This window comes from Vitis riparia, chromosome 6, assembly GCF_004353265.1.
Source record: "Vitis riparia cultivar Riparia Gloire de Montpellier isolate 1030 chromosome 6, EGFV_Vit.rip_1.0, whole genome shotgun sequence".
In the NCBI taxonomy this organism is placed as follows: Eukaryota; Viridiplantae; Streptophyta; class Magnoliopsida; order Vitales; family Vitaceae; genus Vitis; species Vitis riparia.
Genome location: NC_048436.1, coordinates 15489674 through 15553420, shown reverse-complemented (window position 1 = coordinate 15553420; position 63747 = coordinate 15489674). Strand labels below are relative to the sequence as shown.

At 36.4% G+C, this 63747-nt stretch overlaps 5 protein-coding genes and 1 pseudogene across 5 annotated transcripts; 2 read left to right on the top strand and 4 right to left on the bottom strand.

Moving 5' to 3' along the window:
• The first annotated feature begins 18210 nt into the window (after window positions 1-18210).
• Window positions 18211-23339, top strand: LOC117916060 (protein SMAX1-LIKE 6). Its single transcript, XM_034831871.1, has 3 exons — window positions 18211-19543; window positions 20837-21083; window positions 21233-23339. Exons 1-3 carry the CDS (start codon window positions 18378-18380, stop codon window positions 23138-23140), a joined length of 3321 nt encoding a protein of 1106 aa, XP_034687762.1. The 5' UTR covers window positions 18211-18377; the 3' UTR covers window positions 23141-23339.
• Window positions 23340-27801: 4462 nt separating this feature from the next.
• Window positions 27802-31227, top strand: LOC117915997 (zinc finger CCCH domain-containing protein 66-like). Its single transcript, XM_034831788.1, has 2 exons — window positions 27802-28063; window positions 28612-31227. The coding sequence occupies exon 2, from the start codon at window positions 28652-28654 to the stop codon at window positions 30770-30772; it is 2121 nt and encodes a 706-aa protein (XP_034687679.1). The 5' UTR covers window positions 27802-28063; window positions 28612-28651; the 3' UTR covers window positions 30773-31227.
• A 648-nt stretch (window positions 31228-31875) lies between these two features.
• Window positions 31876-34022, bottom strand: LOC117915998. The gene is made up of 2 exons (XM_034831790.1): window positions 32550-34022; window positions 31876-32411 (listed from the first exon to the last, which is right to left on the bottom strand). The coding sequence occupies exons 1-2, from the start codon at window positions 33457-33459 to the stop codon at window positions 32038-32040; spliced, it is 1284 nt and encodes a 427-aa protein (XP_034687681.1). The 5' UTR covers window positions 33460-34022; the 3' UTR covers window positions 31876-32037.
• Window positions 34023-34644: 622 nt separating this feature from the next.
• Window positions 34645-37861, bottom strand: LOC117915999 (acyl-lipid omega-3 desaturase (cytochrome b5), endoplasmic reticulum-like). Its single transcript, XM_034831791.1, has 9 exons — window positions 37763-37861; window positions 36436-36775; window positions 36158-36247; window positions 36002-36068; window positions 35827-35919; window positions 35555-35740; window positions 35385-35465; window positions 35147-35284; window positions 34645-35060 (listed from the first exon to the last, which is right to left on the bottom strand). The coding sequence occupies exons 1-9, from the start codon at window positions 37770-37772 to the stop codon at window positions 34869-34871; spliced, it is 1197 nt and encodes a 398-aa protein (XP_034687682.1). The 5' UTR covers window positions 37773-37861; the 3' UTR covers window positions 34645-34868.
• Window positions 37862-41270: 3409 nt separating this feature from the next.
• On the bottom strand, window positions 41271-44306 carry LOC117917133 (acyl-lipid omega-3 desaturase (cytochrome b5), endoplasmic reticulum-like). The gene is made up of 9 exons (XM_034833366.1): window positions 44203-44306; window positions 43455-43758; window positions 43048-43137; window positions 42884-42950; window positions 42706-42798; window positions 42435-42620; window positions 42253-42333; window positions 41935-42072; window positions 41271-41827 (listed from the first exon to the last, which is right to left on the bottom strand). The coding sequence occupies exons 1-9, from the start codon at window positions 44210-44212 to the stop codon at window positions 41636-41638; spliced, it is 1161 nt and encodes a 386-aa protein (XP_034689257.1). The 5' UTR covers window positions 44213-44306; the 3' UTR covers window positions 41271-41635.
• Window positions 44307-53205: 8899 nt separating this feature from the next.
• Window positions 53206-57380, bottom strand: LOC117917033 (annotated as a pseudogene).
• Between the last annotated feature and the right edge of the window lie 6367 nt (window positions 57381-63747).

The window sequence follows — 63747 nt, the reverse complement described above, 5'->3', positions numbered from 1 at the left end:
TTTTAAATTATTAATCATATAACATCATCTAAAAAAAAAGCAAGAATGAATTTAACAACTTAAAATATTATTTTTGACCATTTAGAAACCGAACCCAATTCTTTGGAATATGCTTCTAATTATATTAAAGTCTATATTATAATAAATTTTTTTCTTTGTTTATTTTTTGTGGGATGCCATGAATATTTGTAGAGAACTTTGCATTTTTTTTTTCAGGTTCAATAAAAATTCCTCAAATTATTTTTAAAAAAAGAATTGTATTTTAATTTTATAGATTAATCTTTAAAAATAATGCCTTTCAATTCCGCTGTCTTCTTTTGACCAAAGCGAAAAACAGAAGCTATTATCAAATAGCGATTGATTATGTTCACATTTAGGACAACTTCTGTTTTGATTGAAAGGGTAAAGCCATATTTTTGGAAGATAATGCAAGTATTTCAAGATTTTGATTGAACATAAAATGGCTTCCCATGTAAGCTAAAATAAATCTTCTAGAAGAAATAACATATTTATGATTTATATATATATATATGTTTATAACATTTTTAATATTTAAAATTTTTATTTTTAAAATATTATAAATATATCTTAAAATCATTATCAAACCTACTCTAAAAATGCATTTGACAATGTTTTCTTTAAAAGTGTTTTTTGAGAGAATCAACTATAAGTGATGATTTTTTTATTATTATAAGTAATTTTTCAAATTTTGAAAAATGTTTCCTAAAATTTGTAAAACACCTTTTTTTTTTTTCAAAAACATTTTTTAGAGGCTAAAACAATTCCTAGAATCACTGTCAAATAGACTTGGCAATGTGTGGATCCCGTATTTTGGTTCATGCGTTTCCCACTCGATAATGAACCGATTTTTATTTGAAATTTTGATTTTTATTTGATTAAGAAAATGACTTGAAGTCGCCATTTATTTTTGTTTTATTTTTAAAGGGTAAACAAAATAAGAAAGAAAAACCCTAAGTGTGACTTCTTGTTTTGGAAAAGGTGGTCTGTGAAAAACCGGATCGGGTTTGGGAGTCAGGTTACTTATCGGGAAGGTACGGTAAAGACCATAGCACCCCTTTAAACCCCTAAAGATGGGTCTCTACTAATAAAATGAAGCAATCGTGGCATCTAATAAAGAAATCAATGGATACCCGAATTGATCATGCACATATGGGAATCAATATATGTATATAGAGTGACCAGAGTGAGAATAGGTGCGCACCTGACCAACGAGCTACCATGCGCTATCAAGAGAGGAGGTTAGTGCATAATAACAATGACGAGATATGTCACAGAGCATAATAAAATCTATCATTTATGGCAATTAAATCAATCGATCAATTAATCATAAGGAAATCACTTATGTAGGGTCTCCCACCAAAGCCCATTTATTTTTGCATGAATTAATTCCATAAATTCCATTATTCGGAATTATGGAATTTAATTCATGCTTATTTTAAAACTTTTTAAAATGATGAAAAAAATTCGAAAGTGGCTCGCCGAAAAGACAATGGCGGCCAAATTTTATTGAAAAGCGGATTTTTAGAACATAAAGAAAAAAACTAAGGATGAAAAATTAAAAAGATGTAATTATTTGAAAAAAAAAGAATTTGAAAAATTATTTGCAAACTAGAGTTTAGGAATCTATTTTAAAAATAAAATATGGAGAAGTAAAAATAAATAAATAAATAAACAAACAAAAGAAAGGAACGTGGCTTAATGGTGGGCATGCAAGGCTTTTGCCAACGAGGTTTGATTGGATGCTCCCTTTGAATCTGCCATGATCACCAAGCTTCCATTCATCTTTCATTGCAAGCTCATGTCTCTCCCTATGACCAGCTTCGACTAGCAACCGGAGAAGAGCTTCACACACTTGAGAGGCGTTGGCTTCAGTAGGATCATCATATAATGCTGAATAAACCATCCAAGCATGGTCTAGTTTACATTTTGGCCGTACCACAATGGATCCAGGGACTTTTTGGTTGCAGTTTCTCTCACTGGGAGCTGCTTTACCTGCCACTTCTTATGCAGATTGGTCCTCAAATTTTAATCAATAGCCAAGAGTCCCAACAGCAATATTTATCTGAAAATGTTTCTCTTCAGCAACAAATCTCTAGAATCGCTTTCAACTTCTCCATGCATATCCAGGGAACCAGCACATGGGAATAATGATGCAGCATATGATGAACGGATGGCATAAAACAGATGAAGCAGCCTTGATGCATCTTTTGAAACCCTCTGTAGACCACACCTTAAAGGCTTTGTGATATTCTGGAGCATAGCTACTCGGTTATTATCTCCAACTCTGACATCAAATACTAAACCAGGCTCAGGCCACTCAAAATGCTCTTCGGGTATTCCATAGAGACTAAGCATCTGTAATCACAGTTTCCACCCCCCTAGATTTGCACTCTCAGATGGAGATGCACCAACCAAGGCATACCACAGACAGGCACCAAATGCAGAAGTATAAAGAAGAAAATTGATAAAACAGAACATGAATAAATGCAATGAGAGTTTATTAATCGAAGACGGGTCTCACGAATCATCAACAGGCTTACTAGCTAGTGGGAAAGAGAATATATTTAAGACAAAATGATGGGAGAGTGACGTTCAGACAATACACAACAAACTGAACCAAATTCATATTATTTCTTTCAACATAAACATAGAAACAACAGATGGATATATAGTCATAGCAAGTCCAGTGGATGCTCAGAAATCAACAAAAGTAACCATATGATATCCACACACAAATAGCTAAATAATACCCAGCAATCAACAGAGGAGAGCGAATAGCAAGAGAAATAATAGAGATGGATAAGCAACATACCTGGAAATACCCCTCTCCAGCAAAATAAGCTGAGCAGTCAGCCCACTGCTCTTTCTCCCTTCCTCCGGTTCCCTTCAAGTTGTTTTCCCGTGATTTTGAAACTCAACTCACCATAGTTCTCCACTTCCCTTTCTCCTCTGTTTTCTCCTAGTTGCCTTTCCCTTCCCAAAGCTCTCTGCTACTACTCACAATGCTCTCTGCTCCTACTCACAATGCTCTCTGCCCCTTCTCATAATGCTCTCTGCTCCTACTCACAATGCTCTCTGACCCTTCTCACCAGAAACATGCTCTGTTTTTCCTAGCCTCACTCAAAATATCCCTCCACTAACACGTCCAAAAAGCACCTCCTACTTGCAGCTCCCAGACGCTCCTCCATAACGGCCTGAAGATTCCATAACATGTGTCTCTTTTTCATTGCTCCTCAATTCCACTACCTGATTCTATAGCAGCCATCCACGAGCCGACAAGTGGCTCACTGAGAGGCCTCCACCTGGTAAAAATGAGTTGTTGGGATATGACAAAAACCGAGCCCCATATGGGGGTCTACACAATGATTTTATGAAGTATTTTTACCCTAAAAATGTTTTTGAAAAAAAAAATGTTTCACAGATTTTAAGAAATATTTTTCAAAATTTTAAAAATCACTTATAATATTATAAAATTACTTATAATGTTTTAAAAAAAACCATTTCAAACAAAATCGTTATTATACACACTTTAAAAATACGTTTGACATTAATTTTAGGAAATATTTTTAACATTTCTAATTCTTAAAAGATAAAAAATTTTAAATGTTAAAAATATTATAAAAACTTTTTAAAATTACTTTCAAACGCACTCTAAATATAACTTCACAAATTATAACTTAAAACTAAGATGATTAGCAAACTTCTTAGTTGAATACAATAATTTCAATTTTTAAGCTTGAGGTTAGAGTCAACCAAATAATAAATTGTAAAATAGGTCTATGGGATATGGGATAAAGTGGTATAAAATATATGGCCTATTCTTCTAATAGCTGATTAATTTTGTAATGAAATGATTAAAGGCTAATGGTATTGAAGCTATCCTCTAGAACCCTTTGGGAAACATGAAAAATTCCAAATTAAAAACTCCATATTAACCTATAAATGGAAGGGAAAATCATGTATCCATACACCAATTAAAAAAAAAAAAAAAAAAAGATTTTAGGATTTTACTTTTTTTTTCCAATTTTAGTGTAAAATGGGAAAAAAAAAAATATTGTCTATTCATGTATTATAATAGTGGTTTCAAGTTTGTTCCACAATTACCCTTAAAACTAAAGGATAAAGTATATACCGATTTGATACACCTATGGACAAGTACATATGTCATTTATTTTTATTATTTTTTTCACATCAATATATCTCACTTACCACCTTTTTTTTTTTTCCTTTTTTGCCACCATAATCCATTATCACCTATTATAGTTTTTATTATTTTTCCTTTATATTCTTTTTAATATGTTCATGTATTTTCTCATAAAACTTCTTTAATTTTAATTTTTCTTTACTCTCTAATTTCCCCATATTTATTGATTTTAATTATTTTTTTGACATATTAAACTTAAAATGATAATATATATAATAAATAGTTAATATAACAAATTAAATAAATTTATATATATGTATATATATATATATATATATATAGATAGATAATGGACAAAAATGAAAATATTATCCCACAAATAATATACTTGATGATTTTTAAATATTAATTATAATAATACATTTGATAAATTAAGGTTTAAATTTTAAAATTCTATTTTATTATTTAGAAGTTTATGATATAAGATTTTTTATATTAATACTAAACAAAAGATTTGTTTATTTTGTAAATTCTATTACATGTAAAAGTAAAAATATCTTTGTAATACTATTTTATTATTTACAATATTTTTCTTTTAAATTTATCATATCAAAATCATAATAAGTGATGATGTTTTTACCATTTTTCTTATGATTTTAATTCGATTGTGGATTTAACTTTTTGTTTGGTTAAAATCTTTAATTTTTAATTAAAATAAAATATAAAAGAAAATATATTTTTCATTAAAAAAAAATGTATTTAACCTTTTATATTAATTTCATAAAAAATGGGTACATCTTTAAAAAAAAAGGTCAATTCATGCTTAGGGGAACTAGAACCACTATCATATTTATAATGGTATACATATTCATTTGGAACCCTCGATAAGTAATTGGAGGTCCTCGCCTACCCTAAAACGAACTTTGCAATTCTAAGTATATCCATTCTTAGAGGAACCAAAACCTCTATCTCCATTCTCATGATTTATATATTCTTTTGGGGACTCTCAAGAAGGAATTGGAGGTTGTTCCCCACCCTAATGGACATTGGAACTAATGGTACATCCTAAAGACAATTTGGTACATCCTTTACAAAATTTGACACATCTTTCATAAAATTTGGCACATTCTTAAAACAATTTGGTACATTCAATCCATGAGCTACCAGGACCTCTAAATTATTACTCATGGTTCGTTTATTTCTTTGGGGATTTTTAGGAAGTAATTAGAGGTCATTCCGTACTCTAAAACCCTAAGTACATTCTTAAGGAAATTTGGTATATTGTTAAGAAATTTTGGTACATCCAATCGTCGGACTATCGAGACTCCTATATATCTTCCCATGGTCCATATTATCTTTTAAGGACCCTCAAATAGTGATTGGAGGTCATTCCCTAACTCGGAACGAACATTGGCACTCTTGGTACATCATTTACAAAATTTGATATATCTTTTACAAAATTTGGTATATCTTTCGCAAAATTTGGTATATCCTTAAAAATATTTGGTACATCCAATCCTTGAGCTATTGAAACATCTATCTTATTAACCATGATCTGTTTATTCCTTTAAGGATTTTTGGGAAGTGATTGGAGGTTGTTCCTTACTTTGAAACGAACTTTGGAACCCTAGGTACATCCTTAAGAAAATTTGGTACATCAAATCCTTGAGCTAATGGGACACCTATCTCCCTTTCCATGGTCCATTTCTTCCTTTGAAGATCCTCGTGAAGTGATTGGAAGTTGTTTCCCACCTCGAAACGAACTTTGGTAACCTTGGTACATCCTTTACAAAATTTGATACATCCTTCACAAAATTTGATACATCCTTCACAAAATTTGGTACATCCAATCCTTGAGCTACCGAGACCCCTATCTTATTACTCATGGTCCATTTATTCATTTAGGGATCTTTGGAAAGTGATTGGAGGTCGTTCCCTACTCTAAAACAGACTTTGGAACTCTAGGTACATCCCTAAGAAAATTTGATACATCCAATCCTTGAGCTAACGGGACACCTATCTTCCTTCTCATGGTCCACTTATTCTTTTGGATAGTCTTAGGAAGTGATTAGAAGTCATTTCCCACTTTGAAATCTTGTAGATCCTTTATAAATTTGGTACATCCTTTAAAAAAATTGGTACATCCAATCCTTGAGCTATTAGGACCCCTATCTTATTACTCATGGTCCATTTATTCCTTTAGGGATATTTGGGAAGTGATTAGAGGTTGTTCCCTACTTCAAAACGAACTTTGGAACCTTAGGTACATCATTGAGAAAATTTGATATATCCAATCCTTGAGCTAAAGAGATACCTATCTCCCTTCCCATGGTCAATTTCTTCATTTAGAGACCCTCGGAAAGTGATTGGAGGTTGTTCCCCACCACTAAACGAATTTTAGCAATCTTGGTACATCCTTTACAAAATTGGTACATTTTTTACAAATTTTGGTACATCCTTCACAAAATTTGATACATCCAATCATTGAGCTACTAGGACCCCTATCTTAATACCCATGATCCATTCATTCCTTTAGGGATCTTTAGAAAGTGATTGGAAGTCATTCCCTACTCCAAAACAGACTTTTGACATCCTTGAGAAAATTTGATACATCAAATCCTTGAGCTAATGGGACACCCATCTTCCTCTCATGGTTCATTTATTCATTTGAACACCCTCAAGAAGTGATTGAAGGTCAGTCCCTACTTCGAAATGGACTTTAATCCCCTTAGTACATCCTTTAAAAAATCTAGTATATCTTTCATAAAATTTAGTACATCCTTAAAAAAATTTGGTACATCCAATCCTTAAGCTATTAGGACCCTTATCTTATTACTCATGGTCCGTATATTCCTTTCAGGATCTTTGGAAAGTGATTAAAGGTCATTCCCTCCTCCGAAATGAACTTTAGAACCCTAAGTACATCATTGAGAAAATTTGATACATTCAATCCTTAAGCTAACGAGACACCTATTTCCCTTTTCATGGTCCATTTCTTCCTTTGGAAACCCTTGGGAAGTTATTAGAGGTCGTTCCCCACCTCGGAATGGACTTTGGCACCTTAGTATATCATTTACAAAATTTGGTACATCTTTCACAAAATTTGGTATATCTTTAAAAAAATTTGTTACATCCTTAAAAAAATTTACTACATCCAATCTTTGAGCCATTGGGGCCCCTATTTTATTACCCATAGTCTGTTTATTCATGTAGGGGTTTTTGAGAAGTGATTTGATGTACAAAATTTTCTTAAGAATGTACCTATGGTACCAAAGCTCATTTCGGAATAGGGAATGACCTCCAATCACTTTCCAAATATAACTAAAAAAGTAAACAAACCATGGGTAATAAGATAGGGGTTTCGGTAGCTTAAAAATTGGATGTACAAAATTTTTAAGGATGTACCAAATTTTGTGAAGAATATACCAAATTTTGTAAATGATGTACCAAGAGAGCCAAAATCCATTTCGAAGTGGGGACTAACCTCCAATCACTTCTTGAGGGTATTCAATGGAATAAATGGACCATGGAAAGAAAGATAGGTGTCTTGTTAGCTTAAAGATTGGATGCATCAATTTTTCTCAAGGATGTAACTAGGGTTCCAAAGTCTGTTTTGGAGTAAGGAACAACCTCTAACCACTTCTCAAAGATCCCTAAAGGAATAAATAGATCATGGGTAATAAGATAGGGGTCCTGGTAGCTTAAGGATTAGCTGTACCAAATTTTGTGAAGCATCCGTACCAAATTTTGTAAAGAATGTACCAAAGTTGCCAAAGTTCATTCCAAGGTGGGGAGCAACCTCTAATCACTTCCCGAGAATATCCAAATGAAGAAATGAACCATAAGAAGGGAGATAGGTGTCTTATTAGCTCAATGATTGGATTTATCATAATTTCTAAAGGATGGTGATCGATTGATTTTTCATTGTTTATTAGATCAAAACAAAATTTATAACCTAATTCAACGATGCTAAGGTAACTCTTGGCCGATCAAAAAGGTTTTTTTAATAAAAGTTATGGTAGTATAACGGTCTTAGGTGTTGTCCACTAGGATGGATTATTCTCGGTAATTAAAGCTTAAATAGAAGGAAAATAAATGATTATGATCAAGTGAAATTGATTTGAAAATTCATGGTAAAAAATCAATTTAACAATGGTTTCTAATTGAGAAAAACAATGAAATGTGAAATAGAAAAAAATTAATAAGAAATGAAATTCTCGGAGTTAGGATTTTTTAGAAAAAAAAATTCATGGTGAATAGATGTTGAGATATAATTTTTATCAAGTTAGATTGAAAACCTAAATTCTTATTTAAACCGATTTTAGATGTATCTTTAAGTCTAGATCTAATTTCTCTTCAAATTAGGTTATTTAATTTAAGAGATCAATTCAAATCATATATTCAATTCATCTTAAATTATCTTCCAATAATTTACACAATGCAACTATTTAATCTCATCAAATCTAGCTTTAAGAATTTAATGAATCTACCTAGTTTGCATTGTAATAGTCATCCAAGACAATTTGAATAGAAAAACCCCAAAAATTCAATTAATCAATCGATTTGATCAAATTATCTTTGTAATTAAAGCTCATTTCTCTAAGTCACCATAAATCTTGCCTCTAGATCTTCATTCCTTCGAGAAAAACGAGATTTAACCACTCATGCTTGGAGATTTGGTCTCACAAGGCACGTTTGGCTAGTGATAAAATGAGAGAAAATAAAAAAAAATAGAGAATTCTATTAAAAGAGAAAATTTGGAAAATTCTAAAATTAGAAGTGTCCAAAAGCTCATTTTATGAGAAATTCAAGCTTCTATTTATTGACCAAAGTCAAGTGGACACTTGGAATCATCTAAGAGGTCTTCTGAAAGCTTCTTCATCAAGCAATCTGGAGTTTAACAACAAAATGACCATTTCACACAAGCTCAACCAATTTTGCATGGTTGTGTGAAATCAAGAATTCAATAGCAGCAATTATAGGCTTCTAGACCATTTCGCATGACTGTGCAAATTTTTTGCATGATCATGCGAAATCAGCTTGGGAATTCTTCTTTGTTTATAGCACAATTCCACCTTCTAGTCCATTTTGCATGACTATGCGAAATGGAAATATTTGATTTTTAAGCTTTCTCTTGTCATTTCTTTTATTTCCTTCTTCTGATTCCACTTCAACTATCTCCAAATCAGCTCAAATCCCTGTCCAAACCAATTGCATTACTTATTTCATTATGCATTTGGATCATCATCAACATTATTTGTTATCTTCAATTTGATTCATCTTTTTTGTCACCAATTTATCAAAATCGTACCTTAAAATGACTTCAAAACTTTATAAAACTTGTTAGTAACTCTTGCAAGGGTAACAACATGTTAATTGAGTGTTTTAAGCATAATTACTACTCAAAAGATGTGAAACTCATGACAAATATTATCTAAAATATGCTCTTTTTGAGTAGTAATCAGATACACCTAGGGTTCCAAAGTTCTTTTTGGAGTAGGGAACAACCTCCAATCACTTTCCAAATATCTATAAAAGAATGAAGAGACCATGGGTAATAAGATAGGGGTCCCGATATACCAAATTTTGTGAAAGATGTACCAAATTTTGTAAATAACGTACTAAGGTTGCCAAAGTCCATTTTGAGGTGGGGAACGACCTTCAATCACTTCCCAAGGGTCTCCAAATGAAGAAATGGATCATGAAAATGGAGATAGGTGTCCCGTTAGCTTAAGAATTTGATGTATTAAATTTTCTCAAGGATGTACTTAGAGCTCTAAAGTTCATTTCAGAGTAAGGAACAACCTTTAATCACTTCCCAAATATCTCTAAATGAATAAACAGACCATAGGTAATAAGATAGGAGTCATAGTAACTCAATGATTGGATATACCAAATTTTGTGAACGATGTACCAAATTTTGTAAATGATGTACCAAGGGGGCCAAAGTCCATTCTGAAGTGGGGACCGACCTCTAATCACTTCTTAAGGATGTTTAAAGGAATAAATGGACCATGGGAAGGAATATAGGTGTCTCATTAGCTCAAGGATTGGATGTATCAAATTTTCTCAAGGATGTACCTAGGGTTTCAAAGTCTGCTTCGGAGTAGGAAACGACCTCCAATTACTTCCCAAATATCCCTAAAGGAATAAATAGACCATAGTAATAAGATAGGGGTCATAGTAGCTTAAGGATTTGACGTACCAAATTTTTTTAAGAATGTACTAAATTTTGTGAAAGATGTACCAAATTTTGTAAATGATGTACCAAATTTTTTTAAAGGATGTACCAAAGTTGCCAAAGTCCATTCTGAGGTAGGGAATGACCTCCAATTAATTCCCAAGGGTTTCCAGATAAAGAAATGGACCATGAAAAAGGAGATGAACTCATCTCGTTAGCTCAAGGATTGGATGTATCAAATTTTCTCAAAGATGTACGTAGGGTTCCAAAGCTCATTTCGAAGTAAAGAACGACCTCCAATCACTTTCCAAAGATCCCTAAAGGAGTGAACGAACCATGAGTACTAAGATAGGAGTCCTGGTAGCTCAAGAATTGGATGTACCAAATTTTTTGAAGGATATACCAAATTTTGTAAAAGATGTACTAAATATTGTAAAAGATGTACCAAATATTGTAAAAGATATACCAAATTTTGTAAATGATGTACCAAGATTGCTAAAGTTCGTTCCGTGGTGGGGAACGACCTCCAATCACTTCACGAGTGTCTCCAAATGAAGAAATTGACCATGATAATGAAGATAGGTGTCCCGTTAGCTCAATGATTAGATATATAAAATTTTCTCAAGGATGTACCTAGGGTTCTAGAGTCCGTTTCGAAATAAAGAATGACCTTCAATCACTTTCCAAAGATCTCTAAAAGAATATATGGACCAGGGGTAATAAGATAGAGGCTTTGATAGCTCAATGATTGGATGTACCAAATATTTTTAAGGATGTACGAAATTTTGTGAATAATGTACCAAATTTTGTAAATGATGTACCAAGAGTGTCAAAGTTTGTTTTGAGGTGGGAAATGACCTCTACTCACTACCTGAGAGTTCTTAAAGAATAATATGGACTATGGGAAGATAAATAGGAGTCTCGATAGCTCGAGGATTGGATATACCAAAATTTCTTAACGATGTACCAAATTTCCTTAAGAATGTACCTAGGGTTTCAAAGTTCGTTTCGGAGTAGGGAATGACCTCTAATTACTTCCAAAAGATCCCTAAAGAAATAAACGAACCATGGGTAATAATGTAAAGGTCTCAGTAGCTCATGGATTGAATATACTAAATTGTTTTAAGTATGTGTCAAATTTTGTGAAAGATGTACTGAAATTTGTAAATGATGTATTAAATTGTATTTAGGATGTACCTTGGGTTCCAATGTCCGTTCTAGAGTGGAGAACAACCTCCAATTCCTTCTCCAAGGTCCCTAAAGGAATATTTAAATCATGATAATGGAGATAAAGGTCTTGGTTCCTCTAAGAATGCCTATACCTAAGATTCCAAAGTTCGTTTTAGGGTGGACGAGAACCTCCAATTACTTATCGAGGGTTCCAAAGGAATAGATATACCATGATAAGTATGATAGTGGTTCAAGTTTCCCTAAACATGAATTTACCTTTTTTTTTTTAAGGATGTACCTATTTTTTTTTTTTTTTTATGAAATGAATATAAAAGGTTAAATATAATTTTTTTTTTTTATGAAAAATGTATTTTATTTTAATTTAAAATTAAAGATTTTAACCAAACAAAAAGTTAAATTCACAATCAAATTAAAATCATAAGAAAAATGATAAAAGTACCATCACTTATTGTGATTTTGATAGGATTAATTTAAAATGAAAATTAAAAGAAAATTAATGTAAATAATAAAATAGTATCATAAAGTATTTTTACTTTTACATATGATAGAAATCACAAAATAAATAAATCATTTGTTTAGTATTAATATAAAAAATCTTGTATCATAAACTTCTAAATAATAAAATAGAATTTTAAAATTTAAACCATAATTTATCAAATGTATTATTATAATTAATATTTAAAATCATCAAGTATATTATTTGTGGGATAATATTTTCATTTTTATCCATTATATATTTTTGTTTTTATTTAATTTTTTATATTAACTATTTATTATGTATTATCATTTTAAGTTTAATATGTCAAAAAAATAATTAAAATCAATAAATATAGAGAAATTAGAGAGTAAAAAAAAAAAAAGTTTTATAAGAAAATACATGAGTATATTAAAAAATATATAAAAGAAAAAGAGAAAAATAATAATAATAACTATAATAGGTCACAGTGGATTATAATCACAGAAGAGGGAAAAAAAGTGTGAATGTGACAATTGATAAATGAGATATATTGATGTGAGAGTAATAATAAAAATAAATGACACATGTACTTATCAATAGGTGGTATTAAATTGATATGCACTTTGTCTTTTATTTTTTAGGGTAATTATGGAATAAATTTGAAAACGAAACATATGAATAGACAATATTTTTTCTTATTTTACCCTAAACAAAAAATAAAGTTGTAAAATCTCATTTATCCAAGTACACGTACACAAAAGCATGTACATTGATATTATGGCATATGACTTTAGAATTTGCACCTAGTGGACTCAAAAGGGCAACAAGACAAGACCTATCAGGTCGACATACCAAGTTGGAGAGATGCGTATACGCAATGAAAGATTTGTGGTTACAATTTCATGATTCCTTTCTCCACCTAATCAAGCGAGAATCCAAATTTTCAAGGGGCTAAAATAGAAAAATAATCATCATGCCAAATTTTTATTTCACATTTTGGGCATTTGAATTTTGGCAACATGAACACCGGCATGTGCCACATTCGCTTTGGCAAAACCATTCTTTGTCATGCCACTTCATTTTATGCTTTTATGGCGTTGTAATGACAATTAGATTGATTTTTGAAAAGGGGTTTTGAGATGCCCACCATTGTTTTCCCCAAAAATTCCTTGATTGTAACCTTCACTTTTATCATGTTTCTTCACAAACAGTCTCAATACCAGGACGTGGCTTTTTGCGGCCTTGATGTGATTGCATCTCAATTCTATCAATATCTACATATTTATTTTACAATTTTTTCAATATAAATTTATACCCATTTTCAATCAAATATTTGAATATGATTTTATTTATTTTAAAAATATTGTTTTTACTTTAATGCAATATGACCAATTTTTAATTGTTAGAGTTGGTTTTGGGTGCTCAAACGGACTGATATGACCGATTCAATAAATAAAAAATAAGAAGTAATTTTCTGAGAGTTTTAAAACTACTTAGAAATTATCCATATAAATAAATTAAAAAAAAAAGTGGCTATCACTTTAAAAATAGATCAAAGAATACGTTTTTTTTTCTCTTTTATCTGGAAACCAAAAAGAATACCAGTCTCTTTTTTAAAAATGAAATTATCTCTAATTTGATTATTTTTTTTATTTTCTCTGTAAATATAGTGATTTTCGTAAAAATTAATCAATGAAATAATTAATGTAGATTCTTAGGTATTAAAAAAAGTAACCCAAAAACTTTATTTTAGGTGATAAATTTTTACAAATATTAAAACTATTATTATTATTTTCAATGGAGGACATGACTAAAATCAAAATTTTGAAAGGATTAACTTTGCAATTAATGTATGTGGGCACATGACTGAATTTGCATGGGAAGAGAATGTGGAAATAACATATTCATATAATCATTCCTTTGCATGGTGAGACATCACTTTCATAATTAATGTGTCCTTTATCTTTTATACATTTTGTGTTTAGCGTTTTATAATAATTTTAAGCATTCAAAATAAATCAAATCAAACCTTTCAAACATTATCACTCACAATCCAAAATTTGGTTTGATACATTACCTTTAACGGTGTTATTAGCCTTTAAAACATGGGGTCCAACCCTTAAAAAGTAAACATCACATCAACGTATTCGTATTTTATGATTAGATCGGGAAAAATTTTGAGATATCGATGCCTCGATATGATATGATATGAAATTTCAAATTTTAATCATTATTCGAACAAAAGTATAACAAAAATGTGATTTCCATATGAATAGGAAAGTGAGGAAGTGATAAAACACTTCAATTAGTTTTCATTAAGATGGAAAAAAAAAAAAAAAAAAAGAGGCCTTGACTCTTGATTTTTCTTTTTCTTTTTTGTTTCTTTAACTCCATTTTCTTTCTTTTTCTTTTATAACTTTTGGGTAACAAACAGACCCTTTATTGAATGCAATGTACATGAAAAAACATTGACAATGATATTGATAGGGAAAAAAAAGGTAAGAGAAAGAGGGAGTCATAATAAAAGCAAAAATCACATAACAACTAATAGACAAAAGGCAATACATGGAAGGGGAAGATGCTAATTGCAAGGTAGTTTTCACTTTTTCAACTGGAGAAGGGAGTGGAAGGATGAATATGTTGATTGAAGAATCTCACAAAGTGGGAAATCCATCATACTGGGAACTGCACCATTTGAGTAATAGTGATTGGTCCCCTAATGGACCGACCCATACTTCTTTTCATTATTTTCTTTTTTTTTCACAGAGAGATGCGGTCACATCAAGCCCAATTGACGTGTTATCATCTATGAACCAACCCAGTTGGTAGCATAAACATAGGGCATTGGTCTTTGCTTTTGGGTGTGTTCTTACTCAATTATTGACTCCTTTGCTGACCCCAAAACAGACCAAGCAAATCAACCGCATCTTCCCCACACATCCTGTCAAAATATCTCTCGTATCTCTACACATTATATTTTGATGGTTGGTTCCACTTCCACCCTATGACCCTGGCTACCAACTGAAGAAGAAATAGCTTCCAAGTAAAAGGATTTGGGTTTGAAAGGTGAAAGGCCTAGACTCATTCACATGGAGGTATGGTATTCCACACATCAAAGTGGGATTCATGATGAACTTGTATTGGGGGTGCCATTAAAGTCAAAGCTTGAGAAGAAGGAGGACAGCCAGAGTAGGGAGACTTCAAATGGAATTGGCAAAGGAAAGTGTCCCAGATTGTTGAGGTGTCTGGCTGAAAAGGGCAGTGGACTAGAGTGGGAAGAACAATTGGGGGAGGTAAGAGGCACAAGGATTCCAATTCAAGAAAAAGCCGCTTTTTGAAGAAAGTGAGATTCATGAAGCATAATAATGAGCAGGGTCCTCCTAGTCCTAAAGCCCTCTATTTCAAGTGCACGCGCATGGGTTTGGGGTGGAAGTGGGTGTGATTGGAGGGTGGGGTGGACGTGCCCTGGAATGGACATACGGAGCAATGTCACTCATGCTCTTGGATGAATGGCTGAATGCAAGTTGATTGCATGTAAGTCCAAAGTAGCTGTCACGAGGTTATAGCTTTTGGGGGGAGGTGGTGTATGGCCCCCTGGCCATTGAGAGGGGAGAGAAAATGATGGGAGATTGGCATAAGATCCTTAGAGCCCATCCAACTAAAATTATAGGAGAGAGACTGGGGACTGAAAGAAAGTGAGAGAATGACATCTGCTCTACGTGGCCACCTTCTTTTCCTTTCTTGGTTTTTCATTTTTCAATTTTGTGGGCACATGCTTGAAATTCCTTTTTTTTTAAAAGAAAAAAACCCAGGAAAGAGAAAAAATCTATCTTATGGGATTATGGGACAGAGTTGTACTGGCTGCACCAGACTTTTTGGGTTTCGTTATTAATTGGACAAATCACTGACATGTTCCAATTATTATTATTATTATTATTATTACCGCGCGCAAGAGTTTTTCACTATCAAAGTGTTCAGCTTTTTGCTAACAATGGATTTGAAAAGAAAAGAAAAGAAAAAACAGAGGAAACCCTCTCATTCAGTCATTCCACAAATTTGCAGAATTTCTTATGATCCCATAAAGAAAAAAAGAAAGGGAAAAGTAAAGAATGTTGAAAGAGGAGATCACACACTCTCACCTAAATATTGAAAGGATGGACAAATGGGGGAATCAAACAACGCACCAAATCACATCACACACCTTTTTCATCTCCTCATCTTGGGATGGAAACCATTTAAGACTTTGGCTCCTTAGGAACAACCCTACCCCTTTGTAGTCATCCTTTCAGGGGTGATTATCACCTGCTCTCGGACCCCATCTCCCCCTCCATATGTCACACACTGATTGGCGCAAAACAGACCCTTCTGAAAAAGCTTCGGCGCTTGAAACCATATTTGAAGAAAATAATGAAGTACAAAATTGGGTGCCAGCAAAGCTGATGATTTTACCAAGTATGATGGTGAAAGGAGAATATGTGTGGTGGGAGAGAGTGGGGCTGTGGGGGGCTCTGGAGTTGGTAACTTATTACCACCTTATCACATGCAATCCTTTGGACTTGAATTGAATCTGACCCCCACTTTTTTTTTTCTTTTTTCTTTTTTTCTCACCCAAAAAAGCTCATTTTTATGCTCAAAGCTCGACAGTGACTCGAGTGCCAGAGTTGGCCCATTTGATTTAAGTGGACACGGCATCTCTATCTATCTCCCAGCATCACAATAAAAGTAGAATAAGGTTTGTGGCAGTATGCCTCTCTCTCTCTCTCTCCGCCCTATTGTTAGTCTTTTTGTTATTTGCATAATAATTGGGTAAAAATAAAGTAAAAGAAAAATGTGCATTGCAATATTTTCTTCCCCAAGACTTCATTCAACGCACCAAAGAGTTTGTATTTTAGTGAACAGTCATATTTTATTCTAGGACTTCAACTTGAGTTTAAAAAATAATTTTAGAAAGGCTATTAGGAATAAGATTTTAAAAATCACAGGAATGGTGGTACCATGGAGGTGGTTTTGACTTTGAACCTTCTTCTTCAGCCTTAATATTAAAATATGGGAAGATGGGGTAGGTTCCAAGGCCTAGTTCCAAATTCACTAGTTTGGTTGGAAAAGCCAAAGGGGTTGGCTGCAAAGGTAAGTGTCAACTTTTTGAAGTAATTGTTTTGGATGGTTTGAAGGTCCCACTATAGTACCACTGAATCGATGCCAATCCGAAAAAGATCGATCATAATATGTCATCTGTACAAATCCATATCATTCTTTTTATATCTGTCATTTTATATTTTAATTTAATTTATTTATTGATGAATATTTATTATTTATTCAATAATCAATCAAGATTGCAGGTTGATATCGATTTTCCAAATTTCAAATCATGTAATTCAATGTGAAGGGATGGGAAGGAAGGGAAAGACGAGTCCAGATTCTGACAACAAGATGATAATGATGGTAAAGAGGTGAAAACTGTTGGCTTTTGCAAGTAAGGAAGAGCACACTGCCACCAAACTCCCCATCAGCTTAGGCCCTGAACGGCTGAACCTACCTATCAAGGTTTTTATTCTTTTTTTTATTTTTTATTTTTTCAATACCCACAAAAAGAAAAAAAAAAAAAGAAGGAAAAAATGGTTTCAAATGAATTTGAGGGTATTTTGGAATGGTCAAAAATATAAAAAATAATTTTATTCTAAAAAATATCAAAAAATAATTCTAAAAAACATGTGTCTAAATTACACATTTGAAACTGGGATTCACAGCTAAGAAGGGACCCTGACCCACTTCTGTTATCACAATTTGTACCTTTTCCAAGTACAACGCCCCTCCACCAACTCCCATAAAGGGGTGAATTTCATCTTTTTAACACAAGACCCACCTCAATTCTACCACAAGGAATTGATATTCCCCTAAAAAAAAAAAGGGGGGTAGGGGGGCTCCAATGCTACTGATGAACACATACAAATCATACAAATGCATAAGGGTTTGTTGATAAGTGAAGTAGGAAAAAAATGATTAAATGGGTATTTGGAAATTTTCAAATGTAAAATTAGAATATGGTAAATAAAGGTTATAAATATTTATTTTTTATTTTATATATACATATATATATATATTTGGGGTGAAATGATGATAAAAGATGGAGAATCTATGCTGTAGAGTGTAGTATAATATTGTTCAATGGGGAAAGAGAGGGACCACTGGAAGAGAAGGAGGAGGAGGAGAAGAAAGGAAAGGGTGTGTTTTTTGAGGGAGAGCAGCTTACATTAAATAATTTGCATAAGATAATGAAGTGTAGGCTACTGCAATTTTTTATTTCTTCAAAGTCTTAATATCCAAAACCCCACTATATCGATATCTATATATATATAAAAACTACTCCTATTCGCTCACCGGCGATGCCGACGCCGGTCAGCATAGCCAGGCAATGCTTGACCGACGAGGCGGCGCGTGCTCTGGACGATGCCGTGGGAGTTGCGCGACGCCGTAGCCATGCGCAGACTACGTCCCTACACGCTATCTCGGCGCTCCTTGCCTTTCCCTCATCGACTCTCCGGGATGCCTGCGCACGTGCCCGCAGCTCAGCCTACTCGCCTCGACTGCAGTTCCGGGCGCTGGAGCTCTCCGTCGGGGTTTCGCTGGATCGTTTGCCATCCTCCAAGGCGTTGGAGGAGCCTCCGGTTTCCAACTCTCTCATGGCTGCTATCAAGCGGTCGCAGGCCAGTCAGAGGAGGCACCCGGAGAATTTCCACCTCCAGCAGCAGAATCAGACGGCGTCGTTTTTGCGGGTCGAGCTCAAGCATTTCATACTATCTATTCTTGATGACCCAATTGTCAGTAGGGTTTTTGGGGAAGCGGGGTTTCGGAGCTGTGATATCAAGATAGCGATGATTCACCCCCCCCTGTCTCCGGTCTCTCGGTTCCCCCGGACCCGGTGCCCGCCGATTTTTCTCTGCAATTTGACGGATTCGGACCCGGCTCGCCGGACTTTCAGTTTTCCGTTTGCGGGTGTCTCCGGGTCTGGCGACGGGGACGAGAATTCTAGGAGAATTGGGGAGGTTCTGACTCGGAAAACCGGGAAAAACCCGTTGCTTATTGGAGTTTGTTCGAGTGATGCGCTCCGGTGTTTTGCGGACTGTGTAGAGAGGAGGAAAGGGGATGTATTGCCAGCTGAAATTGCTGGGTTGAATTTGATTTGCATAGAAAAGGAGATTTCTGAGTTTGTTGGGAGAGGAGGGAGTGAAGACAAGCTGGGGCTGAAGTTGAAGGAGTTGGGTCATATGGCTGAGCAATACTCAGGGCCTGGGATCGCTGTAAATTTTGGTGAATTGAAGGCTTTGGTTGGTGATGATGCTCCGGGTGAGGCTGCGAGCTGTGTTGTTTCCAAATTGACTAGTTTGTTGAAGGCCCATCCTAATTTGTGGTTGATGGGATCATCTGGGAGCTATGAGACATATTTGAAGTTTTTAACTCAGTTTCCTTCCATTGAGGAAGATTGGGATTTGCATCTGTTGCCCATCACTTCTTCTAGATCTTCAGTTGAAGGTTTCTGCTCACGGTCCAGGTGGGTGGCTGATCTTATATTTCTATTTTGCATTTATGTTCATGTTTTTCGAATGTTATGTGTGCTTGTAGCTGCTCAAAATCATGAATTTGGATATGTGGGGTTCTGGAGACTCTGCCAGAATCTTTAGTTTCATTAGGTCTCTGATTAAATGCTTTAAGAAATGGGAATCATGTGTTATGGATAATGAATGTCCATTGAAAAAAAAAAAAAGGAAAAAAAAAAAAGAAAGAAGGAGAAAACAGGTCATCAGACATTGATGAAATGATAATCCATATTTTTGTGAATAGATGTTGAGAGGCAGAACCTTAAGCTCTCCTATTAGGTTATAATCATTATTTTAGAGAGGGCAAAATTTTTTTGAACTTCAACATCATATGCTGTAAGTGGTGATACAGCTAAAAATTCTAGAGCAGCTTGCTTTTATTGTTGTTGCAGCCATGGAACTTTCCTCGAGCATTTTGAATTTCAAATGTCATGTGGGTATTGTTTTCGACAGGAATAAAGGAAAAGCTGCCAAATTTCTTTCATTGTCTATGGAAAGCCCACCTGGGCCAGAGGTTATATTGAAATAATTATCTATTGTGGCTTTTTGTGCATACCTGTTGTCTGTTGAATTTTGTCTTCCTGATACTGAAGCTTCATGTCTTAACTCTTCAGTTTTATCATCCACCTCATGGGTGAAAAAAAAAAACTTTATCATAGGCCTGAACTGAAAATATATTTGATATAGTAGTAAAACCTTGATTCATGCATGGACTTAGCAGCTATGTGAAGCTTTTATTAGGTAAGTGATGGTTGATCATTTAAATTTAGTGCAGGGCATCACCCCAAAAATAAAAAAAAATAAAAAAAATTATCTATAAATAATCTTTCTACGAAACAACTAAGTTGGAAGTTCTCTTAAAATATAAACTCGGGACAACTTTATTTTGGGTATGAAGTATCAGGGCATAACATAATCAGTTGATAGTTCTACCTTTTACTGGGCTAATTTGCAGAACTAGCCGGCTATTCAGATAAACATTTGTCTTGTTTTGGGTTTGACCTAAGAATAGTACTAAACTGCAACCAAATTTTGCATTTGATGGTGCATTAATTAACATTCAGGTTTCGGTTCTTTGATTATTTTTACAAATACATGGTTGGATTTGCATATTAGCATGTAAAAACATGCAGTATGTTTCAACTAATTTATTTTCCCAAAATATGCATATTGATGTGTACACTTTAGCTTCTGACTTTTTTGTGTCCATTGGATCTCACAGTTACATGCTCATGATATACTTACAGCTTGATGGGGTCCTTTGTTCCATTTGCTGGGTTCTTTTCCACGCCGACTGATTTCAAAAATCCATTAAACAGCACAAATCAGTCTATAACTCTTTGTCACCTGTGCAATGAAAAGTGTGAGCAAGAAGTTTCAGCCATTCTGAAGGGAGGATCCACTATCTCACTTGCTGATCGGTACTCAGGAACCTTACCTTCTTGGTTACTGATGGCAGAACCTGATACAAACAAAGGAGCAGATGCAGTAAAGGTGTGTAACTCCTTCAAAGTTTAATCCTCATTAGAAGAGTGTTTAAACCCCTTTATAAGCATTCATGGATAATGAATCTTCCTACTCTCTTTTAATTGATTAATTGTGATAATATTTATGTAAGAATGTGATACATTATTTCAGTGCAGGCCAAAGATGATGGTAGAGCATTGAATGATAAAGTTTTGGGGGTTCAAAAGAAATGGTACGATATCTGTCAGCGTCTTCATCATGCTCCACCATATCCTAAATCCATTTTCCAGCCTGTCCCACAAGTTTCAGGTGCTGAGTGCTATGGATTTATTCCAGATAGGAGGGAAACCAGCAGTAAAGATTCGTCTCCGAGTGAAAGTGGATCTGCAAATCTAAGTCCTTCCACTACCATGAACTTGCAAAAAATTTCTCCATCAAAGATACAGATACCATTACCAGTGGTTTCTGAATCTGAGAGTGTCAATTTCCAGTCTAAGCTGGCTGGAAGTGTTTCAAAGAGCAAGCAAGTTGAAACAAGAAGCAGCCCCTGGTTTTCTCCTTGCCCTCTGCCAAATTTGAGCTTGGCCCCTGACCGCACATCATCTTCATGCATTACCTCAGTGACCACAGATTTGGGATTGGGAACACTCTATGCATCTAATAGTCAGGAGACAAAGAGACTTAACTTACAAGGTCACAAAGAACGTATGAATTACTTCTCAGGTTCTGTTTCTGCTGAATTTGATGTGGTTAGCGTAAATAATTCAAGCCAAATTGGTCAATCTCCTTCCTGCTCTGTTCCTGATTTAGGAGGACAAATGGATGCAAGAGATTTCAAGTCACTTTGGAGAGCTCTTGCCAGTAAGGTTGGCTGGCAAGATGAAGCCATTTGTGCAATAAGTCAAACTGTGTCTAGCTGCCGTACTGGAAATGCAAGGCGTCATGGCTCAAATCTCAAAGGAGATATTTGGCTCAGTTTCCTTGGACCTGACAAAGTGGGGAAGAAACGTATTGCAGCAGCACTTGCTGAAATAATGTTTAGAAGCAGCAAAAGTTTAGTCTCTGTGGATTTGGGTTACCAACATGGAAGTAGTCAATCAAATTCTATCTTTGATCAGCATGAATTGAATAGCTGTGGTATAGAGTTTAGGGGGAAGACCATCACTGATTATATTTCTGGGGAGTTGAGGAAGAAACCGCAATCGGTTGTCTTCCTTGAAAACATAGATAAGGCAGATCTACTTGTTCAGACCAGCTTGTCCCAGGCTATTAGGACAGGTAAATTTCCAGACTCACATGGGAGAGAGATCAGCATCAACCATATGATCTTTGTGACAACAGCAACCTCTAAGAAAGGCAGTAGAAATTTGGTTTCTGGGAAGGAGCCTGTTGAATTTTCTGAGGAAAGAATACTAGGAGCCAAAAGCTGGCAGATGAAAATTTTAATTGGATGTGTTACTGGGGAGGCCAGCAGAAGCAATGGCATGAACGTGTTGGTCACTCCAAGAGAAGGAACCTCCAATCCAAAGTCTACAAGTAAAAGGAAGTTTATCGACACTGGCAGCTTTGCTGAGCAGGACAAATACTTGGAAATGTCGAAACGTGCATGCAAAGCTTCTAATTCCTACCTGGACTTGAATCTGCCTGTAGAGGAGTTGGAAGAAGATGTTGATTTGGCAAATTGCGACAGTGATTCCCTCTCTGAAAGCTCAGAAGCTTGGTTGGAAGAGTTCTTAGATCAAATGGATGAAAAAGTGACTTTCAAGCCCTTCAATTTTGATGCAGTTGCTCAGAAGCTACTTAAGGAAATAAGCCTGAACTTCCAAAAGATTATCGGATCTGACATTCAGTTGGAGATTGACGGCGAAGTTATGGTGCAAATACTTGCAGCTGCTTGGTTGTCAGAGAAAGGGGGAGCAGTGGATGATTGGGTTGAACAGGTTCTCAGCAAGAGCTTCACTGAAGCCCGGCAAAGGTACCGTCTTACTGCTCAGTCTCTTGTGAAACTAGTCCCTTGTGAAGGCCTTTCTGTGGAAGAGCAAGCTCCTGGAGTTTGCCTTCCTGCAAGAATTATTCTAAACTGATTTTTGTGCTCAAATGTGCTTCTTGTAATTATATGTAAAATGTAGCTTTTAGCATCTAAAAAAAGCCTTTTAACTGGCAAGTTTTAGATCCCATAATTTTTGGGTTTTACGTATGATTTTTGTGCTGTATCGTCTGCAGTTAAGAGTATATATAATTCTCTGGGTCCAGGGATGGTTCACCGCCCTCTTTCTTTCTCGCTCTTCCATCTTGATCTAATTTATTCAAGTCATTTGCGTTTCCTTCTCTGTCCATCTTAATTTCAACTGTCAACCATGGGAAAAGAAAAACATTTTCCCAGAAAATCATAGCACTGAAATAGTTTTCCAGGAAAACCAGCTCTGGAAGCACATTGAAATGGAATCTAGGAAATACAGCTAAAAGTATGTAGCTTAGAATGTCTAATTCAGTAATTTGTAATGGAAGTTTAGAAATCCATCTATTCCGATTTCTGTCGTTTTGGAAAATGATGGTATCTATGGGGGTTCTGTGCCCAACAACACTCAAACCCAGACTAGCCTCCTAGACTTGGGTCGAGCCCCACGAAGACCTGCGTTGTTGAATGTTGCCTGAACCGATGGCTATCATGAACTCATTACTACTACTCATGGCTTCCGTACGAGCCTATCTTGGGCTTACCCGGTTGCCTGAACTGAGCCCTGGTCCAGGTCGTGTCCCTGTAGGCCTGGGCTTGCTGTTTGGGCTTTTAGCGGCCATTGATGTCTGGCCATAAATAGGCTGTACTTGGGCTGGAGGGGACCAGCTGACCTCCCAGCTCAGACTAGCCCAAAGTTCTGCTCGGCCTTCACTAGTGATTTATGTTGTTTTGGGAAAGTGATGGTAATCATGGAGCTAGGGGTATAAAATGGTTTTTAGAAAAAATACATAGAAATAAATATAAAAAAACTCCAATAACATCAAGTAATTATAAATTATAAGAAATGTAAACGTTGAAATATTGATTTGGTTTAATTTGATTGGTTAGAAGGAGACAAATAAACTAAAAAACAAATCAATTAAGTAGGTTTCCATAATTACAAAACTGAATCGAGTTCATGGTTATTGAAAATTGAATCGATCTAGTCAGTTTTGACAGGGTTTGATCGGTTCTATCAGTTCTTCGGTTTTCACTTGCACCCTAATGGAGCAGTGGTGTTGCGCCCATCAGCGTGGTGGCATTGGTGGCAGCAGAGGTGCCGGAGGAACTGCAGTGGGCTTGCTCAGCCCATTCTAAACTGGCCCAAAATCTATAAAAGCCCAGCCCAAACTCTCCAGTTCCGGATGGTCTTTGGGCCTATCATCATTCCATAGGCCCAGTCAAAATAATAATAAAAAAGGAAATTTAAAAAAATGGAAACCGGGGAAGTCCTCTGTCATACGTGTCTGTTGATAAGCTTGGCTGCATGAAAAATGGGTGCAACCAAAAGTAATGGAAAAAACTATACGGGGTGAGGTGTGAGAAGAGAAGTGGTGGAGTCATCTCACCTGTTACGTGGCCTACCATAGTATATTGCATTCATACACGTGTTGCACAGTTATTGCCTTATCCAGTCTTAGCTCTTAGGTACATGTGACATGTCTCAGAACTCAGAAGTCCAAATTCTGGTGCCCTTCTGCCCTTCCCGCCTTTGAAGCTAGCTGCTTTCAATTTTCAACTTTTCTTTTATTTTTATTTTTATTTTTATTTCTATATTCCACTTTCTAACTTGAGACTTAATTTTTGGTTCACACTTCACACATTGAATGTCATTTAAAAAGTTTGTATTCTGACAGTAATTTTGTTTGGTAATATTTTTTAAAAACATTTTTGAACTAAAAAGTGTTTTCAAAAAGTCCACAATTATAAAAATGCAGAATTAAATAAAGGCTTCCAATATTAGAGGGTGTCAGAGATTTTAATTTCTTTGATGGCACAAGGGTTTTAATTGGATGCCATCAAGTTATGGACTACATTAAATGACTTCATAACTCCCCACCTCAGTGCTGATGTCATCATTTTCCTAAATCCTATAATAATTTTTTTTTTGCTTTTTAATTTGACTGGTCAAACTATTTATTCAAACATATATATTTTAAATTTTATATACTAAAGAAAACGACACGTGACTCTCATAGTGGGAAAAAAAAATAAAAAATCAATAACGTTATCTCTTTATAAGATTAATTATTAAAATAAAGTGAGAAAAAGTCAAGCTCATCAACTCATATTTTTCCAAACCTTTACTTAATGAGAAAATTGGTGGTGGGCTGAGAGTGGGTGACACATTTGGGCCCACCCAATAGTGCCTTGATGTTTTGTTGGTGGGCCCAATGTGAGGCAGCCCATGCTGAGACTTTAATCTTCAATTGGCACTACATGTAATCTGAGCCGTCCAAACGGTTTGACCCGTTGATTGGAAAATGAAAATGACAAGTCAGTCAAACGGAGGCTGCATATGATGTAAGGACGCTTAAGACGTCTTTCTGCTTGTAGTTATCATATTTTCCTTCTGACGTTTGGCCTTATGCTTATCCTCTCGGAAATAAGTGTTTACTAGTCCTTGTCCTGGACCCGAATTTCAAATTCCTGCCACCTTTTCTTCTTAAAATTTGGTCCTCCTAGTTTCTTTTAATTGCATATGAGAACTTCTTGGCTTTGATATTTTCATACTATGATGTAAGGACGCTTAAGACGTCTTTCTGCTTGTAGTTATCATATTTTCCTTCTGACGTTTGGCCTTATGCTTATCCTCTCGGAAATAAGTGTTTACTAGTCCTTGTCCTGGACCCGAATTTCAAATTCCTGCCACCTTTTCTTCTTAAAATTTGGTCCTCCTAGTTTCTTTTAATTGCATATGAGAACTTCTTGGCTTTGATATTTTCATACTGGTCCTTCGATTAGTGGTTGGATTTATGAGAAAATTTATTTTATTTTAAATGTTTATTTTTTAGAATTAAAATAGGCAAATAAATTATTTTTAGAAATGAACTTTTTTTTTTTTTTTTTAAGGAAAATATTATAATGAATTAAAAAAATTAAAGACATCAAGATATAAATAAACATGTAATATCCCAATGAGAGATTTTTTTATTTGAATATTTAGAATCCATTTATTTAGAGGAATAATATATACATCTATGGTGATGAAATCTATTGTTATATAATAAAATTTAATTGCAGGAAATAACAATTAAGCATAAATAAATAAATAATTTGATCAAATTAGATAATATTGATAGATCAGAAGTTAGTCATATCCATTAATTTTTTTGTGTTTGAATGTCGTGGATTTTTTAATGAATATGTTATATGATTAAAATATGTGCCTTTTTTCTTTATAATAATTTCTTTTAAAAAAATTGGTAGTACTTGAGTTCCTACTTTGATATCAAAATCGAGATTATGAGTTTGAATTCAAACCCGAAGGGCAGGGCAAGGGTGTTGTTGGGAGGGGGGAGGAGCTTAGGTCCAACAAATAAGTTTTATAACATAATCATTTTTTTTTATAAAGTTTTATATTAATCTATTTTAAAAATATACTCCTAAAATAAATAATTCTAACTTCTACTTTTGCTTTTGGAGGACAAAAGCAAGTACTTATAGTTTTTTATTTTATAGAAAATTACTTATTTTCTTTCGAAAAAATTATAAAAAGAATGTGGCAATAATGCAAAGTAGTAGTAGGAGTAGAAAAAGGGTTCGGTGGTGAGAATAGGTTTTGAGCCACCAAATTTGACAGAATGGGTGCATTGCTTGTGAAAATTATTTAGGCTATTTCAATTATCCCATTGTGGGGGTACAGAGGTACACATCCCTGTATGTGGGTGCCTACCCTTCTTTGTCTTTTTCATTGGCGGGCTAACTAGGAAAAACCATTGGAAATTTCAATCCCAGCCTACTTTTTAGATTAAGCCCCTATAAATTCATAAATTCACACAATGATTTTTAAAGAAACACAAGCACCAAAGTTCATCGACATTAATAAGCAATTTCATCTTTAGGATTAGGTGAGTGTGGAGATCATTGGGTCCAAAATGAGTCAAAATAAGGGATATGTAAGCTTTTTTATGTCGTGACACTAGACATAAAAAATAGAAAAATGATATGAATAATATTATTATTCTTAAATTTAATAATAATGGTTTTTTTTTTTATAATTTTTATAAGATAAAAATAATGTGATTTATTTTTTACTAAAATTGAAAAAGCTTGGATGAGAGCTTCTAGAAGACTCATAGGAGGCTCCGAGCTGGATGTGACCGGTCGGTCGATACCCTCAACACTTTCTCGGTGGGCAGTGATAGAGTCACTTACCGCTCTCTCCACCACTGTCACCAGTCAATCAACGCCGGCCACAAACAAAGACGGTGACAGTAGAATATCCCAGTAACGGACACACTCGCGGACGGTGGAAGTACTGCCACGTCGCCACCCAGAAAACAAAGAAAGGGGGAGAGGAAAGAAACGCGAAAAGCGTGACCTGAGGAATCTCGATCCGGTGGGGGGCGTCGCAGTGGATGATCGTACACGTGGCGTTCTATGACTCGAGAAGGTTAGATATTAAATTCCATGTGGGACCCACGTGAATTTCACTTGCATTTGCATTTGCATTTCATCTGAATTTGAATTTGAGTTTCTTTTTTAGAGGGAAAGGGAATGAGAAGAAAAAGCAGGCGGTGGTGGGGGTGGCGCACGGAGGTGGTAGTTTCGTTGTGGTGGGCTAGACTTTTTGACCCGAGAAAAGTCTCTCTTTATCTCGCTCTGTTTTTTCCTCTTTCTTCACTTTCTCTCTCCAGACTCTCTCTCTACAAGTCTTGATCTTTGTGTAGTTAAAAGCAGAGGTGAAAAACCAGAGCCTGCGTTCATTGAACCAGGTTTCAATTTTTTTCTTCTCTTCCTCTGGGGTTTGGCTAGTGGTGTGGCATTTCTTCAAGTGGGGTTTGAGGTATGTTGGCTCTTTATTTTCTTTATGGTTTATGTTCTTTGCGTTGAGGAGTTGGTGTTCTGTTTGGTGGGCGAGAAAATGTGGAAAAAAGGAAGGGGATTACTTGGCTGAGAATTCTATTTAGCTCTGTTATTTATTTATTTTTTCTGGGTACTGAAAAGGAAGAGTGTTCGGGCTCTCTGATTTGATTTTGGGCGGTTTTCCTTGTTTTTCTTGGCGTCCAAACGATGGGGAAATTTGGCGTATTTGTATTCAGTTTCTGTTTCGTGTTTGGTTGATTCATGGCTGGTTTGGGTTTGAGTTTAGGGTTGGATGGTTGAAGATTGAAAATTTATGCTGGTCTTTGATTTTGTTTGTTTTTGATTTCACAAAAGAGAGTTTCTTTTTATAATTAGGAAACTGGAGACACTTTATTTTTACAGAAATATTTCTTCTCCAAACCCCTTATGAAGGTTTTTAAGTTTCATACGTTAATTTTGCTAGTAGTTTTTGTAAGAAAATGCCCATTTCTTGTCATTTATGAGTATATTTCTTTTATAATTTTGTAGAAAGAGACTTTGTGGAGGTCTTACGGAGAAAGAGCTTTCCATGTGCAGTGGTTCCAAGAGGAAACTCTGTCCCACCATGGAGGGTGAAGTTCAGAAACAGGAGGCGTTTTGCTGTAATTTTTCTCTTTTGCTGGAATTATCTGCTGCCAATGATCTGATTGGCTTTAGAACTGCAGTTGAAGAAGAGGGCCGTGATGTGGATGAGACCAGCTTTTGGTATGGGAGGAGAATTGGGTCTAAGAAGATGGGGTTTGAAGAGAGGACACCCCTCATGATCGCTGCCATGTTCGGAAGCAAGGAAGTTTTGAATTATATCCTTGCAACCAACCGTGTTGATGTTAACAGAGCTTGTGGTTCGGACGGTGCCACTGCTCTTCACTGTGCTGTTGCAGGTGCCTCAGCTTCCCTGCCTGAGGTTGTGAAGCTCTTGCTTGATGCTTCTGCAGATGCTAATTGTGTTGATGCTAGGGGGAACCGGCCCGGAGATCTTATTGCTCCTATCCTTAGCTTGACCTTCAATTCAAGGAAGAAGGCTGTGGAGGTCATGCTGAAGGGTAGTAGTAGTAGTATTGGGGAAGCATGTGTATTGTCTGATCAAACGGTGGATGACATGGAAGAGCAGCAACAGCAAGAGATTTCAGTTCAACGGGTTTATGGGACTCCTGAGAAGAAAGAGTATCCTGTTGATCTCTCTCTTCCAGACATTAAAAATGGTATATATGGGACAGATGAGTTCAGAATGTACACATTCAAGGTGAAGCCTTGCTCAAGGGCTTACTCTCACGATTGGACAGAGTGTCCGTTTGTACACCCAGGGGAAAACGCGAGGAGGCGTGATCCACGGAAATATCATTACAGCTGTGTTCCCTGCCCAGAGTTCCGAAAGGGGAGCTGCCGGCAGGGGGATGCCTGTGAGTATGCTCATGGAATTTTTGAGTGCTGGCTTCATCCAGCCCAGTATCGGACCCGTCTCTGCAAAGATGAGACTGGGTGCACTAGAAGGGTTTGTTTCTTTGCTCACAAGCCTGAAGAGCTTCGCCCGTTGTATGCTTCCACAGGTTCAGCAGTGCCATCTCCCAGATCATTCTCAGTGGGAGCTTCTTCTTTGGACATGTCTCCAATTAGCCCGCTTGCCCTTGGTTCTTCGTCTGTCTTGATGCCTCCTACTTCAACACCACCTATGACACCCTCCGGAGTGTCTTCTCCTATGGGTGGAACCATGTGGCAGAACCAACCTAACATCATACCTCCTAACCTGCAGCTTTCTGGTAGCAGGTTGAAATCTTCATTAAGTGCCAGGGACATGGATTTGGATGTTGAACTACTTGGGCTAGAAAGTCATCGTCGCCGGCAGCAGCAGTTGATGGATGAAATGGCTGGACTTTCTTCCCCATCCAGCTGGAACAGTGGCCTGAACACTTCTGCAGCTTTTGCGGCGGCCTCTGGAGATCTAATTGGAGAATTAAATAGGCTTGGAGGAGTGAAGCCGACTAACCTTGAAGATATTTTTGGATCTCTCGATCCTACAATTTTGCCTCAATTACAGGGACTTTCAATGGATGCTGCAGCACCCCAGCTGCAGTCTCCCACTGGAATACAGATGCGCCAGAACATTAATCAGCAGCTCCGCTCGAGCTACCCTGCGAGCCTCTCATCTTCACCTGTCAGAGGGTCAGCATCATTTGGGATGGACCCATCTGGCTCTGCGGCAGCAGCAGTTTTGAATTCAAGGGCAGCTGCCTTTGCAAAGCGGAGCCAGAGTTTCGTTGAGCGAAGTGCTGCTAACCGTCATTCTGGGTTTTCTTCATCTGCTTCTTCTGCAGCTGTAGTGCCTTCCCCACTTTCTGATTGGGGCTCACCTGATGGCAAATTAGACTGGGGTATTCAGGGAGAGGAGCTGAACAAGCTGAGGAAATCGGCTTCTTTTGGGTTCAGGGGCAATGGCAGCAGTTATGCAGCACAAGCAGCCTCTGTGCCAGCAGCTGCGGATGAGCCAGATGTGTCTTGGGTTCAGTCCCTGGTGAAGGAAGCCCCATCAGCAAGACCTGGGCAATTCGTTTATGAGGAGCAGCATCAATATCATCTCAATAGTGGAGGTTCTGAGATACTCCCACCTTGGGTCGAGCAGTTGTGCGTGGAGCAGGAGCAGATGGTGGCATGAAAGCAAATATTAATCCCCACATCAGTTCCTTAATTTAACTTTTTAACAAGCTTGTTTTCATTTATTAATTTTTATTGATATTCACCATATGTAGTTGGAAGGAAATGCAGAAAGAACAAAATATACCCGAAGGGAGAAAACAAAGAACTTGGGCAGGATGAAAAGGTCCTGCCCATACCAATATCAGGTTCTTCATAATAAATAGATTTTTCTGTCTTTTTCTTTTTGTTCCTTTTGCCTCTCCATTGGAGATTATATTCATTCTAGTAGAAATCTGATGTGGGAAGTATTATCTTCTGTCAGTGAGTTCAATGATTTGTTTGAGTTAGCACTGCCTAATCCCAATGTGATGACGGTATCTGGTCTGGAGGCATCTCATTTTATTGGTTCATGGGATTGTATACATTTTATCTAATGTACAGGCAGCTGTAAGATTGATTACTTGTTCCAAGTTTTCTGTTTCCCTCTTCATCCCTGTTTTGATGAGTTATTTTTTCTTACCATTTGGAGGGTGCTTGCTGCACAGTTCTTGGAGCTTGGCTTGCAGCTTCTTGCTAGAATTTTATCAAATATACAGTTTCTCATCTGAAAGTTCATGGATGAATCTTCCAATGCAATTCCATCTTCGCCCACTGTTTACAGTCCAACCATTAGCTTTTTGTATATTGTGGGTTACTTTTGGCATGAGGTTCATTGGCTTCATGGGTGTCGATAGGGGAAAAGATCCAACAGTTCCTGGTAGCACTTCTTGGTTCTTTTTGTTGGGCAACTGGTAGTGGAATGAGCACTAAGAGAAGAAAAGTCTGTTTTCCAAACTACCTAGGGTTTCTTGGCCCCTAATCCGCCCACCTCCATTTCTTAATGATGCAGAAATTGAAAGTTTGGTCTGCATTTGCATCTCATAGAAAGCCCATTAAGAAATTACTGAAAGCAACCCTCTGATAGCTACTGATGGTTTCTTACCTTTAACTTTTGGAGTTAATTGGAGAAGAATGCTTTTGGGTGGTTTTCAACTAGCTTTTCCACTTTAAATTTTAAGTAATAAAGCAATACGCCTAGTCTGCAACCTGGAAAATATTCTTTTAGTAGTCCTCGTACAGAGATTTAAAAACATGCTTAATTTGAAAATAAGGCCTACTAAACTAACCCTCATATTTGTTCATTAAACTACCTGTTTGACTAAATTAAAAGTATTTATGTATTGAAAATACTCTCTTCTTTCTGTAGAGTTTATTCTCATGCACAATATACAGAAGATTCAAATTTTACAAGTCAAATTTTTTCATGGGAAGTTCACAAAGGTGATCTACTAGTTCTTGTAACAATCCATCCAGGATGTGTAATCCGAAATCTGCACCAAGATCTTCAAAATCTTCATGCTTCTTTATTTCATTGTATAACCAGCTGGATTCCATCATCTCTCCCCCAACCAACCTGCAGATTTCAACCCACATGCCCAAGTATTTCTGGCCATGGCAAGCTGTCTTCCTTGATCCAGTGCATTTCCCTTCAATTTTCTTTGCTTCCCCATCATCACCAATTGAACTACTGGCGTTTTCTGAAGATGGGTGATCGTAATTTTCCAGTTCAGGTGATAGTTTCCTTCTTGAACTTGAACCAGTAGACTTGAGATTTTCTTCTGTTACAAATATTTCAGAGGGAGAGTAGTTTAGGAGATGAATTTCATGAATTATAATATCCAAGAGAAGAACTAAAGCAAATTATCAATCTCTTAGCCCAAAGATGAGAAGTGTAAAGGTGAATTGAGGAAACAAACCTGGTATAGGAAGTTCTGGATCATTAATACATTCACCAAAATCAAGAACAGAGACTGGGCTTGAATTTTCGGAACTGCACTCAGGCTCTACTTTCTTAGTTGCAGAACGACTCTTCTTCTTTTTATCCCTTAGCTTTGCTCCATCCTCTGAGGAAACTTGTGGTTTTTTGAAGGAATCTTGTGCAGGAAAGTCTTTAACTTCGCCATTGTTGCATACCATCCGAGAAGGCTGATCAGAGACCCTCCTGTTGGTATTCTCCTTCCCAATTGGGACATTCTTTCTAGCATCGCCATCTTCCTTATCCTTCTTCTCAGACACACGCTGTCTTCTAGTGTTCTTGTTTCCACATCTCTCTCTGGTTCTCTGCCTCAATCCTCCAGAACCCATCTCGCATATCCTCTCTTTCTGTCTCAATTCCTTGGTTTCACCTTCATTCCCGAAGCTGAGCAACAAGTACTCCTCATTTTCCATCTCAAAGAACACTGGTGTCTCTCGAAACGACAATGAGGACTTGACCCGACGATGCTTTCCCTGCATTGCCTCAGAGTCTGGCCAGCAATCCATAGAATTCATGGATCTGCTTCGCACAATTGAATTGCCTTTTATCTGACTGCAAACCAAGTTGATCTCTGGCATCGAATCCAACCCCATTAGCCTTGCTACTATCCCGGGCATGGCTACACCCTCCATCTTCTCCCCAGCCTTCAAATTTTCATCCTTACCAAACACTACTAAGCCAGAATCTCTAATGTGATCAGAAGGGTGTGTAGGGAGACTACCAGAGCAAAGAAGCCGCCGCAAGACGCCGGCAAAGCACCCGGCAGTGGCATTCCTTGAATTGCACATATTTGCATTGAAAGAAACAGTGGAAGAAGAGGAGGAAGAGGAGGAAGAAGATAAGAACTTCATACCAAACACCAAAAAAGAGGGACAGTAAGGGTTGTGAGAGAGAAAAATATAAGTTGGGTTTGCTGAATTTCAACAAAAGAACAGTGCAGTCACCAAAAAAGGAATGGCGAAAAGGGTAAGATTTGAATTGTACAGAGAGAGAGAGAGAGGTGGCGGGCTTTGTGTTTGAATGGTAATGAGGGTGACACAGAGAAAAGGGTATGCTCCCACTGGCTTTGTAGAGTCAATTTTCAGCAAAAAATGTTGTCTCCAGCCAAAAAAATAAATAAAGAAAGAAAGGCTAGGATTTTGGTTTTGGCCTCATTTGAGTTTTCCTTAGGCAGTGTCTGCAGGGAGTGCACCACCGATTGAGAGTCTTTTGCAGACTGTAATGTATGAGCCAATAGCCATAGACATGGGGCTCTGTGGGTTGTGTCAGGACTGGGGTGAGGCTGAGCTGACCATATTCTTTTGCTGCACCATTCTTCTTCTCTGGGTTGCAGCTGCAGTTGCTGACTCTAGGTTGTTCAAACTGGGCCACTGATGTCAAAAGGGATAATTTCATAATAGTGTGTTTGGCTCTGCTGGTTTATGCATTGCTCCCCACCGACCACCTCTGAACTTGTGTTTCATCTACTTTGTGGTTGGAAACCACCACCCCCCCTCCCCCCAAAAAAAAAAATACAAGGGCTTTATATATTCTTATATATTTTACATACAATTTGGCATATACACTTTTTTCCAAGCTACACGTGGTGTCAACAAATAGCTCCATTTGATTAATGTGTTCATTTTTTGAACTTCTTTGGCCCCTTTAAAGGACAAACATTAAAGGCCCTAGGCTCCATCCATCTTGACCATCTACTTTACGATAGAATAAGAAAGTTGAGTGTGAATTTCTAGTGGGGTTAGGACATGCCCTTACTGAGTCTAGTTACTCTGAATTTTCAAATGGAGTGGCTGCACTTCGAATATTTCTCTTTTTGTGGGGGGGATTAATGACTCTGTGCCATAACATGCTGCTAGCTTGTTAAATATAGGGCGTTATGGAGAATTTTTGGTGAAGTTGACAGCCAACTCTAGGCAGTGGTGCCTTTGTTGCAAGACCTACTGTCATGGTACCCAACTTATATGTACTAGGTCTCAATTCATTGTTGTTCATATGATAAGTAATTCATTCACTCATGGAGATATAGTACTCATAATTGATTGCATTGCTAGCTGAAGTTCCAAATGCATTTGAGAGAACATTCTACAATCATCAAACTCGGGTTATCATCCCTTTATCCCCTGTAATTCTAGTAGGGACCCTTATTGCAGAGAACAAGTCTTTGAAAATGCTATTACAGATTATACTAATTTTCAGTAGTAATAGTGGAATGAAACAGCTGCAAGATGGTTTCATCTCTTGGTGTTGAGCTCTCTAAACTTCAGTTGGACTTGTAATGAGAGGATGGATACAGCTCAGGATCAGTCTGATAGTACAAAATGTCTCCAGTATCACTAACATAGTGGTCTTCCTTCATGCTTTTGATTAGAGTCTTGACCAAGTGAGCTGGAATGGGCCCAGATTTTTTTGGTTCTCTGTAGTATTTTCCAAGCACTGGCTTTGCAGCCTCTGTCTGCAGGCAAGAACATCAAACAGTTAGAATAAGCTCTTGAAGTTAAGAGTGTTTTCCACTGGGAATTTCATTAATGGAGTTGGTACCGCTTCTATTAAGTGATAGTGTGGGATTTGGGGGAAGAGATGATGTATAACATGCGTGCCAGTGTTATGTTGGATGCTATTAAACCATCCATAGTCACGATCAACCGTCGTTAGCCCTCCCCTCAAATAGCTCCATTCCTGTTCCACACAAAGACATCCATTCTAGTTGCAGTTAAACAAGAAAAATCCAAGTAGAATTTAAGGCTTTTTGTCGAGCAGGGGATGCAATTATCAGTACCTTGCCACGGTACCAGGGAAGTTTTTGCTCATAGCCATGGTGCTGCAGATAAGTGACAAAGTCCAACCACATGATGAAAACCTGCAAATAGAGGTGGAATCAAGAGGACAGTAAATGAGATCGACTAATTCAAGAAGTTCATCGACATGAAAGGGATAAATTTTGCATACCCAATAGGGGACACCATAGAGCTTAAGCACTTGGACAGGACCGGCAACAAAGGATAGAACAAGAAGCAGAGCAACCATTATAGACCAGCATACAGTTGAAGTGAGCACGGCCTTTCTTTCACTGATTGGGAACATATCACTGTAAGGATTGAAGTGGGAGCCTTCCTTTCCAGGGCTTCTATACCACTGCAATGAAAGCATCCAATTGTTGTAAGAATAATTCTTAAGTATATAAGACATGGATCTGATTAACGAAAGAGGGGCATTCTCACCAAGTAGAGAGGATATGCAAACATGGGGAAAGGCAATGTGAATCTTAGAGTTCGGGTTTTAGTATCCAAGCTCCGGTATAATTTCTCAGGGAACTGAACATAAGTTTGACATTAGAAATATGGAAAAGAGTCTATGATATTGAAATTGCCAAATGAAGAGAATAAACCATCTTACTGGAACCCATGATTCATCATTTTCAACATGACCTTGGTTCTGATGGTGAGTTCTGTGGCTGATTCTCCTGTATCATCATTCATTGATAATTGAGACATACATCAAACATCTGGGTAGTCTTGAAAATGAAACAATTTGAGTTTGTCAGTGACCTACCATCCATTGTAGGGAACAAGGATTGTTGAATGTAAGAGGTGCCCCACCATACTATTCAGCATAGGGTTATCAGAAAAGCTTCCATGTCCACTTCAAAAAATAAAAATCAAGAAAGGACATTCAAGTTCATTGCCAAAAGCACTCAACAAAAGAAGCAAAGTAAAATTATATTACGTTACTGAAAGAAACTGAAGAAGTAGGATTTCAAGTTTTGCTTTCTTTTCTTTTACTACCATTTCTCAGCAACCAAGCAGAAAGTGTAAAGACCATGTGATTACCAGTCATGTCCAAGAACAAACAGGGCCCAGAACATTGTTCCCTGGGCAGCCCAGTAGAGTGGCCAAACCACCCATCTGTCCAAGTATATAGCTGCTATAGCCAGTCCAAAAATCACAATGAAATCCCTGAAAACATAACTCATAGACTTCCATGGATCCTTAACCCAGCAATGCTTGGGAATAACAGCTCTGACCTCAGCCAACCGGAATGGAGGGGGAGCACTGGGGTCAAATTCATCATCCTCATCAACCCCATCAATGGCTTTTCCTTCTCCTCTCTCCCCATTGATAGATGAGGCCTTCAGTTGAGAGCTTGCTTCAAGTCCCAGGTGTTCCTTGCCTGCAAGGCCAAGAAAGATGGTTATAGATATATAGCACTCTGAAAGGATGAAGAGAGAACCAGAACTCCATGCATTGCTCCTTTGCCTTTGAATCAAACATGTCAGATCTCCACTTGCTTATTCCATTATTTAAGATCAACCAGAAACATCTCAACTAATAGACATAACTTCTTCTTAACAATACATATTGTAATCTTAAGAAATTGACCCAAAAGCTTAAAATTGCAAGCTAAATTGGTAACTTCATATAATATCAAAGCCTTTGAAGTGTGAGGAGTGTCAAAACTTTAGCTTAAATCAACTTGATATTCTGGCCCTTTAGCTAACAATTTATCCTTTTATTATTTTGGCATAGCTGTCTAATAAGATTGTTTCAGTTGTGCTGTTCAAACTTCAAAAATTAAGCCATCTGTAGAACTTGATGAAAAACCAAATGACTGAAATGATATTTATCTTTCTCCAGTATATGGTGTGTAGTGCACTTAAATTATGTGTTCACTTGGTGATCACGCATCATTGTGGACCCCAAACAAACCCAATTAATTCCTAGGTCTCTCTTTTTCTTGTTGGCCAAACAATAGAAGAAAGCTTAACCCATCACAACACTACAATGTCAGAATCCAAGAGTCACTTTTGGTCCTACTCTGTACTGTCTGTTTGAGATGTAAAAATCCTAGGATCCAATTCACCTAATAGGTTATAGCTAATTGTTTGTATTTCCCCATCGGCATCACACTGAGGTTTTATAGTTTTTCTGTTTTCTTCAAGGTGGGAAGCAAAAATGAAAAAGAAAACCCAAAAAAAGAAAGAGCAAATATACTGCATTCCATGTTTTTCCTAAGGATACTTTTAGAAAAACCTGACTTGAAATACACGCACCCTTTTACACAAACAATGAGGGAAAGTCTCAAGCAGAAAAAATAGCCGCAGAGCCCATATACATCACACATGTCTATGCTGTTTGTAGAGACACATAGAGTAAGTACCTTGGCTCATCTTTTAAGTTGCTCCTGGGTGGCCTCACTTCAGTGACCCTGACTACTTGACACTCTTCTTTGTGAATCAGTTTGGATTACCAATCTTCATTTATAGGCTCAATCCTGGATCTGAATGTGATTTTCGCTCCCTAGAATTCACATCATAGTCAGATTGAATTTCATTTCCTGCCACCCAGACTATTGATGTCAAGACTTTCACGCCCTAGAATACACATTAAAGACAGATAAGACAATGATTTTTTTGCATAATTTGTTCCTCCTTTTTTTGAATATTCTTGATTTCAAGATTTTTTTCTCCCTAGACTTCGCCTTAAATACAGGTATGTTCATCCCTTTTCATGGAATTTACACCGACCTGGGCCTAAAGTTGGCTACCTGATTTATTACTGGTCTTCCCTGCATATGATGTACTCAAGTGGACAATCACAACTAAGCAGGAGCCAGTATTTTTTCCATTCCTGGAGAGGTTAATTCTCCTTCTTGGGTTGTTCCCAAACAAGAAGAAGATGCATGCATTATAATAAATTCTCAGTATCCAAACATGATAAAACATTGATTGGAGGCTCAGCTGGGAAAATTTTGATTGCCATACAAATTCAAGCAGCCTCATGGAAAGCTGGGCATAGCATACTCAAAACTGCCCTATCTAGAGTATCTTCTACCGTATCTCACACCAATACCATATCAAAAAGAATTCCTTTCTCCTCCAGAAAATTGAATAATCTAGATTTCCCTTTTTTTTTTTTGTTAAACTTAAAAAATTCAGAATAAGAAAGCTTCACAAAATGACAAGATTAAGAAAAGGTATCCAAGATAATTTGGTATAAGCAATATAACCCATGAAGAATGCCTGGACTTTTTTCATAAAATGACAAGATTAAGAAAAGGTGTCCAAGATAGTTTGGTATAAGCAATATAACTCATGAGGAATGCATGGATTGAGTGTTATGGACTTTCCATCCAAGGCATTGATCTCCCTACCTATAAGGAAAAGTCTCAACTCCAATGATATTTGTTAGGACTTTCTTGTTACTATTGTTGTTTCTACTCATAAACACTATTGAATGACCAATTCCACCTTGGCTCTATATCCCAAAAATAATTTCAATGGGTGTCTAAGCACTTGAATACATAAAGAAAATTCCATGTCAACTACTTCTTCTCCTTCTTGGTTTTGCTTATTACTTTTTGTTCATCATACACCATTAATAGAAATATTTTGTTGCTTAAATTGCCTCTTACATAGCTGGCCAATCTGCTGTTTGCATTTTCAATGAAAGTAAGCAGGTGGTTCATGCACAAGTGAATCTTTTTGAAGTTAAGTTCTGATCTTCTTCTCTTTTGGGCATTCTTATTCTTCTCACTAAGGAGAAAGTGATCATTTAAGAAAGAGAAAGGTGAAAGAGTGGACCGATTTTTCTTAGTCCTATCATCACCTGAAACCCATAAAGATGGTAAAGAAGATGGGTGGAGTTGATTGAAGATGAAGTAGCTTCTATGCCAACTTTCACCTTACATACTAGGTTCTCAAGGACATGGAAATAGGCTGCACCTCAGTGTAATTCTTGTACCTAGTAGACAAATACCATCACAACCATAAGCCAGAATGCAGTGAAATACATGGAGGCACTGTTACATCAACTAGAACTAAGATGATTCTCGAAAAATTCTGGGGGTCCTCATCTGTAAGAAGGTCCACCAAGGATCCAATGGAATTGCTCTTAGGCAAAACACAACTGGGAATCTTCTTCATTCTGTGCTGCACATAGAGGGGTTCTGATAGTTTCTTTAAAACAAGGGAAGATTGTTAGCAGGTTTTGAGCTGTATTAGCTAAATCTAGGCCAAACCTTCCAAAGGGTACGCTTGTAAGCCTGAAAGCATAAATTCTGGCAACTCTACAATAGGTTAAGCAAATTTCCTATGAATTTCTCATGGGGCTGCAGCCATGCCCTTAAACAGAGACAAATCTTAAGTTCATTGCTCTTAGCACCATAGGATAATCACTCTAAATTCATATCATGGGTGTGGCAGCATTTTTTGTTTTTTTGCACTTAAGTTAAGATTCATGAATTTCATATTTCTTTTCAGTTTTTAGGTTCAGTTAACCTTCTATTATAGTGTGTTGCTGATTTGCTAAAATTTTCAACATTCAACCGCCTAAGTCGTAAATAAAATTACAAATTTGAGAATCACTCTATCAACCGCTTGAGTTAGTCCCACTTATGGACCCAAACCCATATTATATCACTACAAGAAATTTGACTTCTTTTTTTTTGGATGGAATAAAATTCTTGTTAGACTTGCTAGTTTTGGATATTGGCTTGGTTGTTGGCTTGGATTGAACCCATGACCTCAAGTTTGAAAGGAAGCAATTATATCACCAAACCAACTTTGTTATTTATGATACCAAGAATACATATAAGATTTATAAATGTAAATATCCTATAATTATGCATTTATATTATAAATTAATTAAAATGAAATTATTATAAATTACTTAATTTTAATTCTTGTGTATTTTTTTAAAATAATTAAATATAAATTTATAAATAAATTATCCTCATTTTAAAATAAAAAATACTTATACATGTAGTATCATCTCTTTTATGTTATTGAATACATTCAAATTAGATAAATATTTATAAAATGTATTTTAAAATTTTAAATATTATTATTGAATGTCACAAATTATATCATACATATACTAATTTCTTTAATAAAACAATATCAAATTTTCTATTATTACTTTTTATACCATTTATATCAATAATATTTCATTAATTTCTTTATAAAATGCACAATAAAAAGTAGTTAAAAAAATTAAAATGTTAAAAGTTAAAACTATTATGAATTAAAAAAAATGTAAATATTGTATGAAAAAAAAAAAATCATAAAATTGGTTTTTCACTTGTTAGATCATATTTATCAAATAATTACGATGAAAAGATTTTATATTCAAAAGACAACAATTATTTTTGAAACAAATTGAGCATTTGCAATGGTTTAAATTTATCGCAATAATATTTTTGTTGACGGATGTTTGTTGTTGCAATTACTGTCAGTAAATAGTCACATATAAACGACAAATTATTCAATTTGCAACGTAATATGCATGTTAGAAATTTACAATAGCTTAAATTTATCACAAAAGTAAATATTAGTGGGTTGACAATACTTAATTGTTTGGTAGTATATATATAGAAGCAGATTTTGAATAGTTTCAATTCCCAAAAACTGTTCCCCACCCCATATCTTTTTTTTTGGATCAGGTCGGGTCAGCCCCACTTAGGACCCAAACCCAACTCCAACAGTTAACATATCTACTGTATGCCCCCCAAAAAGTGTATTAAGGCCTAGCCAGAGTTGTTCTATATAATTTGATTCCTCACACAACATAACACTCATGATTGATAAGCATCTCAGTATCCCTTTCTGCTTGAAGAGGGATGGGATTCACATATTGAAATCAGTAAGACACTGACGCAATGTTGAGAATTGACATACTGAAAAGTACTCTTCAAGACTCTCTGTTTGCATCGCAATTTACTTCTATTCCTGTAACTGATACATGATATTATGTTTGATGAACATCACATCTATCCTTTATTCAGATGTGAAAGCATTATCAGAAACTAAGAGTTCCAATCCCATTGTTAAGACTTAATAGAACATCCCATGATCATCATCCTGGTATCATTCCTTTATGCCCTGTGGCAGGAGTGTATTGAACATAACTTTATTGCAGAAAATAGAAGTAACATGCTAATACAGTCTACTTCCATTTTCTCAAGAGTGAGGCTACTAAATAGTTTTTCCAGGCTACTGAATGGTTTCACCTGTTTCTACTGAGTTTTTGTAGTTTATTTGGATTTGTCATGAAAAAATTGGTATAGGTGAGGGTCAGTCTGATAGTACACAACATCTCCAGTGTCACTAACATAATGGTCTTGTTTGATGCTTCTTGTTAGATTCTTGAGTAAATGTATTGGAATAGGCCCAGACTTCTTGGGTTCTCGGTAATACTTTCCAAGCACTGGTCTGGCTGCCTTTGTCTGCAAGCAGGAATATCAAACAGTTAGAGAGTAAGCTGTTAACATGGAGTTTAATCCTCAGGATTTTCCAATTGGGGATTGGTTATTTTCATCAATGGAGGTCGTACCGCTTCTATTAAGTGATAGTGTGGGATTTGAGGGAAGAGATGATGTATAACATGGGTGCCAATGTCATGGTGGATGTTGTTAAACCAGCCATAGTCACGATCAACCGTCGTTAGCCCTCCTCGTAGATAGCTCCATTCCTGTTCCATACCAACATAATGACAACGAAAGCATTAGGCTCTATCCATTCTACATAAAATGTACTTCTCAGCAAGGTTGGACCCCTGAAATCTATTTTGGTTGCAGGCTGCAGCTAACCATCAAGTTAAGAATCCAAGAACTCAAATTAGTGTTCTGACCATATCTTTGTTTATCAGTACCTTGCCCCGATACCAAGGAAGTTTTTGCTCATAGCCATGGTGATGCAAGTAAGTAACAAAGTCCAGCCACATAACAAAAACCTGCAACAGAGGTGGAATCATGTTATTAGTCTTTTTCAAATAAGGCAAAATACTTGAAATTTTAGCAGTTCATCAATATGAGCTGACTAAATTTTACCCACCAGATATGGGACCCCATAGAGCTTAAGCACTTGGGGAAGACCCACTACAAAGGATACGCAAACAAGCAGAGCAACCATCATACACCAACACAGAGTTGAAGTGAGCACAGCTTTCCTTTCACTGGTTGGGAACAGATCACTGTCAGGATTGAAGTGGGAGCCCTTCTTCCCTGGGCTTCTATGCCACTGCAGTGAAAGTATGAAATTATCATAAGAAAAATTCTCAATGACAAGACATGGGGTGTGATTAATCAAAGAGAAGCATCCTCACCAAGTACATAGGGTATGCAAAGATGGGGAAAGGCACTGTAAATCTCAAAATTCGGACGCTGTTGTCCAAGTTCTTGTATATTTTCTCAGGCAACTGAGAGAGAGTAAAGTATTAGAAGGCTAAAAAGGATAGATAGAAACGAAGAATTTATCATGGATGACAAGAATAAGCCATTTACCGGGACCCATGATTCATCATTTTCAACATGACCATGGTTTTGATGGTGAGTTCTGTGGCTGATTCTCCTATATTATTCATTGGTAATGGAAAATGATTATAAATCAAACATGTGGGATACTCGTTCCTAAGAATTAAAGAAAAAAATTGAGTATCAAGGCCTACCATCCATGGTAGGGAACGAGAATCCAAGAGTGCAGGAGATGCCCCACTATACTATTCAGCTTAGGATTGTCTGAAAAGCTTCCATGGCCACTTGAAATCAAAAACCAAACACAAGACATTCATGTGAAATCAGGGAAAAGACATTCAAATTCCAAATCAAGAATACTCAACAAAGTATAAAAGTTAGTTCGGTTTTGATTTTTAAGAGAACCAAGGAAAAGGAAAGCTAATAAAGTTTGAGTGTGACATTTTAGCTAGATTAAAACTAATCTCAAATCAGCCAAGTAGAACTGTTTTATGTTATTAAAAGAAACTTGAAAAAGTAGAGGTAAGAGTTTTACTTTCTTTTATTTTACCACCATTTCTTAGCAACCAAACAGAAATAATGGCTAAAATTAAGTGATTACCAGTCATGTCCAAGAACAAACAATGCCCAGAACATTGTCCCCTGGGCAGCCCAGTACAGTGGCCAAACCAACCAGCTGTCCGAGTAAATGGCAGCCACTGCCAACCCAAACACCACAACAACATCCCTGAGGACATAACTCATAGACTTCCATGGATCCTTGACCCAGCAATGCTTGGGAATTGCAGCTCGAATATCAGCAATCCGGAAAGGAGGCGGCGCACTGGGATCAAATCCATCCCCTCCACCAACCCCATCAGTAGTTTTACCTCCTGCCCTCTCCCCATTGAAAGAGTGCTCTTTCTCTGCAAGACCAAGAAAGAAGATTATTGTGTCACATTGCAATCTCAAAAGATCCAAACTCAGGCATTCAAGACCATATCCGGAGAGAAACAGACCTCTCTCAAACTTCCATGCATGTCAAAACCTTTAAAGATCTAATGTAACCTTTTTATACTTACTGTACATCAGAGCACATAGTTTAATCTCCATAGATTCATGTCATAATCTATGAATTCTGGGGCCCTAAAGGCCACAGACTTCTGAACCCAATGGCAGTTTGCCACGTATAGACTTAAACTTCAACTGGGTATTCCCAGGATCCTCCCACAGATCTTGGAGAAGAACCCACTCGTCCAATAAGATTGCTTCAATCAAACAAACCTCAAAATATTTCCAATGCAGAGCAGCAAATGATAAAACTAATCGATTAGCGTAAGCTAAATTAAAAATTGAAACATAGAACTTACCCCCAGCCATTGATGATGGATGTGGAGTCACCAAGAACTAGTGCCTTTTCTCTTTTCTTCTATCCTCAGGAGAGAGCTCTTTGAGCAGCAAAGGCCAGAACTCTATTATTTATAGCCATGAATGGGCCACTCATATCATCCACATGTGACTTCTCTTGCTCGGAGCCACGTGCGAGATGCACAAATCTATAATTTTGGAACATGCCTACATAATAAACGAGTTATATATTTATAATTACTTGTCCAAAAGAAACACCTATTACAATATTTCAACAGGCAAGTTTAGGAAGCAATTTTATGATGCTCTGGGAGGAATGCATCGAAGAGGAGTGTCAGTGTCATCGCCAAGTGGGGAAGCATGAGACTTTATTTGCCCTTTCAAGGTACCTAAACTCCAAACAACCCAATTAACTTTTACCATGGAAGAAACTTTGTGTCTATAGAGTTCATTTTGGTGTGCACGACTCTCTGCCATACAAATTCCTTGAGAAAGAAAAAGAGATTGCGCTATATATCAGGGACACCACCTTGTGGGCCAAACTTTTGTCAGGACCATGTTCAATGCACCAGTGAATCATGTGGACCAATGAATTTCCGCCTTCTTTCTTGGTTGCCAAACAATATAACAGTGAGTCCTCTACTTGGTACCGTTAGGATCTCAGCTTCAGATCATTAAAGCTACTATTTTATGGGTTAGAAATTTACTCTGTAATTTAAAACAAAAAAGGCTTGGAGACATCATCACTGCTTTCCATGCACCTACTCATGCCACCACCATCACTATCACCACTAGTGTTTGTGTCCCCCATCACTACCACAGTAGGGTTTCAGGCTTTTACCTTTTATGGGAGTTCCAAACCGAAAGAGAAGACAAAACCCAGAAAGAAAAAGTGAATATGTTGCATGCCATGTTTTTCAAAGTATACCCAACATGAGAAGAAATTTTCAAGCAGTGATTTTTAGTGATTTTTTGAACCCTAGAATTGCCTCGAAGATATGTAAGGATCATCGTTTTCATGGAATTCAAGGCAAGGTGGGCCCAAATTAGTTGGCAGGTTCGTACAGTAATATAATTATATTTATTGAATCTGATGTCCTGCAACCATAACCACAACCACAAGTGGGACAGGAGCCCAGAATCATTTTTCCATTCCTTTCCAAAGATGCCCATTTTCCTCTTCTGATTGCTCCCAGACAAGGAGAAGATGCAGGCATTATGAATCTGCAGTCCTAACATGGTGAAGACATCAGTTGGGAAATTTATTTATTGCAATAAATGTTTGAGCAACCTCATGAAGATACTGCAAAGCATGGTAAAAGCTGCTTTCCCCACCAAAAAATAGCTTTTGTGCAGTGCAGATGAGAATTGAGTTTCTATTTTATCAAATTTCAGATAAGGAATTCAAGGGTTGTTATTATGGTACCCACTCTTTATTTTGGGAATACCTACCCACATGACCCAATAAAAAGATGATTGTAACTTGTTGGTGAGAAATAATCCTATGCATTTCATATATATTTAAATATTACAACTTTTTTATAATTTATTATTAAATATCAAATATAATTTGTTATTTAATGCATTACCAAACTCTATCTAAAAAAAGAAAATCCTTCCAACTACTCTTATACTCTCATTATTCATATATAAAAAAAAAGGATAGTAATTTAATATGAAAATCCTACCAGAAAATAGCTTATGTGCAGTGCAGATGAGAATTGAGTTTCTATTTTATCAAATTTCAGATAAGGAATTAAAACATCTTTTTTTTGTTCTTTCAAGACTGAAAGCAGTTGGCCAACAATTCTAGCAATTTTTGGATTGAAAACATTTATTAAATTTATTATTTCTTTTAAAATATTTTTCACACCAATCGACTAGGATTCCACGTATGATAAGTCTTACAATCTCATCACTTTTCATGATGGTGAGTTTACACATGTCTCTTTCAACAATCATTTAATGGATTCGTATCGTGTTTAGATAAGAAATAATAAAAAATATAATAAACACAGATATCTGTCATTTTTGAGTTGTTTTTGTTACTTCTACACTTCCTATACTTAATATGTAGGTAGAGAGGTGGGTTGCTATGGGTGGTAGTCATATTTCAATATACATAGTAATATGAATGAAAATTTTGCCAAAATTTCGTATATCAATAATCAGTGATACGAAATAGGTGAAATTTTGGATCTTTTTCGGCCCGTTAACGCCTAATCAAAGGTTCAAAAATATGATGGGTGGTAGTCATATTTCAATACACATAGTAACATAGATGAAAATTTTGCCGAAATTTCGTATATCGATGATCAGTGATACAAAATATTTTTCACACCAATCGACTAGGATTCCACATATGATAAGTCTTACAATCTCATCACTTTTCATGATGGTGAGTTTACACATATCACTTTCAACAATCATTTAACGGATTCCTATCGTGTTTAGATAAGAAATAATAAAAAAATATATAATAAACACAGATATCTGTCATAATAAACACAGATATATGTCATTTTCGAGTTGTTTTTGTTACTTCTACACTTCCTATACTTAGTATGTGAGTAGAGAGGTGGGTTGCTATGGGTGGTAGTCATATTTCAATATACATAGTAATATGGATGAAAATTTTGCCGAAATTTTGTATATCGACGATAAGTGATATGAAATAGGTGAAATTTTGGATATTTTTTTACCCGATTAACGTCCAATCAAAGGTTCAAAAATATGATGGGTGGTAGTCATATTTCAATACACATAGTAACATAGATGAAAATTTTGACGAAATTTCGTATATCAATGATCAGTGATACGAAAAAATTTCGAATCTTTTTCGGCCCAATCAACGCCTAATCAAATGTTCGAAAATATGAAATTGGGCAAACACTAGGACTCAACCCCGCCCAAACCCAAAATAAACACATCCTCACCTTGGTGAGTGACCGAAAATTCTCTATTGTACCAAAATACTTAGCCTTTTTACGTAATAACTCTGGTCAAGAAAAACTAGAGAAATAGTCACTACGGCTTTTGTAGTATTCCGGGTATCATTCTCAAGGACTAACTTATGAAAATTGTCAATACTAGAATAAATGAATTGTTTTTGTTTAAATCCTTAAGTGAAAAACAATATGTGAATAATGTGAAACCAAGTAAAAAAAATTCAATTAATAAGAGAAAATGAATATTGATTTTAAATTCAATTGATTCAAGTTTGGAGTTTTCTACAATCCAACCTAGGGTATAGAAATTATAGAAAACAAGGGTATTTTAAGTAATATGATCTTAGGGTTTTGGGATCCTTGGCCACTCGCGATCAAGTTGGGTTCTATAACTCAAAATTGCATCCGAAACCTAATTTTTCCTTTTTCAAACAGATTCCTAAAACCATCAAATGAATGAGATTGATCATCAATTTAAGATTTGACTTTTTAATCCTTCCTACTCCTTATAGCTTTGTTTAGGGGCAAATAACGGTAGGTAAGGCGAGGATAACTAATGATCAAGAATCACTAGTATCAAGTAATAACCTACCGTATCATTCCCTAAACGAACTCACAAGGATAGGATAAAAAAATAATAATAAATTGTCACCCAACCAATAATTAATCTCATTGTTATAGTAATTTACCCATTGTCCCTATAGGTTTCCTAGCCCTTAGGTTTTCATGCTTCAAGCCCCAAGTTGGCTCTTAGCCTCTCATGGGGGTGATGTCACATTCACAATCCATAATAGGGTAAAAATCCATAATTTGAATCAAAAGAAACTAAAAACAATATATTCAATAAATAAGAAAAAGAAAACAAACCAAAGTTCTCGTCTTCTTCCACCTTCAATGTCAAACTCTCCAGAAAAAAAATCCAAGATTCCTAAAACCTAGAATTGAGAGAGTTTATATAATATCCTCAATTATCTAACATGTGGCACACTCTCATTGGCCACTTATTACAAAATAATTTTCTAAAAATGATTAAAAAAATAATAAAATGGTGATTTCTAGTCTTGTGGGGTCCACCTAGGGCGGATGGAGTGCTTTAGATGCAATTCCCGAGGTAGAGAAGGCGGAACATCAAAGTGGCAGTGGGTGAATTCGAAATTGGTGTCATTTCGAAGTGGATTTCGAATTCATAAGGTGAATTTCGAAATCATAAGTTGAATTTCGAAATCATTTCGAAATGACCCTCCAGCTTGGTGCAGTTGTCTTCAAATGGCCATAACTTCTTCATTTCAGCTCCGATTTGCAAACCGTTTGAAGCGTTGGACTCTTGACTTCCCAAGCTTCGAAACGTTATATAGTATGTATATAATGGACTCCAGAAAGTGCTCCAAATTTGTCCTCAAAGTCAGAGTATATAATGTCATCAGATTTTTGAGTTCTAAATTTCCATGCAGCTCAATCTTGCTTTATGCCTCATTTCCCATGATTTCTTGCCTTCTTTCTTACTCCATAATGGTCATTTATCATCCTCCAACCTCATGATATCCTTTTTTTTCCTTTCCTTACATTCAATGAGTCTTGACTCACTTATTTCCTCATTTAGCCCTTCTTGATCTTTCAAAATCTAAAGTCATTCAATTTGCACAATTTTCTTCCCTTGAACCTGAGATAAATCTCCAAAGTATAGATTAAACTCATGGCTAGGGCCTTAGCATTGATTTAGGTCAAGTTGGGTGATTTGAATGTCCTTTGGTGCACAAATCATATCGAATATGTGCCATTAGAGCACATATTTTGGCTCCAATCATCCTCCTCAACCTAAACTTTGCTAATCCCTAGCAAATGAAAAGAATAAAGAAGAATGAAAAATATGTAATGAGATTCATGAAACCATATTAACTCGACATACATGTTTCACACACAAGATACCCAAGTAGACAAATTTCCTAGAATTGAGCAAGATGACACAAGATATGCAATTTTTTAGTTTTCTCACCTTATCTTCGTATACATAAATGTGCATCCATGTTTAGCATTCCTCTTAGTGTCTCTTGATTTTCCCTTGATTGGTTCTTTCCACCTAAACCTCATGTGCTTAATTTTGGTGTCCCCTCATAGTATTTTTCTTAAGACTTTTTCTTAAACTCAAATTTCATCATTCTTTAAGTTAAAGAGGAGGAAAATTTATTTTGATTTTTCTTTCTTAGTTTAGGAAATCTCCTTCTATATGGCTTAATAGGGATCCACCGACAACTCCCGAGTTTTCACCCAAGGTACCAGGTATTGAGGACCTTTATAGGCCACTTACCCCTCAGGTATCACCCTAGCTCAAGGTAGAATAAGGTCGAATTTCCCAAACATTTTTTTTTTCATTTTTCATTTATCTTTTTTTTTTTTTTTTTTTTTTAACTGAGTTTAGCTTATGTAACGAGCAAGATACCGATGACTCCTAACCAGTTGGTTTTGGGCACCAGGGCTTGAAGACACAAGGCCATTACCCCCTTAGATAAATGCTCAAGCTTAAATCAGTCATTTTCAATTTTTTTTTTTTTCATTTCCTCATTTTATTGCTTAAGAACAACTCTTTTTAAGCTAAAGAAATTATCTTAATCAAGATACCATAAGGGTACACGTGCTTTGTGTGTACTTTGAGTCTTAAATAGAAAATAACCATCATAGAAAAATTGAAGGTATTCCAAGAATTCAACCTAACTATTTTTGCACTTAAAGGTATATAAAGATAAGGTAAGTGAACTAATACTCTTGCTCTAACTGCATTTTTTTCTCAAATTCTAAAGAAATAATACTACTTAAAGCATTCTCATGCCAAATAAACCATGAGTTACCAAGGCAAATCAAGAATCTCATTAGCTAACCAAAGATGACATGCAAATTTTTGAAAAAAATTAGGGCTAATAGGCTAATAAGCCTGTCCCCCTCAACCTAAATTACACATTGTCCCCAATGTGTAGAATAATGGGTCAAAAGAAAGGAAAAAAGAAGATATTACCTTAAGATCATCGAATGAGAAGTTTGCTATGAGGACTTCATATAAACTAGTCTTGCACAAAAGCAACAAGATGAGTAGCAAAAGTATGCATAGAGAAAAACATAAGTGGTGATAATCTAAAAGAGAGTATAAGAGTATCAATATACTCCAAAAATACCATAGTGTATACAACCATATTGAATAAGGTATATATAGAAATGATCACCAGACACCAATGATAGGAGTGACAACTCCATCTATCTCCTCTAACATAGGTGTAGTAGCCTGATCAGTAATCTCCACAATAGGTGTAATGGCCTCGCCAAGATCCCGTGCCATAGGGGGGTCATCTCGAATAATGATGTCCATACCAATGTCAGTCGCACGAATGAAGATCTCACCATCAACCTGTCCTGCAGCACCTGATGTCTGTAAAATGGGCATGGTCTCATGGGCTACTGTCGGTGCTCTAGTGTTAGAGCCAGAACCAATCACCTCGGTGCCGCCATCAACCTCTAGGCTGGTATCAACTGGTGTAACAAAATCTCCTCTCTGTCTAGATGGAGTAACCAAGGAAGTGAGCTGTTGTACAGAAAAAGTGAGGTCATCCATCCGAGTCTCCATCTTACTTAGGCGAGCATCAATGCGGGAGTCCATAGACACAAATAACTCCTGAAGTGTGTCTAGACGAGCCATGATCGATAAGGTACTCGAGGTAGCATCAGCAACCTGAGGCTGTGAAGGTCTAGGAAGATCAGAGAGTGGTACTGCTGGTGTAGAAATAGGAACAGCAGGCTCTGGGGCACCCGAAAGAGGTGGTGGAAGGGAAATAAGAAGCATTGGTAAGCTCGTATCAAAAGTAGGCGCAGACGGGAGCGGGCTCTCTATAGTAGATGGAAGTGGAACAACGTGCAAATCTCTCTTTCGTCTAGTGCCATGGGTAGTCAACTGTGACCCTGAATGAATCACCCGAACCCATTGATCAATAACATAAGTGTGAGAAGCCATACGACGATCAGACTCGGGTAACTGGTGTCCACGACGGAGCAAGTAGTATGAAAGCAACCGAGGCAAAGGAATGAGATAGCTTTGAGCTGAAGCTAACTGTTTCTCCTTCACCTTCTGAAAAAAATAAATGATGGTATCCATGATGAGTTGAGCGGGACTCCACCACTCGCCGGTGTACATGTGATATAAACCCTATAAGACTGAACCAGAGCGCTCTGTAGAGTGTCCAAATGGAAAAATATTGGTCTTAATGACTTGATCTACAAACCATAAGATCTGTGGCATCTCAAGGCGAGTGATGGCTGAACGACAATGAGTACCCTAAGGTGCTAGTATACGTGCAATCCTCGGAAAGGCTGGTCGTGACTAAGGTGCAAAGCGTGCTTCAGGAGGATCGGATGATGGTAAACCAAAAGCTGTAGCAATGGTGTCACTGGAGATAATATCAGCTCGTCCTCTGATAGAAAAATGCAGCTCTCGATACCCCCCTCTCCAATCCTCAAGGGTAGAGAAGAACTCTCGTACACTAGCGGCATAAAAATATGGGAGAGGATCCATCAATGCGAGACAATAGTATCGATCAAGGAGACGCATGGACTGTGCAGTGGGCTCATAAGTACTAAAAGTCTGTATGTCATAAGAGAACTCTTGACCAAACTCCCGATGAGATAGGTCCACCCTAGGGGCATCAGCACAAACTCCGAAAGATGGAGGACATGTTGGGATCGTAGTAGGCCTAATGGTCTTAGGAGTGGTTGAGCGATCAAAACGGGCCTTCATCCTAGCCTCTACATGCTTGGCTTCAGTCCTCTTAGTGGTTGGACGATCAAAACGAGCCTTTGTCCTAGCTTCTACATGCTTGGCTTGACGAGTGACATGCCTCTCAGTAGGCTCACTAATCACTACACCACTTCGACTTTGCATAAGAGGTCGGGCACGCTTTTGCCTTGGGGAATGCCTAGCCTCATTGTCACTTTGCATAACAACTTTCCTTTTATCTTTAGCCATCTGGAATGCGACAAACCCACGACGGAACCCTAAAATTGCCTTCAATGGAAGCTAGAACGACGAAAAAGGGGAAAAGAAAACAAGGGGGAGAGGAGATGAAGTGGTTTGGAAGTGGAAACGACCGTTTGGATGATTTCGGAATGAGCTCGAAATGAAAATTAGGTATTTTGAATTGGATTTCGATTAAGAAGAGTCATTTCGAAATTTAACTTTTGAAATCGAAAATAACCTGATTTCGAATTCATTAACTGATGGTAAAAAAATGCCTATTTTAAAATCTGACCATTGAATTCGAAAACTACCTTATTTCGAAATGACTCACTGTTGATTCCCACTTTATTTCGAAATAGCAACTTTGTTGGATTTTGAATTTGTCTTCATTTCGAAATAACACACTGTAAGTGTTGAAGTCCATATTAAAGCATCAAAATTGCTCATTTCGAAATTCAAAATTCATCTCAAAATTCATTGTATTTCGAACTCATTGTTTGTGAGTTCAAAACACCTATTTTTCCATTTACTAGTGATTTCGAAATCAATCTCAATTCAAATTCACTTTCTGTAGATTTAAAATTGCAATTCCAAAACAAAAAATTTGAATTCGAAAAGATCATAATATTGAAATCACCCATTACTAGTCTCCAAAAGTGTCATTTCCATTTAAGATTTCAAATTTAAAGACAAAGGAATTTAACCCTTCATCAAAAAAATTTAGGATTTCTCTCCCAAGTTGTATTCAAAATTCACCAATGGTCTTAACTATAGATCAACGCACCTGTAGGAGCTTTGCAACTTTGAACACATGTGAGGCTTACCTTTTCACTCCCTTGAAGTTTGCATTTACCTATATCACTCGGATGTTTGCAAGCTAAGTTGCTACAACTCATAGACTCATTAGTAAGTTAAAAACAACTAAAAATAAAAGTAAAAATAAAATAAAAAATGCTAACCATATGGCTAATGACTAATTGAAAATGAAAAACTAAATAAAGGAAAATAAATAAATAAAATAAAACAAAATAAAAGTTTTACCTACTGGATTTTCAAAAAATGCTTCAACTCTTTTGAACATCCCCATCAAGAAAATGGAGATTCTCCTCTTGTGTCTCAAATCTTTCAATGAAATGCTTTAGGCGCTGACCATTAACTTTGAATTCATTACCTGTCCTCGAATTTTGAATGGTCACGGTGCCATAAGGGAAGACTTCCTTTACCACATAAGGGCCATTCCACATTGACTTAAGCTTTCCTGGAAAAATGTGAAGCTTGGAGTCGTACAACAACACATTTTCACCTTGCTTGAACTCCCTTCGTAAAATAAGCTTGTCATGGTAGAATTTGTGTTTTTCCCATGCATTACGTAAGCATTCATAGCTCTCATTTCGATATGCCTCAAGTTCATTCAAATCATATTTCCTTTTAGCTCCAGCTTGATCCGAATCAAAGTTCATCTTCTTTACAGCCCAATATGCACGATGTTCGAGTTCTACAGGCAAATGACATGCTTTACCATAAACAATTCGGTACGGTGACATGCCAAGGACAGTCTTATAGGCTGTCCTATATGCCCAAAGTGCATCACTCAACTTGGTAGACCAATCTTTTCTTATAGTATTGACTACTTTGGTGAGGATTCTCTTAATTTCCCGATTTGCTAGCTCAGCTTGCCCATTCGTTTGAGGGTGATATGGGGTGGACACTTTATGCCTCACTCCATATTTCTGCAAAAGAGTGGAAAAGGGTTTATTACAAAAGTGTGAACCTCCATCACTAATGATTGCTCTCGGAATGCCAAACCTAGAGAAAATATTCTCCTTTAAAAATTTGAGCACCACTTTGTGATCATTGCTCTTGCATGCCATTGCTTCTACCCATTTAGAGACATAATCCACTCCCACCAAAATATATAGATTGTTAAAAGAAGGAGGGAATGATCCTATAAAGTCCAGGCCCCAACAATCAAAGACCTCAACAACACAAATATGATTTTGAGGCATTTGATACCTTGTGTTGATTTTCCCCAGTTGTTGACATTGTGGACAACTTTTGCAATGAGTGTTACAATCCTTGAACATAGTTGGCCAATAGAATCCACTCTGTAGAATTTTTGCTGAAGTCTTTCTTGAAGCAAAATGACCTCCACAAGTTCCTTCATGGCACATTCGCAATATGTCTTGTTGTTCATCCTCTGGAACACATCTCCGCATAATTTGATCCGGGCAAAACTTATACAAATATGGATCATCCCAAGCATAGTGTTTTGCCCGCGAAAGAAAATACTTCTTTGTTTCCATGTTCCATTCTGATGGAAGCTCTCCGGTTGCCAAGTAATTGACTATATTTGCGAACCAAGGCAACTTCTCCACTACACAAAGTGCATCATCAGGAAACTCATCATTAATTTGTGCTTCCTCGAAATGTGACTCTACTTTAACTCGGGAAAGATGATCAGCAACCACATTCTCTACCCCTTGCTTATCCTTGATTTGAATGTTAAATTCTTGAAGGAGAAGGATCCATCTGATAAGTCTTGCTTTGGCATCCTTTTTGTTGAGTAGATATTTCAAGGCCGAATGATCAGTAAAAATTACTATTGAAGTTCCCAAAAGGTAGTTCCTGAATTTATCAAGTGCGAACACCACTACAAGGAGCTCCTTTTCAGTAGTTGTGTAATTCTTCTGAGCATCATTAAGGGTTTTACTAGCATAGTACACCACATATGGTTTTCCATCCTCCCTTTGTCCTAGTACGGCTCCCACTGCATAGTCACTAGCATCACACATCAACTCAAATGGGAGAGACCAATTTGGAGATCTCACAATTGGTGCAGTAGTGAGGAGTGACTTTAGCCTCTTAAAAGCTTCTTGGCATGCTTTAGTCCATATGAATTCTGCATCCTTAAGTAGTAAAGCACAAAGAGGTTGGGCGATTTTTGAGAAGTCTTGTATGAACCTTCTATAAAAACCTGCATGTCCCAAAAATTGTTTCACCTCTTTAACAGTAGTAGGCAAAGGTAGCTTTGAGATGAGCTCAATTTTTGCTGGATCTACCTGAATGCCCTCTTTAGAGATGATATGACCAAGTACTACCCCTAAAGTTGCCATGAAGTGACATTTCTCCCAATTTAGGACCAAATCCTTCTCAATGCATCTTTTCAAAACTTTTTTCAAATTTAAGAGACAATCATCAAAGGTCTTCCCATAAACAGTCAGATCATCCATAAAAACTTCCATGATTCTCTCTACCATGTCACTGAAAATACTAAGCATACACCTTTGAAATGTGGCTGGTGCATTACAAAGACCAAAAGGCATGCGCCTATAAGCATAGGTGCCAAATGGGCATGTGAATGTGGTTTTCTCCTAATCCTCCAATGCAATGGCAATTTGAAAATAGCCTGAATAGCCATCCAAGAAGCAATAATAGTCATGACCAGCTACCCTCTCCAAAACCTGATCTAAGAAAGGTAATGGAATATGATCTTTCTTGGTGACTGCATTCAACTTCCTAAAATCAATGCATACTCGCCAACCTGTAGTCAACCTTGTAGGAATGAGCTCTCCTTCATCATTCTTCATCACAGTTATCCCGCTTTTCTTAGGTACTACTTGAGTGGGGCTCACCCAACTACTGTCAGAGATAGGATAAATAATACCTGCATCTAAAAGCTTCAATACCTCATTTCTAACTACATCTTGCATAAGGGATTTAGCCTTCTTTGTGGCTGCCTTACTGGTTTTGCATTCTCTTCCAAATAAATATGATGCGTGTAAATCAAGGGATTTATCCCTTTCAAATCTGAAATTGACCAACCAATCGCTCCTTTATTCTCTTTAAGCACCTTCAAAAGTTTAATTTCTTGCTCTTCAGTTAATGTAGCTGAAATTACCACAGGTTTTTCTTCATTTGTCTCTAAATAAACATACTTTAAACCATGTGGTAGGGGCTTTAACTCTGGTTTGCTGAGCTCAACCTCTTCCTTTTTGCTTTCTTCATCATTCTCAACACTGTTCAAAGATTGAATCGTATATTTTTCTTTCCATTCTATAGCAACTTGAACACATTCTTCCTTAACGATTGTAGAGAAAAATTCATCTATATTTTCTTCCATTAACTTTTCTGTGTGTTCTTGCACCAAGGCCTCTATAAGGCATGCTTCCTCATTTTCCACATCATCATGGTCCATTGGTTGTTTGCATAAATTGAAGACATTCATTTCCACTGTCATGTTCCGGAAAGATAATTGCATCAATCCATTTCGACAGTTAATGAGAGCATTGGTTGTAGCAAGGAAAGGTCTCCTAAGAATAATTGGAACAGAATTCATACCATTTTTCAATGGTTCTGTATCTAACACCACAAAGTCCACTGGGTAGTAGAACTTTTCAACTTGCACCAAAACATCTTCGACTACTCCTCTAGGTACTTTAATCGAACGGTCTGCTAAAGAGAGTGTAATGGTAGTAGCCTTAAGCTCTCCCAATCCCAATTGCTTATATATTGAATATGGAAGCAAATTCACACTAGCTCCCAAATCTAACAAAGCCATTTCCATGAATGAATCTCCAATCTGGACTGAGATGGTAGGTCAACCTGGATCTTTGTACTTCACCATTGCCTTATTCTCAATGATAGCACTGACTTGCTCGGTGAGGAATGCTTTCTTGCTTAATTTAATTCTTCTCTTCACAGTGCATAAGTCTTTGAGGAACTTTGCATAAGCAGGAACTTGCTTGATCATATCAAGGAGTGGAATGTTGATCTTCACCTGCTTCAAAACTTCCAAAATCTCTAAAGTCTTATCCCCCACTTTGTGTCTCTGCATAGCTAAAGGGAAAGGCAAATGATTGGAAACACTCATTTTATTTTTGCTCACAATGACTTCCTCATATTTTTCATACGCTTTCTTATTTCTAACATTTTTCTCCACAGTTGGTTCATCTCTAGCAGGAATATCTTCACTTACAAGTAACTTGGGCCCTTCATATGCTTTCCCATTTCTGAGTGTGATAACTGCATTGCAATCTTCCTTTTGCACTTCAGAAACTTCATTTACTCCTCTCGGATTTTTCTGTGGTTGAACTGGGAATTTTCCTTTCTCTTGAGATAAACTTACAGTAAGTTGGCTCAAAGTGGTTCGAATATCTACTAGTTCTTGAGATGTTTGAGCATTTACCCTATTTTGATCTTCATTACGCTTGTCTTGCTTCTGTATAAACTCTCTCATCATGTCTTCCAGGCTTGAGTTAGATGATGAGGTTTGATGTTGCTGTTGAAAATTCTGAGATGGCATACCTTATGGTTGAAAACCTTGCTGCCCATTAGTCTGATTACCCTGAAATCAATTTCCTTGCTGTTGAAACTGGCCATTGTTACCTCCCCTCCATGATAGATTTGGATGATTTCTCCAACCCGGATTATAAGTGTTGGAATATGGAGAGTTGCTAGAATATTGCTTGTATGTCCTTAAGGCATTGGCTTGCTCCGTAAACATATCTTGCACTACAGGTAGAGTGGGACAAGATTGCACACCATGTTCCGTAGACTTACATATCAAGCACAGTTGAGTTACCCCATCATTGACTATTTGTACCTCTTGAACTCCCTTGGATTTCAAATCATCCAACCTTCTCATAACGGTTGCTAACTTTGCTTAGACATCTAAACCCTCTGGTAAGGTATACACTCCACTAGCTCTTGCTCTGTTCATTGTTCTATCTCTAGATGGTTCCTTGACGATTGGTTCATCCCAACTTCTAGATACCTCAGCAACATAATCAAGGAATTGAAATGCTTCATCAGGGTTTTTATTCATGAAATCTCCTCCACACATAGTCTCGAGAAGTTGTTTCATTGGTGGTGCCATGCCTTCATAGAAATACGAAACTAGCATCCAGTTGTCAAATCCGTGATGGGGGCATGCTGCAACAATCTCCCTGAATCTTTCCCAACATGCAAAAAATTTCTCATCCTCCATAGCCTTGAAATTCAAGATCTCCTTTTTCAATGCACTGGTTCTATGTGTTGGAAAGAATTTCTGCAAAAACACTGATTGTAGATCACCCCAATTTCTGATACTATAGGGTCTAAGACTATTTAACCAAGTCTTAGCTTTATCCTTTAATGACAAGGGGAATAACTTCATGCGAAAGATCTCCAAAGGAGTGTTGGCTTCTCGAAAAATTGAAACGATGTCCTCAAATTCCTTGATGTGAGAGTATGGATTTTCATTTTCTGTCCCCCTAAAAATGGGTAGTTGAGACACCACTTGAGGCCGAATGGTAACATGATCATGATTTTGAGGTAGCATAAAACACGATGGTGTGCTCAACCTGGGAGGATTTAGAAGCTCTCTCATAGTTCTTTAGCCCTGCACAGGTGGTCGTGGCCTGTTGTTATTACTGTTGAATTCTTCAGTGTCCTCCATATCTGGTCGAGATTCCTCAATTGTTCTTTGAAGTCTACCTGAAAGATCTCTTTCCCAACCAAGCATAAAATAGAAGAAAAATATGTATAAAGATAAAAAAATAAAAGAACTAAAACAAAGTAATTCACTATATCCTAGTTATGACGATTGCCAGTCTCCGGTAACGGCGCCAATTTCTTGACCGAAAATTCTCTATTGTACCAAAATACTTAGCCTTTTTACGTAGTAACTCTGGTCAAGAAAAACTAGAGAAATAGTCACTACGACTTTTGTAGTATTCCGAGTATCGTTCTCAAGGACTGGCTTATGAAAATTGTCAATACTAGAATAAATGAATTGTTTTTGTTTAAATCCTTAAGTGAAAAACAATATGTGAATAATGTGAAACCAAGTAAAAAAAATTCAATTAATAAGAGAAAATGAATATTGATTTTAAATTCAATTGATTCAAGTTTGGGGTTTTCCACAATCCAACCTAGGGTATAGAAATTATAGAAAACAAGGGTATTTTAAGTAATATGATCTTAGGGTTTTGGGATCCTTGGCCACTCGCGATCAAGTTGGGTTCTATAACTCAAAATTGCATCCGAAACCTAATTTTTCCTTTTTCAAACAGATTCCTAAAACCATCAAATGAATGAGATTGATCATCAATTTAAGATTTGACTTTTTAACCCTTCCTACTCCTTATAGCTTTGTTTAAGGGCAAATAACGGTAGGTAAGGCGAGGATAACTAATGATCAAGAATTATCAAGAATCACTAGTATCAAGTAATAACCTACCGTATCATTCCCTAAACGAACTCACAAGGATAGGATAAAAAAATAATAATAAATTGTCACCCAACCAATAATTAATCTCATTGTTATAGTAATTTACCCATTGTCCCTATAGGTTTCCTAGCCCTTAGGTTTTCATGCTTCAAGCCCCAAGTTGGCTCTTAGCCTCTCATGGGGGTGATGTCACATTCACAATCCATAATAGGGTAAAAATTCATAATTTGAATCAAAAGAAACTAAAAACAATATATTCAATAAATAAGAAAAAGAAAACAAACCAAAGTTCTCGTCTTCTTCCACTTTCAATGTCAAACTCTCCAGAAAAAAAATCCAAGATTCCTAAAACCTAGAATTGAGAGAGTTTATATAATATCCTCAATTATCTAACATGTGGCACACTCTCATTGGCCACTTATTACAAAATAATTTCCTAAAAATGATTAAAAAAATAATAAAATGGTGATTTCTAGTCTTGTGGGGTCCACCTAGGGCGGATGGAGTGCTTTAGATGCAATTCCCGAGGTAGAGAAGGCGGAACATCAAAGTGGCAGTGGGTGAATTCGAAATTGGTGTCATTTCGAAGTGGATTTCGAATTCATAAGTTGAATTTCGAAATCATTTCGAAATGACCCTCCAGCTTGGTGCAGTTGTCTTCAAATGGCCATAACTTCTTCATTTCAGCTCCGATTTGCAAACCGTTTGAAGCGTTAGACTCTTGACTTCCCAAGCTTCGAAACGATATATAGTATGTATATAATGGACTCCAGAAAGTGCTCCAAATTTGTCCTCAAAGTCAGAGTATATAATGTCATCAGATTTTTGAGTTCTAAATTTCCATGCAGCTCAATCTTGCTTTATGCCTCATTTCCCATGATTTCTTGCCTTCTTTCTTACTCCATAATGGTCATTTATCATCCTCCAACCTCATGATATCCTTTTTTTTCCTTTCCTTACATTCAATGAGTCTTGACTCACTTATTTCCTCATTTAGCCCTTCTTGATTTTTCAAAATCTAAAGTCATTCAATTTGCACAATTTTCTTCCCTTGAACCTGAGATAAATCTCCAAAGTATAGATTAAACTCATGGCTAGGGCCTTAGCATTGATTTAGGTCAAGTTGGGTGATTTGAATGTCCTTTGGTGCACAAATCATATCGAATATGTGCCATTAGAGCACATATTTTGGCTCCAATCAGTGAGCCACTAGGCTAACTTGCCCACTTGTTAAATATTAGACACCAAATAATATATAGTAAAACTATCACAAAACAAAATATTAAAAAATAATTTTAATAAACAAATTAATTCTAATTATTTTATTTTTAAATTTCATTTAATTAAACACTAAAAATATAAAACCTATCATTATAATTTTCTTAACAGTTTTTTTATATCATTTATATATTAATTAAATATAAAAAATGTAAATATTAAAAAAATTTATACATATATCATCATTTATTTTATATCATTTCATACAATTAAAATTAAATGAATTATAATTTTAAAATAAGATAGATGTAATCAAATATCACAATATTTTGTATGGATGCATACGATATTATTATCAAATATGATTAATTATATCATATACATATATTATTTTTTTATAAAACAACTTTAAAATGTATATTATTGTTTATTATATCATTTTTTGAGTTTTTATCAATATTTTCATTTTTTTTATATCAATTTTAGGCTATTGAAAATTTTTTTTCCAAAATATTCGTCGATATATCTTCGATATATTTGTAAAATCGAAATTTCTGTATATCCATGATTACCGATATTTTCATCAATGCATAGTAATTAGTAAGAAGGTAGGTTAAGTAGTAAAGAGGTGGGTTGTGATGAGTGGTAGTCATGTTTCAATATACGTAGTAAATAGTAAAGAGGTGGGTTGTGATGGGTGGTAGTCATGTTTCAATATAAATAGTAAGTGGTAAAAATGTGGATTGTGATGGGTGGTATTCATGTTTCAATATACATAATAAGTAGTAAATAGGTGGGTTGTGATGGGAGTCAAATTTCAATATATATACTAAGTAGGTAAAGAGGTGGGTTGTGATGGGTGGTACTCAATTTTCAATATATATAGTCAGTAGTAAAGAAGTGGATTGTGTTAGGAGTCGAATTTCAATATATATAGTTAATAGGTAAAAATGTGGGTTATGATGGGTGGTAGTCAAATTTCAATTTACGCAGTAAGTGGGTAAAAAGGTTCCACAAAATGTCGAATATCTTCTTAGGTCTTATTTTCAAAGTGATCAAGGCGCCCCCATGTTTAGAGATTTCTCAAATCCAGAGGGTGAAGAAGTAATCTCTATTTCCAATCTTTTGGTAACTCTGTATTGAGGCGTTAATCAAAACAATGACTTGATTTCATCAAATTCATTCATGGCTTTCAAACTATTAATTGCAATACATTTAAGAGATGTTTTGTAAGTACACTCAAATTCCAATTGGTTTTTCTTTTAAATATTCTCTAGTATTTAAATTTCCTAAGCTTCCACGTATCATCTTCTATTTGAATTGGGCAACAACTGTCCATAATAGAAAAGAAGAGCCTCATGGGCTTTCATAACTGTGTTAGTGTGAATTGTATTTTATTTAAATGAATGATTTGTGTAGTTGATAATGTTGGAGCTGAGAATTTCTTAAACAATAGTCATTTTCTCGTCACGCGTTTCCTTATACCTGTCACACAAGGCTCGCCTGGTTTTACCCCGAGATCACCTCATTCGATGATTAAGTTAGCTGAGGTTTTCTAGAAAAGGTAATATTTTTAATGCTATTATTTTTTCTTTCCTCTCCTAGACTTGCTAGTTGCATTCATATACCTTTTAGCTACCAATAGGCATGGAGATCACGGAAGCACTTTTTGGTCACTTCAAGTAGTTACCGCCTCAAGTGTTAACTATTTCCACTACTCCACGTGGGTTGTTCTCCTATGTTCTATTTCCCACTTTACCTGTTGGGCTATTTAGGTTAGTTGGGCAATTAGGCTCGTTGGGCTTTTAACTCTGGCCTGAACTAACCCGACTCAATTGATAGTTTTTTGGGTAGACCCGTTATCCTCATTTACGAGGATGCCCACAATTGCCCTCAATTTTTTGTTGACATTTGGTTGAGGTCAAACGGAAAATTCTTTTTCATTTTAAGCAGGAACATATTTTCCTTGATTTTCTGGATTTTCCAATTTTTGTATTGGACGCACATACCAATGTACCTTTTAGTCATCTTTGGGGGTTTCTTTTGCCCTCTAGTGACGACACACGTACCATGCTTTTTCAAATTCCAAAAGTTATCATATCCTTCCTTTTGGAGTCTCAACAGCACTGTTACCTCACCGTAACATTCTTGATTTTTCCTCTTCTATTTGCATCAAGCTACCAATCCTGCGTTATTGGTGTTCAGGTAAGGAAAACTCATCTCTTTCATCATCTTTATATCCTAATTCCGATTTTCGTTATATTTGCTTCATTCACATTCCTATTTTCCTGGATAAAGAGTTCTCTTATTCGTTTGGTCCCTCGAACTCTGCATGAAAGTGCACTAAGAAACCTCTTTCTAGGGTTTCCTTCTCCCTTTCATTTTTCTGCTAGTAATGAGAACTCTTACAGAATGTCAAAGCAATCTAAAGGTTCTATGAAAAGGAAAATACCTCAAAAGGGTTCCTCTTTAGATAACACAACCCGCACTTTAGTTTGTATTGTAGACAATTTTGCCACTGATGAATTCAAAAGGGATTTTAATATTCCAGACAATGTTGATATCCAACTATTGTGCAACACCACACCCCTCCCAACTGATACACACATGCAACACTCCATATGCTTCACCAGGAGACAGTTCCATGCCGAGCTACGCTAACTTTTGCCTTCATTAGTGAGGGATTTTTTGCACTATACCCAAATTTCGCCCTCATTTGTCCATCTGAACTTGATCTACATTCTCATGGGCTGCTCTATTTTAAATCAGTTATTCAATCTCGAGTTGTTCTTGCTTGAGATTATTTTCATTTACACTATTAAGTTGAACAAATGAGGAAAATTCATCATTTCTACTTGCAGAAGGCAATTGCAACTGATCACAAACTTGTCGGATTCTAGGAAAGGTTGGGTCATCGGACACGTGATTGTTTCTAGAGAATGGGAATTTGTAACTCTAGATCCTCGCGGTCCTTATCTCCTAAATCATACCCTTAAACTGCCCAGTAAGTGTCCTGATACCATTTTTTTATATTTAATATTTGTCTAATGTTGCTTCTCGATAGTTGAAAATTACCGAGGATGCCTAGTAGAGTGGGTGGAATAACCTTCCCGGGAACGACTTACCAAGCTGTTCAACATTGATTTCAAGCAAATAAGTTTTTCTTTTTTTACTTACC

Coding starts and splice junctions, on each gene's coding strand:
- LOC117916060 (XM_034831871.1), top strand. CDS start 18,378: ATGCCGACGCCGGTCAGCATAGCCAGGCAATGCTTGACCGACGAGGCG. Junction 19,544..20,836: donor GGTTTCTGCTCACGGTCCAG/GTGGGTGGCTGA, acceptor ATATACTTACAG/CTTGATGGGGTCCTTTGTTC. Junction 21,084..21,232: donor AAGGAGCAGATGCAGTAAAG/GTGTGTAACTCC, acceptor ATTTCAGTGCAG/GCCAAAGATGATGGTAGAGC.
- LOC117915997 (XM_034831788.1), top strand. CDS start 28,652: ATGTGCAGTGGTTCCAAGAGGAAACTCTGTCCCACCATGGAGGGTGAA.
- LOC117915998 (XM_034831790.1), bottom strand. CDS start 33,459: ATGAAGTTCTTATCTTCTTCCTCCTCTTCCTCCTCTTCTTCCACTGTT. Junction 32,412..32,549: donor TCCAGAACTTCCTATACCAG/GTTTGTTTCCTC, acceptor TATTTGTAACAG/AAGAAAATCTCAAGTCTACT.
- LOC117915999 (XM_034831791.1), bottom strand. Junction 36,248..36,435: donor TTTGTTCTTGGACATGACTG/GTAATCACATGG, acceptor TATTTTTTGAAG/TGGACATGGAAGCTTTTCTG. Junction 35,466..35,554: donor TCTATGGTGTCCCCTATTGG/GTATGCAAAATT, acceptor CTCTATTTGCAG/GTTTTCATCATGTGGTTGGA.
- LOC117917133 (XM_034833366.1), bottom strand. Junction 42,073..42,252: donor TTCCTTGGTATCGGGGCAAG/GTACTGATAAAC, acceptor GGTATGGAACAG/GAATGGAGCTATCTACGAGG. Junction 41,828..41,934: donor ACTATCACTTAATAGAAGCG/GTACGACCTCCA, acceptor TCCTGCTTGCAG/ACAAAGGCAGCCAGACCAGT.